We start from the raw sequence: 72,089 nt of genomic DNA, 5'->3' as shown, positions 1-72,089 counted from the left end.
CCCAAGAACTGGCTTACCTCCTTTTTGGTCTTGGGACGTGGGCAGGTCGCAATAGCGGCTGTCTTATCAATTTGGGGATGCACCTGTCCATGCCCCAAGTGGAAGCCCAGATACCTTACGTCCACACGCCCAATCGCACACTTCTATGGGTTGGCCGTGAGCCCCGCTCCCATCAGCGACCTCAGGACAGCCCTCAGATGCTGCATATGTCATTGCCAATCATTACTTAATATAATGATATCATCCAGGTAGGCAGCCGCATATGCAGCATGGGGCCGCAGAATCTTATCCATGAGGCGCTGAAAGGTAGCAGGTGCCCCGAACAAGCCAAACGGAAGGGTAACAAATTGGTGTAATCCAAACGGCGTTGTGAAAGCTGTCTTTTCTCTGGATAATGGAGACAAGGGGATCTGCCAATAGCCCTTTGTTAAGTCCAATGTCGAATAAAAACGAGCCGTGACTAGCCGATCAAGCAACTCGTCAACCCGCGCATTGGATACGCGTCGAATTTCGACACAGCATTCACCTTGCGATAATCCACACAGAACCAGACTGAGCTGTCCATTTTCAGAAATAAAACTATCAGACTCGCCCAGTTACTGTTGGATTCTTCTATTACCCCCATGTCAAGCATAGCGCCTAATTCAGCCTGAACTACTTTTTTCTTTTGCTCAGGTAAGCAATACGGCCGGCTGCGAACTACCACGCCCGGCTCGGTCTCGATATGGTGCTGAATCAGGTTAGTACGGCCCGGTAGGGGCGAGAAGACGTCGGCAAACTCTGCCTGTAATTTCATAAATCAGTGAGTTGGGACAGCGAGAGGTGATCTCCACCTGGAGCCAGGGCGAGGGATTGTGGTTTGATATTCGCCTGTGGTCCGAGATCATCCTCCCCCCCAATCACCGTTGCCAACATCACTGATTCTGCCTCATTCCATTTTTTAAGGAGGTTGAGGTGGTAGATCTGACTGGTCCCGTTCCTATCGGTCCGTATTACCTCATAATGGAGATCTCCGACTTGTCGTGCGACCTCAAACGGTCCCTGCCACTTAGCCATTAATTTAGAGCTCGACGTTGGGAGTAATACAAGTACTTTCTCTCCAGGTGCAAATTTGCGTAACCTAGTTCCCCTGTTATACAGCTGGCTCTGGCGGTCCTGGGCTTGTAACAAATTCTCCATTGATAGCCGCCCCAATGTGTGGAGTTTTGTTCTCAAGTCCAGCACATACTGAATTTTGTTTTTGCCCTGAGACGGTCCCTCCTCCCAAGTTTCTCTCAGTACGTCGAGCACCCCCCGGGGCTGGCGTCCACAGAGAAGCTCGAAGGGGGAAAACCCCGTGGAGGCTTGCGGGAACTCTCGCACAGCGAATAACAAGGGCTCTAGCCACCTATCCCAATTTTTGGCGTCTTCCTGAACGAACTTACGGATCATGGATTTAAGAGTGCGATTAAATCGTTTGACCAGGCCGTTGGTTTGTGGGCGATAGACGCTAGTTCGAATCGATTTAATGCCCAACAATCCGTACAGTTTGTGTAGCGTACGTGACATAAACGCTGTGCCCTGATCGGTGAGGATTTATTTTGGAACCCCCACCCGGGAGATATGACGAAACAGGGCATCCGCACTTTTAGCGGAAGTTTTGCGGAGGGCCACCGCTTCAGGATATCGTGTTGCATAATCAACTATGACCAATGCAAAGCGATGTCCTCGTGCCGATCGATCTAATGGCCCGATGAGGTCCATACCAATTCTCTCGAAGGGGACCTGCATTAAGGGAAGAGGGCGCAAAGGCGCTTTTGGGGCGGCCGGTGGGTTCACCAACTGACATTCCGGACAAGGCGCGCACCACCTGCGCACTTGTCATGAATGCCCGGCCAAAAGAAACGGGTCATGAGGCGATTTAGTGTTGATGCCTGTCCCAAATGAACCACCATAGGGTTAGAATGAGCCGCATGGAAAAGCATTTCCCTGCGGCTCTTCGGAATTAACAATTGGGTTGTATTCACTTTTGTCAGAGCGTCTTGGGTCACTCGATACAACCGGTCTTTTAAAATGGCAAAATACGGATAGGTGAGCGGGAGGGCAGGTTGGAGAGGCTGGCCATCGATGGAGCGGACCTGGTGAAATGCATGCTTTAATGTCTCATCCTGAGACTCCTCCAGAGGAAAGTCATTACGCTCGGAGAGAATCAGTCTCCCGATTTCATTCGGTTCCCCTGAAGCAGACCCCAGCGGTCCCGGCTCAGTTTCTCCCACCTTTACCCGCGAGGTCTCCTTCCGTGCCTTACTTCCCCAAGAGGCATCCGCACATAACGACCCCAATAAAACCGTAAACGCGGGCCAATTCGTTCCCAAAATTATCGGATGCCGGAGGTGGGGACTAACCGGCCACTGCTCGCGGGGCCAGCCACACGCCTCCGCCGACTTCTGGAACAGCTCCAGGAAGGCCTCCTGATCGTCCTGGGGCCCCATCTTGTGTAGTGGCAGGTGCGTGGGCGTGGTGGGCGGCCCGGCGGCCTCGGCGCGAACCTCCTGATCGATCCAGCTCCGGAACCTCTCGTGGTCCTCCTGCTGGGCCTGGACGATGGCCTGGAAGCGACTCTCCTGGTCGGTTCTCAGGTCCAGCATGGCCTGGTGTTGCTCGCGTTGCAGGACCGCGAGGGAAGCGATGATGTCCGCAAGCGGCGTGGAGGACGGGCTTTGCATGGCGGTGGCAGTCCTGCTTCCTTCCCGGTTTTCGGCACCAGTGTAGCAAGTTCGTTGGAGGAAAGGAAGAGGACAAAGGGTTCGGCCGGACTGCTGACGTATTTATTTAACAAATATAAATGAAACTTCACAAACACCAAATGGTGACTTCTATTCTGACACGTTGGCACAACACTTTCGGTTTACTCTTTCCGGTTTCGGTTTCCGGTTCGGGTCAGCAGTCCGTCTCTCTCTCGCTTGCTTCCATCTCTCCTGGCGTTTTATACTCTCTCCACGGCAATTACTGGAACAAGAAACAGGTGATAATTTCTGCCAAAAACCACTCACTTACCGCTCGTCTCCTGATTCTCTCTCCCGCCGCAGACTTCGCTAAACCACGCCCCCCCCTGCCACAATCATATAACTACATTTAAGTAAATAACTACATTTATGACTCATGACACTCCAGTGGCATGTTACATGAAGCTCGATGAACAAACTCAGTCTTTCAGAGTAAGTTTAGAGAACTTTAGAAAACAAAACCAAACAAATTCAATCTGTTTTAGATCATGGGCCTACATATGAATCCAGCAAGAAAGGTAAGTTTCAGTTTAGTTTGCGCCAACTCTCATTTTTAGGTACCATGAAAGTAGCTTCAAAATGACACACCTCTGACACAATAAAGTCACTCCGCCAGTTTCTCTTGCTCCATAATAAAGGGCACCACATAGTAAAACATTGTTAAAGATAAAATAATCTGGCTTTTAGAGATGACTATTATAATTGCTTAATATGACTTATATAATTTATTATACCCTTAATCCGTCACACAATCCAGTTTAGTTTAATAATAATTAAGCATTTATTTAATATAAATATGTGCAGTATAAATAAGTTTTGGAATCAATAACTTTAAACATGACTTAACATGAGCTTAGATTTTAAAGTGTTTTCATACCTATTCATCTTTTCAACTATATAAACTAACTTCACAACGTTTTCTTGTACTGGTATGGCTATATGTTTTCTTTAAGATGTCCTCTTTCATGAATTAACACTGTCATCTTGCTGTGTAAATGTGTTTAATGTTTGGTAGAGAACTTTTTTTTTTGAATCAGAGTTTCAAAGCATGTGATTGGCTGTCTGTTACTTTGTCGCACTTTCATGTGCACATGCTTCATAAGTTAAGGATCAAAGCCTCAGTTGACAGCGAAAGATGATAATCAGTGTCATGGTACCAACAAAGCCGGACTGGACTGGACTGGTTTGGTTTTGTCAACTTGAAACTAATCCTGTAACCATGAGTTTCTTCAGCCACCATCATGGTACATGCCCCAGGTTCAGCATGTTCAAAACTGTCGATATAAATGTTGTCTGTCAACTCTGAGTTTGATCCAGTGTTTGTGATTAACTCTAGAGTGCGTGCACCTGAAATTGTGAGTCGTGCAGCAAACAGCCAATCACAGGGAACATGATGAGCATCAGTACTGATACACTTCTCATGAGAGTCGGTGCTATTCACTTATCTGCTGAATATTAAGAGATGTTGTTATCAAAATATAATTAATTCAAATAAATTTTCAAGGCAGAAATAGACACTGACGCTGCAGTAATATGACTATGCAAATAAATTAACTGATTTTAATAATTTAATTGTTTCACAAATATCTCAAAAGAAAACACAAGAGAAGTAATTTATATTAAAACTTATTTATAATCTATTTTTTAATCTAATTTAAATGCAAAGTTAAATATTAATGGGGTCCTATTATGCTACGGTGACCATATGAGCCATTTTCCCAGGACACGTCCTTGCCAGGATTTCTATATTGCCTAAAACATCCAAAGTAGTTTGACCAATAACATGCAGGTATGGTACATAATTAACCAATCGTGGCATGTGAGAAGGTGAGATCTACAGAGAGCGATCAAAGCAATGCAAATACAAGTACATGTTGGGTGTTTGTTCGTTCATTCAACTTGAAGTTATTGGTCGCTGCGCACCAATAATTGTATGACACCAAAGTACCAAGAGAGTGATTTTAATGCATAAGGAGTCGTCTTCTCTACTCTCTATAGCTCTTATGAATATCATACAATGATCGATCTGCACAGCACAAACAGCAAAAATCTGGATATTTTAGGCAATATAAAAATCCTGACAAGGACGCGTCCTGGGAAAATGGCTCATATGGTCACCCTATATTGTGCTGTTTTACAAAGTCTTGATTTTGTTTTGGGTGTGTATTGGAACAGGCTCTCATACTAGGTTGTTTGAAAAACACATTATTTTTCACATATTTTTCATTATTACAACACCTCTCTCCCCAGTCTGGCATGAAATGGCTAGAATAATTCATGTTTGAAATGAAGCCCCCCCTTCTGAAATACACGTAATGTACTGTGATTGGTTAGCTGGGCCAGTGTGTGATGTGATTGGGAGCACTCTGTGCCTGGTCGGGAAATGCTGTGCCCCTTTTAGATAGCTGCGGCCACCAGCTGGGAGCTTAATTATAATGTTGCCTCAAAAACAAATAAATTTGGGTGTGATTTAAACCTGAATGATTGTAACCGCTCTTAAGTTTGTCTGCCTTGGGAAAGTTCAACCAGGGGCCCGTTGCACAAAAGTAGAATTAAGACAAATATAAATGACTGAGCTGAGCTCAATGAAGCCAAAACAAGTGCGTCCAGGCTTAATTGGTTGCACAAAGACCAAGCCAGGATGAGCAGACACGGCTTCATCAAGCCAGGTGAACCCAATCCTGGATAGGTGCGTGCTCACGGCTCACTCAAATAGACCCGCCACCATTCACAGATTCACCGTGGCAACCAGAGTGGCGTACTTTTCCCCACCAGAGGCACAAATCCTCATGGAGGCATACGAGGAGGTAAAATACATAATTAAGAAGAAAGGCAACACCGCCACAGTGATAAAGCAAAGAGAAAAAGCATGGAAAAGTATTTCATACCGTCTGAATGCACAATTACACACCCACCGCTCTGCTGAAACATCACAATTACAATCCAAATAGTTAATTAATTCAAATCTCCAAAAACGCAGTTGTACTCTGATTTTGAAAAGGCTTTGATAAATTATTATCAAAGCCTTACAGTATTATTACGCTCACTAGTACGGTTTAATCTTAGCCGTTGTACGCTGCTTCTTATGTCGTCCACCGATTTTTCTGTGTTTTCTCCTGAATTGAATAAATAGATGAGCTAATAATAATAACAACTTTTTACATGGCTGTTTCAATAATATCACTTTGTTTATGAGGTAGTAATGATGAGATTTTGTGTTGACAGGTTCATTATCTGGTGTGCTGCTGGGAGACAGGGCGTATGGCTGCCAGTCTTTTCTCCTGACACCTTTCACGGACCCCTAGGAAGCACAGCAGGCCTACAACCATGCCCATGCCAGGACCAGGGCCAGAGTTTAAATGACCTTTGGCCTCCTGAAGGCACGCTTTCAGTGCATTCAGAAATTAAGGGTCAGCCCTGTGAGGGCATGTAACATTACTGTGGCTTGTGCTGTCCTCCACAATGTGGCCTGCCTGAGAAAAGGAGAGGCCCCCCAGAGTGCCACCAGCCATGGACTGGGACAGTCCCGGAATCTTCCCTGATGACGACAGTGGTCAGCTGCTGAGGGACCAATATGTGTTGAATTATTTTAGTTAGTATGTGTGCTTTAAATTTTGGTTAAATATGTCCTGCGGTGGCAGAGGAATTTTTTTTGTTTTTTTGTTTTTTTATTATTGATTTGGCCTCTTATGATGTTTGCGCTGTATACTGTGTGTAATACAAGCTTGCAGGGAGGCTACTGCATCCATTCATTTGTCTGTTCAGTTGATGCGTATGGATTTGTCCTGCATTTATTTCAGTGTGCAGACATGTGGGGTGTGTTATATTCAGACCTTTGAATGTGTATTTATCCTTTATTTGTAAAATATGCTTTTAATTCTGTGCTTTCCATCTTGTAGAGTCACTGTGCGACTTCAGTTTTGAAATGAGCTGATGGTTTACCGGCTTAGTTTTTTCCTTATTTAATAAAGGAACATAATGCTACACTTTGTGTTTTTATATTTATATGGAATGTGTATTTTATACGACAGAGTATTAGGGCCACACTGAGGAAGAAGGAAAAAGTCATAAATTTCTGCGGAAAAGATGCATATTCTTTTTACAGTCCTGATACTTATGACAATGTGATGCTGATGTGCCAAAAGATTAAGTATGTCCTTGTTTGTGAAACCATACTGAAGAACAATTCCACGAAATGCCCCACAGCTGTCATTTTAACAACTGTCCTCCTCTAAAACAACGGTTTACAATATGACTTAATTCTCGAAGTCTGTGAATTTTCTTTTTTTTCCCTCTGTGACCCTAATATTCTATCATTTTATATATAGCCTTATAGTCTATGGGGAAACTGTAAATTATCTAATGATAGCAACATCATCTAAAAATCATCATTTATCCATAATGATTGAAATTAATGATCCCAAACGTTTAAATAATGACAGTGGGTCAAGTTATATGTGATAGCAAAGTATAGTGGACTGTGGAATAACTATTGGTTTCCGTTTGTCGTGACTACTGACTGACATAAGGGATGAGATTAAATAGATCCTGGAATTTAGCCTGGTCTGGAGCAGGCTATCTCCACAGAATAAATCTCCATGGTAATTTATATCATCACCAAGATATCCCGGCTTAATCCCTTATCCTAGTTTGTGCAATAGGCCCCAGGTTTTGTCCCATTCGTCAATATTTTTTGTTATCACAAATCCCAGAAAATATGCGTTGTAGTCTGTTAGATCTTGTATAAGTAATAAGCACGGCAGTTATCTTCCAGACCTCTCACTTTATTCCAAACAGTAACTTCACATATTTTTTCACTAAGCACCCTTCTTCTCCCTCTCTTCATCTATTGTACACACTTCTTCTTACAATACAACTTCCCTAGAGGTAGCATTAGAAATTACAGTTCATGACACAATATAGTCCAAACGAGTCGTTTGTTGTAGTTTTTGAAAAGTTGAAAGTTTCTGTTAAATAAAATATCTCCTTTTGAAGTGGACTTTCAGCTTTGCAACTTTGCCGATTTTTTTATGCTCAAACAGCAACATTACAGACTAACTAATCTTGAAAAGGTGAAAAAGCATAATAGGACCCCTTTAATTGCCAGTTCATATACCCTAATATTTAAATATATCATATTAATTATAAATAATTATCATTCATATAATATGAACATAATATATGATTAACAGCAATTTTGTCTCTAAAATTCTTTACTGGATTTTTTTTTGCTTACAGATGATTGGTCCAGTTTGGGTTTGCGATCTCTAACCCAGAATAAAACCTGCTGTTGAGCAGGGTAGCTGTGTAGCTTAAGTTTGTTACCAAACCACATTCTTGAGACCGAAAGCTCAGCGTTTGCTCAAAATAAACGTGAACTTACCTGGGTAAAAAAACCCAAAATTGGCTTCATGCAACAGGCCCGAGTGGTTCAGTATTGACGTTTATATTATTAGCTGTGGCCCATAATTTCTCTTGTTATTGGAAGGCTGATGCTCCTCACCAGGAGATTAGCTACTCATCACTGAAATGAAATCTTTCCCCACGAGGCTGGTCTTAACTTTTTATTAGTTGGGGGTCTGAACAATACCACTCTATTCAGATGACATCTGAAAAAAAAATGAAGAGAGAGAGAGAGATAGAGAGAGAGAGAGACACTGATTTTAAAAACACTTTAATTTCCAAAATAATTTACAAAAAAACTATGACATCAACCACATTAACAAATACAAATCTAATTACCAGTTAAACACCAGATTCCCTGATTCATTATATTCACCAAAACCGCTCCAAAACCCCATCTCCATTTAAAATGAGAGACATTATTAGCCTGCCGATAAAAGGTATACTCAATGACCGCTCTTGACTTCACCAAAGACTTAAAAAGAGGCACCATGTTTACATACTCTCCAAAATTTTACACTGATGTGTTTTATAAATTGCTAGTTTATCTTGCCCTATTAAAAAATTGGCAAGAGTACACTGTTGTTGCCAAGACTTCTTGAATCGGCAACCCAGTATAAATAGACTGTTGTGGTGGTAACTATCAGGGTTTAGAGAAACCTTAAAGATTAAACCAGGGAGGGGATTGCCTATACCAGTAATTTACCCCTAGAGTGCAGACTTAATCTACCCCTCTAAGATATCTGACTATGCCACCCCGAAGGCTAATTTACCAGGGAAAATCACCTTTTATAAAACCCCACTAAAGCAGGTTCGATTACAGCTGGGTCAGGATACGAAACAGAGGTGAATTACAAAAAAATCAATTTTATTGGAAAACATTAAATCACATGTACGAAAGTCTCAAATATAAAAAATTCATACACACACACACACACACACACACACACACACACACACACACACACACACACACACACACACACACACAACTCTGCTTCCACTCCAGGGCTAGGGCCTGCTCACCTACTCAAAAACACAGCAAACACACGTGAATTCACATTTCACCCCAAAGGTGGGACACTACACGTGGAGGGAACCACCCCCAAACAGAGAAAAGGGCTCGTCTACACATACACACGAACCATGGTCGCCCCAACTGCTGGAGAGGAAACAGAAGATACACTTTAGACAAAAACATACAAGCACCCACATGAAATTTGGGTAATCAAATTACAAACAAAGTAAATAAATAAAAATATAAACCACGGTAGTGACTATTGAGTTGTCATTCAAACCATTCAAGGCTTCGAAATGAGAGGGAGCAACTCGTCGCTGAATCTGCAGCAAACCAGGAGACTGTTCAGTTGATATGCAAAATGTCCAGCGCTGAAATAAACATCCACAAAATAAGACACTGCAGCACGCTAATATAGTTCATAAATACTACACATCCAGTCCGGCAGTCTGGCCAGTAACACGCCGCACAAGGAAGCAGTCTGTAGCCCAATGTTGAACAATGATGAGTCACGTGAGCATCAGCATATGAAAGTACAGCCGCCAAAGCCCCAACAAAAAGCCCACTGCAACGTCTCTCCCTCTGTCTTTTAACTATAAACATAAAGACAAGACACTTTAAATGACCAATCCAGACTATATTAGTTAAAACAATATTAGTTAAAACAACCTACCGGTGTCAACCACTTGCAGTATGCAGGGGATTTAAACTCCAGGAAATTAAAAAAGTCCAGCATGCTGCAACAATGTGACACAGGATTCCTCAGTCCACACTAGATAGGAAGATGAGCCAAATGAGCAGATAAGACCCCCAATCGATACAAGCATTCAGTAATACAGTCACGACATGTCGCTTCTTACCATACAAACGCTCCCACGCCACACCGGAAATAGATGACTTCACCCACAACAGAGAGACGCATATTCCCAAGACACCAAAAAGCTGCCTTTATAAGCCAAATAACACACGTGAAATAAAGCAGGCCTCATTAATCTGCAAATGGAATTAATGCCATTGGCTACAATCTACCCCCTCCCTTTTGTCATTGTTGTCCCGCCGAGGATCCAGATTCCTAATGCTCCCATCTGATGAAAGCCTAACACCAAGGCCTAAACAGGGCCCTAACTGAGTTGGAAGCCGACGCAAGAGAACCACTGGGTCCCACCTCTCTTCCTACCGTTCATGGCAAATGATGCACATTAAAATGTAATCCAGCCCCAACTCTTCCTGTTCTATGCAGAGTTACCTCGGACTGACCAGATGGACCCTGTACAATAGGCCCCGGTACCGGCAAAAAACTCATACCACTACCATCATCCTCGATCTCCACTGAATCAATAGCACTGGAAAAATAAATGTCTAATGGCCCTACAGGAGACATGCTTGACGTAACCCCCCCGGCTACTGAAAGAATTTCGGATACCACATAAACCAAGTCTCCTTCTATTGGCTCCTCCTCGATCATCACCTCAACTGGCGATTCAACCTGAACCTCCGGAAGATCGAGTGCTAAGTCTCCATGGGTTCTGGGTTTCAAAGATGACCAATGGACATGATTTATCTTCTCCCGGTCATACTCCGGAGCTATCGTATACACAGATCCACCAACCTGGGGGGCTTTAACAACCCGATATACAGTCAAACTCCACAGATCATGTATCTTATGACGACCACGGACACCATGGTCCCACAGGTAAACCAACTGACCTTCACACAACGGTAGTTCCTAAACTCGCTGATCATGTTTGACCTTGCGTCGATTCGCGGCAATCTGCAGTCTGTCTCATGCACCCTCGAAGGCAACCCTTAAACGTGCCTGGTGTTCCTCAAACCACTGATGCTCTCTACCTGTAACTGGCTCTGGTACTCTACCGAGCAAAAAGTCAATAGGCAACCTGGGTTCCTGCCCAAACATGAGGAAATATGGGGACTCTCCCGTGGCCTGATGCTGAGTAGTATTATAACAAAACAGAACTTGTAATAAACAGGATGCCCAATCCCTTTTTCTTTCAGGGGGCAAGGTTCGCAGCAAGTTGTGTAATGTTTGATTGAACCTCTCACATTGGCCATTGCCGGCAAGATGGTAAGTCTTGCTGCAAGACTTACTCACCTGATAGAGACTACACAACTGCTGTATTAACTGAGATTCAAAGTTGAGACCCTGGTCGGAATGAATCCGGCCAGGAACCCCAAATTTGAAAAAAACACTCATTCACCCGGACACAGTGGCCTCAGCCTGCTGGTCCTCATTAGGAACAGCCACAGTAAATTTACTGAACACGTCAGTCATTACCATTACACTTCCCCTACAACCGGATCTGCTGCCTGAAAAGCAATAAGATCTGATACTGAACAACTAGGCCAAGCCTGTATAACACTCTGCATAGTAACTGTCCCTGACACTGGTCACCCCGCGATTGGGTCTCCCCCGGAGGTGCTGTTGTCTTTCGACTCCCCCCGCCCACGGCAAGGGTGTGTGGTCCAGGCAGCGGTCCACAAAGCCCCTGTACATATCAGTTTGCGTTCCCAGTTGGGGGGCCATCCGACGACTTGCATCTCCCCGGCCACGGCGAGGGTACGTGGGCCGGGTAAGCCTCCAGACAGACCCCTGGTTCAAAATTGGTTTCTGCCAGAACCTAAGTCCACAAAATGACGCATTCGTCCAAATTGCGACGGCACGTAAAAACGCCATCCCCTATCGGGCCGACCTCCGGAGTCGCGGGCAAATCCCGATGGTGACCGGGTATGAGGCGTCTTTCCCGGCCGGCCCGGTAGCCTTGAGGAGGGTGGATGTCTGGCCAAGGCCCACATTTCTGACTCCAAGACTGTGACTCGCCTTAACAACTCTGGAACTACAGATCCCAATGAGAAGCTACCCTATCCTTCGAGTCCAGACGTATGCCGCCGAGAAAGTGCATCGGTATTCTGATTGTTCTTACCTGACCTGTACTGTATCTTAAAGTCGAATGCCGCTAACTCTGCGGCCGACCTTTGTTCGGTGGCTCCAAGCTTAGCTGTTGCCAGGTGACTAAGCGGATTGTTATCAGTGTGTACCAGACACTTATGGCCAAGCAAGTACTCTCTGAATTTTTCACCCATGGCCCACTTAAGGGCCAAAAACTCCAGCTGCATAGAGCTATAAGTAGCAGTATTACGCTCAGACAGCCTGAGGCTTCGGCTCGCATAAGCAACAGGCTTAACCTTACCATCAAATTCCTGTGAAAGTACCGCTCCAAGTCCAACATGACGTGCACTATGTCCTCGTACTCTTACGTTACTGCCATGCTCAATAGTGCGAATAACCCATTGGCATTCTTGGAAGGCCTGAATAATTGTAGAATCCTGCATAACAAACGGTAGTGTAATTTTGATTATGTGAAACAGCTCGGGTGAGCTGATCAATTTGATGTTGCTGCTGGCGAACAGCTCCCGCAGTTCATTAATTTCACCCGACTGAACCCCATGATTCAAATCTGACCCCCCTCCCCGAACACTATATTGCATGCCACTAACCAAAGGTACAGACTTACTCCTACCCCTCACACCACCTACCATTCCCTCCCATTCCCAATGAATGGCCTCACTCCGAACATCTAACAACGTTGCAGTGGGCTGTCGTCGAATTAATTGTTTCAATTCTCGGCGGAGCGTACTATCCAACACATATTCCACAAACTGATCACATACAACGGCATCAGGATTTGGAATAGCATGTGGCGCTTAACTTTTCACTTAGTCCAACAAACTCATCAGGCCCAGGGAGAACTTTAGTAATGTTTCTCCCTGATGTTGCCTCATGTTGGGAAAACAAGTCGCACGAGTCTGCACACCTCAAAACTCACACTCAACATACAACTCACAAAGGGCAAAAATAATCTTGTCCGCGCTTGAACAATATTTAATTTCATCGCGGGCCTCTCCTTCCAAATGAACATATACAAAGAAGGCAGGTTCGGAAAGCAACATATTATGAGTGTGCATACATGCTTGAGCCTCTTCGACCCACTCATCAATGCTGATGCCAATTCTACCATTAAATGGAACGAACACAAATCATATGGATGTGCTACCACTCCTATCAGGCAACTGAAGCAGAACCGTCTGTGCCGCACTAGTCGAAGCAGCACCAGGGTCGGGAACATCAATTGACATCAATCCCCATTAATCTGCAAATGGAATTACTACCATTGGTGAAAGGCACACCCCCATTTATCTGCAAATGGAATTATTGCCATTGTCTACATATATAACTATTAGTTCCAAAGTAAAGACCCAGGACTCTAAAGCCATCTCGGGCCCATCTACATTGCTGTGGCAGCTGGGGAGTTCCTCCATCCAACCATTCTCCCAACAGCAAGGATGCACATTTCCCCCAGTTGATACATGCAGATGAAGCTTTTCAAAAGGTATCTAAAGAAGAGATCAATCTTGAAACATCCCCCAAGTCGTTTATAACTACTGTTATGTCATCTGCGTAAGCTGTAAGTTTAACTGGATTTACACTGGGGAAAATGGAAATATTAACACCATGCAGTTGCTTCCTAAGTGAAACTAGGAGAGGATCGATAGATATTGCATACAGGAGACCTGAAAGAGGGCACCCTTGCCTAATTCCCCTGGTTACAGAAAAATGCCTAGTTAGGGAACCATTAAGTCTAAACATGCTGTAAATTCCATTATATAATATCTTAATGAGAGAAACAAAATAAGGACCAAAACCAAAAGCTTCCAGGCTCTTAAATAAATATTGATGGTCCACCCTGTCGAATGCCTTTTCTTGGTCTAGTGAAAGAAAATCAATATCCAAATTATGCATTTTAGCAACAGTAATGATATCTCTCAACAAAAAGAGATTGTCAAAAATCGACCTTTTAGGAACACAAAATGTTTGATCTTTATGAATGACTGATGCCATACATTTTTTAAGTCTATTGATCAGTGCTTTTGACAATATCTTAAAATCAGCACAGATCAATGATACCGGACGACAGTTCTTTAGACACCCAAGATCACCCTTTTTTGGAATCAGGGTTAAAATTGCCCTTCGACAACTCAAAGGAAGAGTTCCTTGCTCAATACATTCAAGAAAAACACCATATAGGTCTTCTCCGATTAAGTTCCAGAAAGACTTGAAAAACTCTGCTGAAAGACCGTCCAACCCAGGTGATTTCCCAGAAGACATCTTCTGAACAGCTTGAGAAAGTTCTCCAAATGATAAAGGACTGTCCAAGTCATCATGTTCCATTTCAGATAGCTTAGATAAATCAAATAAAAATTCATCAGCCACAGTTCCATCACATTCCTCGGAACAGTATAAATCCTCCTAAAGGAAAGAGCATATGCTTGAATTTCCTGCTGATCAGTTGTAACTCCACCACATGGCATCTTCAATTGATGAAATATCTTCTGTTCTCTTGACTTTTTTTCAAGTCCAAACAAGAAAACTGGTGGAGCATCCATGTCATTCAGTTGAGAAAACCTGGTCCTTGTAAGGGCTGTTTTTCCTCGTTCCTCCAATAAACTCTTTAACAGGATCTTATCTCTTGCAACAGAGTCAATAAAGGATGAATTATTGTGGGTAGATTCACTGCTTTGCCCAAGAATATCTTTTTCAAGAGACTTCATTTTTTTTCTTTAAGGGCTCTAGTTCTATGTGCATTAAGCTTTACCGATGTCCCACCATTGACAAGTTTTCCAGAAAAGATAAAAAGAGTGAATAAGTGTGCAATCTTGAAATAATCTATTATTAAAGTGCCAATGTGATTCGGAGAATCTAAGAATAGAGACAGAAACTTTAATAGATACATAGTGATGATCTGATAAAAAAGGTGACGAAATTGAGCTATTAAAGAACTTCCCCTATTGCCTCGGTCGAGTCTAGCTCCTGACATATTATTTAAATTTGCTTTCAACCATGTGTACTGTCAAACCCCAGGAAAGGCCTTCCTCCATAAATCTACTAAATTATGATCATTAAGTAATTTCTTTAAGCTCTCAGCAGAAGGTGGATGAGGTTCATAATGATTTCTGTCCAGATCTGGATTAACAGTACAATTAAAATCACGACCAAGAACAAGAATATTTCCCTGAGGACACTGTGATAAAGCATGAGAAAGTATTTTAAAAAAACTTAATACGTTCTTGACCAATATTTGGAGCATACACATTAAAAAAAGAAAAATATGCATCATCCAAAGCAATATCAGCTCTCAAAATCCGACCAGGCACAACCTCAACCATATCTGGCTGACTACTAACAGATGGAGAAAAAAGAATAGCAACACCTGCACTAAGGTTCGTTCCATGACTTAACAAAACATTGCCTTTCCAATCACCAGTCCACTGTGTCTGATTCTGCTGATCTGAATGTGTTTCCTGCAATAAAATCTGCTTTCTTTAAGCACAAAAAATAAACTAAAGCTGCTCTCTTTTCTATACCCCGACAACCATTAATATTAAAAATTCCAATGTTTAAGGTTGTCACGAGGAAAGGAAAGAAAAAAAAGGCCAAAATATCACCCTGTTAATAAACATGGCTCTAATATTTCTTAGAAAATATTTTCAGCCTTTTTAAAACAGTGCTTACATGTTTCTTGAGTCGATATCGTTTTGGCTGATCAAGCTCCTCCAATTAAGCTTTTCTCATAACCATAGCACAAGAATCAACAAAAAGTTGCAAATCAGAGAAACACTTCTCTAATCTTGGTCTTCACTGATTAAAAGTGCTATCAAGGAAAGTATTAATTTGTTGCACTGTATAATAAGGTGGCTACTTTTGAAGGCTGCATTGTTTTTCTGCATGACTTCCTTGTGAACTAACATCAGTGAGATCATCTACAATATCAGATTCCTCGCTGTCATAATCAATGTGTACAGACTGAGTCTCACATCTCCCAGTGAGCTGTTCCCCGTGACAGGCCAACAAATGCGAGTTCACCTGACTCCCGCGGGTGCTCTGGGTCACTGATTCCCGCAACGGTGATCTCAGCCCCACCACTGACATTATCATTCACTAGTGTTCACTAAACACTTTTCTGCATCCACAGCACAACTGTTAGCTGCATGCTCTTTCGGATTTTCTTCGTCTTTAGACAAAGAATCCGATACAGCCAGATCAGTTTTGTTACCTATCATTACATCCTGATTAACATTTTCCAAAGTAGAAGCCTCTTGCTCCAGAAGTATATTAGGTTTGTCCACATTTTGTTCATTCACCTTATTAGATGGACATTTTTATCTTGTGTCCAAAAAGTACACATTTAATTAAATCCGTGCTAATAAAAAATGTATAATCTTTGAAATTCAGCGTTCAAAATCATAAAAGTTTGCCTTCTGAAAGACATCACATGTTTCAAATTTTTAACACAGAGGGGGATCATTTTAATCGGCATCAATATTTTGCCACAACGGCCAAGTAAACGCATAAGTGAATCATTAGTAATAAAAGGCGGCACATTGGAAAGAGTTACCTTTTTATAAGGGCTCAACAGCGTTAAAACAGGCAGAAAAACATCACAAACAGATAAGCCAATTTCTACTAAATGATGAACCATATACTCTTCTTTCAAAAACACAACGACAGCTGTATTCATTCTAGATGCAGACAGAATTTGTGAGCACTTATTTCACTACGAACAGCAGCCAAACAGTCTTCGACCATGATCGAGTCATCTGGTATAGCTACATTTACAGCCATTCCGGGCTTTTAAGGTAGCAAACCCGTCAGAATCTGCCAACATTTCCACAACCCCTAACAGCTAACTACAAACTAAACTAAACTAAATTATTAAAATTATTAAAGGAGAAAAAGAGAAAAAACTCACTCAAACACTCATGCGTTCCTACCAGTCACTCCACACTCCTGTTATAGTATTTCACAATATAACAGTATTTTTTTTCTGTATTTTTGATCAAATAAATGCAGACTTGATGAGCAGAAGCTACTTCTTTAAAAAACTTAAAAAATCTTACTGATCTCAAACTTTGAACGGCATCTCTCTGTGTGTGTGTATGTGTATGTGTGTGTGTGTGTGTGTGTGAGAGAGAGAGAAAGAGAGATAGAACAATTTCAAACTTTTCATTACTCCTTCAGTTTTATTAGTTATAATACTGATAAAATTTGAAAAAAATAAAATAAAATAAAAATGAGCATCACGTTAATATACTAGAATGATTTTGGAAGGATCATTTGACACTGAAGACTAAACTCAGTTTTGCCATCACAGGAATAACTGCTAAAATATTTACATATGTACAAAAAAAAAAAAAAAAGAAAGAAAAATAAACAGTTATTTTGAATTGAAAGTTTTTAATATTTTCTTAATTTTAAAAACATTTTAAATAATCATACCTACCCCAAACTTTTTAATAATAGTGTATATACTATTACATCACTGCCAAAGATAACTGGTCTGGTGTTTTCTATAATCTTAAGATCACAAGTGAACACAGAGTGCAAGAAGTAAATGTTTGGAAGTCTTTGGAAACATTTTGATTGCACTCATCCCTTTCCATTCATGGAGATTTGCAATAAAGATTCACAATAATATAAAACTTATTTTGCAGAGATGGCTTGGAGCTGTTGAGAGTTACAGGACATGGTATGACTGAATGGTACCTTCACTCTGCCTGAAATGGAATGACTTTCTGTTGTCAGGGCGACAGCAATCAATGAAAGGCTCTGATTTCTAATGGAGAAAGAACAGACTGTTAGGGTAAGTTTAGGGTTAGTGTTAGGGGTAGGTTTAGGCTTAGTATAAGTTGACAATACGTTGACAAAGAAAGTGTTAGAAGATATTAAGCAGACAGTCTACTAATATACCACTAACTGCTAGTTGACATGTAGTTGCAAAGTTACTTACTGCTAGTAGAATGTCTTAAGTGGACTATCAAAATAAAGTCTTACCGAAAAATGTACTCATCATCCAGTGTCATGCTGCCGAGTGGTTTGCGTTTGTAGCTCTGTTTGAATCTCTATATTACTATCACTCTCTGTTGTTTAAACTGCTAAAAAGAAAACTTAATTCTCACCATATTACTGATATTATCTATCAAACTAATGTGACAAAGTCCACTTCTTAATCTAAACTGCTAGTGTAGAAGAAAAAAAATGTGTGGAAGCTGCTAAATCATATAGAGAAGGACTTAGTTACCAGGAAAGGGCGTAATAATTTGACATACTAAAGTTAATATGTGGTAAAGGTCTGTACAAGCTGGCTCGTTTGTCGTGGACTGACGACCCAACAATCCTTCCTTCTATTTCTTATACCGACATAATCTGTGTTTCCATTACTCTTCAAACTGCCCAAATTGAAGTAAAAAAAAATAAAATACAACCAATTGAAACATGTCAATTTCGAAAACTCCCAGCAAAAAAGTTTGTATGCTTACATGACGTGGTTTTTCAGGTAATTTGAAAAATGAATATTTAGCAAAATTGCAATGTAACTGTTTTGTTGCATTTAAAGGTCATCTAGTTTATGCAAAAGTCACATGATCATTCTTTAATGTATTATTACACCTCATATGTGGTTTCTTTCAAGTATAAGGGGCTTTCCTTGCCAGCCTGCTTAGATAACCCCTTATTTCCACTGCACACATCTGCAGTGCATTACGACTACAAGATGGCCACCAGAGCTGATCGCATCCAATTTAGTCGATGTTTGTGTTTATAGCAGCTGCGCTGCAGCACATTTCAGAAGCGCCTTTCCACACTGCTCTATGTCTCCTTCGATTAAAAATAATGGCTAGTGCGATGGTTGTGATGTTTAACATTATTTGCCATGTCTTATTGCGAGAGTGAAAATTAAGTTTTAGTTTCATAACAATGGAAACACTGTCATTTCGCAATAGTTTTTTTATCGACATTTAGAAAATATTGCAAAAGTTTTGAGCAAATCTGTAATAGAAAAGCAGCTTACTGAGCTTACTATACTTCTTACTGAGTATAGTAAGAATGTTAGGGACTTAGATATGGATTTGGATGCAACTAGATTAGGAAGTCCTTACATTGTTTGGTTCCAGTTGCAGAGACCCCACAGCAGGGAGACTGTGAGGAGGAATAGTTGAGGGACCAAACACCACTCTTCTGTTCTGATCAAAACAATAAACAGGTTCTCCCCACTCATTGATGCACCCAGTGAGAAACCTAATTGAAGTAGCCCAGTTATTGTGTGGAACATGAAAATAGACTCCAGCCATCATATTCCAATATTAACTGGAAGCCAGAGTGCCTGACATTTTTAAAAGAAATAGCTAATGATAAACGTAAATCCAGTTAGATTGTTATTCACGTAGGCACTTTCGATGTTCGACTTCGCCAGTTGGAGATAAAAAAAAAAAAAAAAAACATTGTTTGAACTTGCAAGTAAGATGTCAGACACTGTAATATGCTCTGGTCCCCTCCCTGCTTACCATGGTGATGAGACTGCTATCATTCAGTGGCTGGATGTCTAAGTGGTGCCAACGGAATAACATTACCACCTAGGTTTAATTGACAATTGGACGATTTCTTTGGGGCAGACCTGACCTTTTGAAAAGAGATGGTCTTCATCCCTCCGAGGGTGGTGCCACTGTTCTCTCTAGAAATATGGCACATAGTCTTAGAGTATTTACTTGACTAACTGGGGCCCAGGTCAGGAAGCAGGCAGACTGGTTAAGCCGACCGTCTGCTAGTCACCACACATCACAGAGGTCAGTTAATTCTCAGCACATGGAGACTCTTTCACATATATATTAATTCCATAGAGACAGTGTCTCTTCTCTGAACTAGCAAATACAAAAAAAAAAAAAAAAACAGATAAAAGATAAATCTGTCTAAATCTGCGTTAGTGAACACTATTTTTTAATGTCTCACCTTTGCAGAGATAATCCATCCACCTCACAGGTGTGGCATATCAAGATGCTGATTAGACAGCATGATTATTGCACAGGTGTGCCTCAGGCAGGCCACAATAAAAGGCCACTCTAAAATGTGCAGTTTTATCACACATCAGCACAATGCCACAGATGTTGCAAGTTTTGAGGGAGCATGCAATTGGCATGCTGACTGCAGGAATGTCCACCAGAGAAAAACTAGGGCTGTCCCTGACTAAATATTTTTCTGGTTCATTGGAAGCATTAGTTGACTAATCGCACGTTTATTAATAAACTGTTTATATTACAATACCGAGCCTTTAAGTCCATAGATAACCTAATTGGCGCTCAAGCACACTCATAAAGCTTGCCACAATGCACTGGCAGAAGTAATGATTATGAATGTATAAGGGAAAAACACTAAGGAGGCTGCATTAACATTTTAATAATTAATTGATAAACTAGTGCTTTCTTTGTTTTTTTGGTTTAAGAGATGAAGTTGGACACATTGACTCATCTCATCAGTGGTGATCTGCCTGTCTGCATGTTTCATACAGATGACATATTCTGAGAATATTTGTTTTCCATTTGAATTGGTTCATTTGAAAGTAGACATTTCGCTAGATATATTTTTTAATGTCTGTAAGGCAAAGATATACGTGGGGTTTCATGCTCAAGTTCACAGAGACAGACGGCAGAAAGCGCGTCCTGTTTGCTTTCATTATTTCTAAAAGTGCGTTTTGTTGTTATTGTAAGTGCAAACAAATAAACATAGCGTCCTTACCGATTTCGAAAGATTTATTACTCTAATGTATATGACCACAAATTACAGAATATTTTTAGAGCAATTGATCACACCGGCACCTCCATCTGTCCTGTAGTGAGTTACTGTTCAGCTTGTGCTCCCCGCACACACACTTACACCATCTCTATACCAGACGTGACAGTTGCTAATACTTTTCAGATGATAAGCCATATTTGAGGTCAATAAATGATAGGTGAGCTTTTGGATGTCCTGCCCAATGTAACTAGCTTATATTACCACATACACCAGCCATTAACAACCTGTTAGTCACTGACTGCGTGACTTCACCTGTGGATATCTTTTTCTTCCTACGACTAAGTGACTAATACAATTTTTGTCAACCAAGCCTCTTGTGGTCGACTAACTGTTAGTCGACTATATAGTGGCAGCCCTATGAAAAAATTAAACAAATTTTTCCACCTTAAAAACTATATCTAAATTATGACCTATGCTCTCAATGTCAAATGCAGAAATGTTAATTATTGCGTTCAAGACCTCAAGGTTAGATTATTGAAATACTTTATTGGGTGGTTGCTCTGCACACTTAATGAACAAACTCAAGCTGATCCAAAATTCAGCAGCTGGAGTTCTCACTAGAACCAGGAAGTATGACCATATTTGCCCATTTTTGTCAACACTGCACTGACTCCCTATTAAACTTACCTACTTTTTAAAATCTTGTTAATTTCTTATAAAGCCATGACTGTACTGATGGTTTAGTTTAGTTTAGGTCATTTCAAGTGGGGTCTCATGAAAACCAACAAAAAATACAGTGGACACGGCTAATAACTGCATATTACTGCTACTAAACAACAAAAACAACACAGCATATCAACTATTTTGTTTTTAATTAATTAATCAATTGCAGTTTGCAAACAATATGCTCAAACTTTCACCCAAATATTAAAATTATGTCATGAATGACTGACCCTCATGTTGGTTCTTCGGAACACAGTTTAAGATATTTTAAATTTAGTCAGAGAGCTTTCTGTCCCTCCATTGAAAATGTGTGTAAGGTATCCATGTCCAGAAAGGAAATAAAACATCATCGAAGTAGTCCATGTGACATCAGAGGGTAAGTTAGAATTTGGTGAAGCTTCGAAAATACATTTTGGTCCAAAAATAGCAAAAATTACGACTTTATTCAGCATTGTCTTCTCTTCTGAGTCTGTTGTGAGCGCGTTCACTTCAGTGTAGTGATGTCCGATTCACAAATGAATCACTCGATGTAACCGCATTTTCTTGAACCAGTTCACCAAATCGAGCTGAATCGTTGGAAATGATTTGCATCTCTAATAAGCATTTATCCACAAATGACTTAAGCTGTTAACTTTTTTTTTTAATGTGGCTGACACTCCCTCTGAGTTAAAACAAACCAATATCCCGGAGTAATTCATTTACTCAAACAGTACACTGACTGAACTGCTGTGAAGAGAGAACTGAAGATGAACACCGAGCCGAGCCAGATAACGAACAAAATGTTGACTCGTTCTCGAGTCAAGAACCGGATGCATCGGTTTTCGGATCACCAGTAGTGATGGGAAGCTCGGTTCTTTTCGGAGAACCGGTTCTTTCGGACAGTTCGATTCAATAAACCAGTTGAAAAAAATGGTCCACTGGTTCTTTTGAGCTCGACGTAATGATGTCATTTGCGATGATTGCCCTTGATTCAAGCCTTCGGTTTACCTGCGTTCATAACATAAGCACAGAATCAGTTCAGAATCAATCATCAAAAGAACCAGTTCGGTTCAGACACTCTGTGTGTCAGTCTGCTTCACACTGAATCATGCATGCGCAGCATCATCAGCTCCTCGGTTCTCGAATTGCACGCGTCCGACAGAAGCGGTTCTCGGTTCAGTGTACGAATAAATGTCAAATAAATTATTAATTATTATTGTTCTGTGTAGTTTGAAGAGAAATATTTTTAATCTTTATCCCGGATATATATATTTTTTAATCAGGTAGAGTGGGGGGGGGGTCAAATGGGGGTTTGGCAGGGTCTTGAGACAACCCAACCTTGAGACAGCCCTGAATGTCAGCAGAGACCATGTTAACTAGACGAACCCTAGAGACAGATGCCCTGTGAAGTCTTTCATCAGCACAAGAAAATGAGAACCAGACAAGTCCTCTAGAATAAAACCACACCATGCTGGTTTAGTCTAGCCAGAGGAGAACTGCCCCCCTTGACTGAGTCTAGTTTCTCCCTAGGATTTTTCTCCATTTCTGTCAGTGATGGATTTTTGGTTCCTTGCTACTGTTGACTTTGGATTGATTAGTTGAGGACACTATTTCTGGCAACATTGTTGTCCTGACTGCACAGACAATATTGGAAAAGAACTGAACTTGACTGGACGACGACATTACTGAATCAAAAATAAACTGACTGTTTTCTAGTGTCTTATTGCATTATCAGAACATTTTGTTTCCTGTTTAACATTGTAAGGCTGCTTTGACATTATCTGTATTGTATAAAGCAAAAGTGTTTTCACCTTTCAGTTGTCCTCAGAGTGAAACTATGGATCTCAAAATCATACAGTCATTGTTGGAAAAAGGGGTTGAATATTTTTTGAAAGATGGAAAATAGTTGGTAGTTTAGAAATTTGAAAATAGTACATAAGGTTGTTTGGGGACGCATGTTCATTTACAGGTCAGTGTGTGATATACAATAAACTTGCTATATGCTAAAATGGTTCCCCCTAGGTTGTTGCTTGCTTCTATCTAGACCAGACCATGCAAGAATAAAACTGTAACGTTCCACATACAGTAGTTTTTGGTTTTGAAGACCAGGCTTTCATATTACTTAAATTATGTAGTTAGAATTAACAAATACAACGTAAGACAAAATACTTAGAGCAGGACAGTAGCTAAAAGCTACAGGTTCAGGAATCAGGTTCCCGTTGACCCTCCAGAATCGAGTCATGTTCCCGTTGACCCTCCAGAGTCGAGTCAGGTTCCCGTTGATCCTCCAGAGTCGAATCAGGTTCCCGTTGATCCTCCAGAGTCGAGTCAGGTTCCCGTTGATCCTCCAGAGTCGAGTCAGGTTCCCGTTGACCCTCCAGAGTCGAGTCAGGTGCTCGTGGACCCTCCAGAGTCGAGTCAGGTGCTCGTGGACCCTCCAGAGTCGAGTCAGGTTCCCGTTGATCCTCCAGAGTCGAGTCAGGTTCCCGTTGACCCTCCAGAGTCGAGTCAGGTGCTCGTGGACCCTCCAGAGTCGAGTCAGGTGCTCGTGGGCCCTCCAGAGTCAAGTCAGGTGCTCGTGGACCCTCCAGAGTCAGGGTTAGTCACCGTTGACCTTCCAGAGTCAGGGCTAGTCACCGTTGACCTTCCAGAGTCAGGGCTAGTCACCGTTGACCCTCCAGAGTCAGGGTTAGTCACCGTTGACCTTCCAGAGTCAGGGCTAGTCACCGATAACCTTCCAGAGTCAGTGCTAGTCACCATTGACCTCTCAGAGTCAGGACTAGTCACCGTCGACACTCCGGAGTCAAGCCAAGTCACCGGTGAAATTCATGGACAAAGGCAAATCACCAGTGTTCGTCATGGGCAAGGTCAAGTCACTGACTATCTTCATGGGCAAAGGCAAGTCACGATTGATCTTCTGGAATCCAGTATAAACACCATGGGATTACCAGAGTCTCGTCACTTCTCTGTGGAACTACCAGAGCCTCTCCTCGCCTCTGTGGGACTTCCTGAGCCTAGTCACGTCTCAGCCGAACTCTCTGAGCGCTCGACTGATCCTGTTGTGGCCACGGAGGCTACCCTTAACTTGTTCATGTTCTCTGTTTCAGACTTTTCCAACCAGACTTGCTCTCCTGTCAATTCGATCCCACTGTGGTGGTCTTCGGCGCCGCCCTGGTGGGCTTCGGTCTCGACCACATGGATGTGGTGGTCTTCTGCTCCGCCCTGGGGGGCTTCTGTCCTGACCACACGGTTGTGGTGGTCTTCTGCTCCACCCTGGGGGGCTTCAGTCTCGACCACACAGACGCTTCTGCTCCGCCCTGGGGGGCTTCGGTCTTGACCACACAGACGTGGTGGTCTTCTGCTCCGCCTTGGTGGGCTTCTGGCTCGACCACACGGATGTGGTGGTCCTCTGCGCCACCCGGGTGGGCCTCTGTCTCGACCACACGGATATGGTGGTCTTCTGCTCCACCCTGGAATCCTGCCCGGTCGACACTGTCCTGGGTCCCTGAACGCCCTGACCCACCCTGGTCTCCTGTTGTGTTGTTGTTGTTGTTTTTTTTCACTTCCTGTCCCTGTTCCCCTCTATGAGCCTGGCCCTCCGTCCCTCCCCCTGATCCTCCGCCGGTCCACCTCCCTCCTGGTCTCCCTGTTTTGTGTTTGCACTTCTGGTCTCTGTTCCCCAATTTACATGTTCCTCTTGTCTCTGGTTTCCCCATTTTACCTAGCCCTCCGTCCCTCCCCCTGTGCCTCCACCTGTCCACTTCCCTCCTGGTCTCTTGTTTTGTCAGTCTCGTCTTGGAGCATCTGGTAGCTGCTCCGTAGAGGGGGGGTATTGTCACAGTGTCTGGTTTGTGTTCCCTGGGTAACCACTAGATGTCCTCCTTCCCCACGGTGTCTGTCACTTCATGAACCACATTCCCCACGATCTCTGTCTAATCATTGCACTCAGCTGTCAGGGGTCATTAATCATTGCACTCAGCCAATTCCCCATTAGCATTGTCATTTCCCTGTGTATTTACACCCTGTCTGTTTTAGTATGTGTCACGGAGTCCTTGTAGTTTCACGCTACTTCTAGTCCTGTCCTTGCCTGATTGTTTTGTGTTTGTTTATGTTTGGATTGCTACTCTGGTTTTGACCCCTGCCTGGACTGGATAACGATTTGGATTACCCCAATAAAAGACATACCTGCACTTGGATCTCTCTTTGTGTTAATATGATTATATTAAGGTTTGTAAATAGGGAGTGCGTATTAAGGGAAATATAATTACATTTACAGCAAAATCAGAGTACAGGCAGATTTAACTTAAAATAATAATAATAATAAAAAAAAAATATATATATATATATATATATATATATGCCAGTTTGAAAAATATTTTAACTGATGCTAACTGGATAGCTAACTAGCTATCTGATGCTGACTTGAGATATATTTACTCTCCCTACTAGTTAGAATACATTTAATGGAAAAACAAAGTATTTTATGTTCAGAACAAAGAAAGTTAAGTAATTATGCCATGCCCCCTGGCTGGGGCTGTTGAAAAAAAGGTAATTCTTAAAATATAATTGCTTTGTCAGTACACATATTTTAAAAACAAACAGACAGATGGACAGACAGTGTCTGATCTTCATCTTCAAAGCAATACAACAAATTGTATTCAAGAAATTCTAGGTCTGTAGCAGTAGTTTATTTGCAAATAAAAATAAAAATTGCTTTGTCAGACTGGGGGCATTTTTTCCCCAACTATATAAAATAATAATAATAATAATAATAATAATAATAATAATATTTGTAAAAAATCTAATAACATGAAACTTTGGACATATTTCATACTTGGTTTATAATTTATGCGTTTGTCACAAAATTCTGAAATATTAAATATATAATATAAATAAATATTCTGGGCATATTTAAATTTTTTTTTTTTTTTTTTTGCTCACAGAAAAAAATTATAAACAAATAAATAAATAAAAATAAACAGTCTTTAAGGGGGAGATTTCCCCGACTCTACCCCCTGTTAACTATATATCTACAATGATCAAGTATACAAAATTTCTTTATACATAAGAGAACATTGCTTTGCTAACATTTCCTGACGTGTTGTTGGGCTATTTGGGGAGGCAAGATTGAAAAACTGTATGTGGGCCATAGTTGTAATGGCCTCTGTGAGCCATTGATTTGCATTGTATACACTCATGTGTGGCCAAAGTGCCTTTGTTCAATTTACCAAATTACCTTTCAAGATGAGTAGCTTTCAGTGTAATGTATTTCAACCTGTGAGCTTGCTTGCATGTTTCCTGTTTTCTCTGTCTTTCCATATTTTTAGATATGGACACAAATTATCTCTGCAGCTCATTTAATGGATGCTTGTTGCATAAACTGCAGTCTAAGTGAACAGGAATTAGAAACTTACATTTACAGAGAAATACCCCCACCCCCCAAATAAAGTACATTTAGAATGACTGTACCATCTCCCTCTCACACACATACTAATTTAATCTTATTTGTGTTTTCCATCTTGTTCTTCATTTCCTTAATTTCGTATTTTCCATTCCAAGTGGTTGAGATGCACATTGTATTGCTATGTAAATGTCAAAAGATGCCATATCGTGTGAATGACAAACTGGTAATGTAACACAGTAAAACCAGGTCACTTCTGTCTCATTCAAGGTGGAAAACATCATTTAGCTGTTTGTGGGGCAAAGCAGTACACATATTTTTAAAAAACAAACAAATGGACAGACAGTTTCTGAGCTTTCTCTTCAAAGCAATACAAAAAATGTATTCAGTCTTAAGAAATTCAAGGTCTAGTAATGTAAGTAATTTATTTGCAAAAAAAAAAAAAAAAAAACAAGAGGAAATTGTCTGTGGATACCTTTTAAATTTGCATACACATTCCCCCCCCCCCAAGTCTTTTGACCAATGATTACTTAGCATATACGCAGGGAAGTACTAAAGTTAAAACCTCTGTAGTCTGCCTAGATTTATACATTAACCTGGCAGGAAAAAGTTTACTGTTGAAGGCAGTTCTAGTATGATGCCTGGAGGCATTTTGATGTACCAGCATATTAATGTTGACTGAATTAGAGGAGAAAATTCATCTGTACACTAATTTGGATGCTGAAATACCCCATTATATATCAGATTCTGACATGCTTTGATCTCACTTTTGGACCGTGTTTGCTGTTGATGCATAATATACATAACAAGCACATAAGTGTGGAAAAGAAAAAAAAAGTAATTATTTCTCACATTAGTGATTACAGCTCAAAACAGTGTATATCTACTATTAAGGTTGTACTTTTTAATGATAAGACGGGATGTTTTAGAAGGCTTTGAAATTAAACAGCTCAAACAAATTAATCAGAGTTTAATTAATTCTCTTCTGTCAATAGCATACATTTAATTAGAGGTTACGGAGCAATTTAAAACCACAAGTGCACAATATTGACAAACATGTATTGCCACAAAGGAGGAAGAAGACCTCTCCTGTCAGCATACAGATATTTTAAATAAAATATTAATTGGTTGGCATCCAAAGTTCACAAAAAAGAAAAAAAAAAAAAGCTTGGGCCAAAGCAGGCCAACTTTCAAGGTGAAAGGCGGAGTTTATCTCTGGTAAGAGAGTGTCTTCAGCATAATGTGCTTTCTTGCTGTATAACATCATGCAAAGAACAACAAAAAAATTGACTGGAGAATCACCAGTACTGGTTTGTGGAAGATACCAAGGCTCTTCTAAGCATCTGGACCGAGAACAATGTACAACGCCAGTTTGATGGTGTCTGCATGAATGAAGACGTAATAAAATACATTGTTGCTGAACGATGGCCCCCAAGGTATTACAGTAATCAGATGTGGATTACATCACACTCCACAAAGGACCAGACCGGGTAAATTGGAGTGTAATGTACTTGCTGAATAGATTAGGGTTGGGCCGATAAACGATACTATGGCGAGTGGGGTGGGGCAGAGAGCCGTGGGAACGGAACGAGGCCGGTGGAGTGATTGGAAATGAGCGACACCTGCTCGACCCACCGGTCTCGAGTCCCATGGAGGAGATGGAAGGATATAACACAGGAGTGACAACAGTGAAGGACGAGAGAGGACCAGGCCTGGATTTTAGTTGTGTTTGGTTTTTGTTTGTGCGCGACAGTCGTCCGCGAGGGACTTTCGTTTTGTGTTTATTTTGTCATTAAAGTTTCATTTTGATTGTCCTGTGGTTCCCACCTTCTTCTTCCCGATGATTGTGAAGTTTTTATCGTTACACTGGTGCCGAAACCCAGGAGAAGGAGGGACGCACTGCTGAAGATCCCTCGCCACTGTGGTGAATCCGCGGTGCCATCGAGCAGGCGAGGAAGTGTGCCGCCATGGACGCTTGAGGCCGTTGGCTGGAGTGAGTTGCCGTTCGCCAGGGGGCCGGAACCTGCTGCCATCTGCCAAGAATGGGGAGGAGCAGGGAATGGGGGACTCCTGCCGGCTGCCCAAAACCGGAGGAGCCGTCGCCGTCCACCAGGTACCGCGGAGGTATTTTCTCCTCTCTCCCCTCTCTCGTCTCTGTCGCTCCTCATCCTTCCTTCCATCTCCTTTTCTCTCGCCTCGTCTGTCCTACCCCCAGGTTCCCGCAGGTCACCGTGAGCGGTCCCCCAGGAGGGGGTGGGGGGGAGTAGATCGCAGTCTCGGGAGTACCCCCCGGCCTGCGAGGAGTGATGGGGGTATGTGATGAGTGGGGCGGGGCCGAGAGCCGTGGGAACGGTGTGAGGCCGGTGGAGTGATTGGAAATGAGCGACACCTGCTCAACCCACCGGTCTCGAGTCCCACGGAGGAGATGGAAGGATATAAAACACGAGCGACGACAGTGAAGGACGAGAGAGGACCAGGCCTGGGTTTTATTTAGTGTTTTGATTTTGTTTGTGTTTTGTGTTTATTTTGTAATTAAAGTTTCTGTTTGAGTGTCCGCCGGTTCCCGCCTCCTTCTTCCCGATGATTATGAAGTTTTTATCGCTACAGATACCATTGCCGATGGCTGATAGTCATCACGATGTTGCGCCGGCATCGATACCCACTCACCATTGAATGCACAATCACTTTTTATTTTCACTATCACTTTCGAGATTAGCAATAAAGTAAAAGTGAGTGCACAAAAATCTAAAAGACTTTGTATCTCAGATTTACAAACTGTTGATACATTGCTATTCAAAAAAAATGTCCTGTGTAAATTAGGTCCTATTTAGTAAGAGTGATTTATACTGTCAGCTGTTGTTAAAGACAACTACACTATGTTGAAGGGAACATTATTTGAATGCATATCTGATGAGTACCTTTTTTATTATTTAAATTTGGTAAAATGAACCTTGAAGGGAAGTGCTAGAGGCAAAATGACAATAACAGAACTGTGATCTGACTAAACTCACTTTACCAACATTGTCGTCGATTTTGGGAAGCCTTAAAGAATGAAGAAAGTTTGATTTCTTCATTACACACCATCAGGTTTGGTATGGAACTGTGATTCTGGGCCAATCTGCTACTGCATTGCTGTTTCACCGAGATTAGTGATCAGCATTTATCACTAACATGGATGGTTCCACTGGAACCAATCTAACATGTGATTTTAAATTGGCCCGCCCTCTCTATCTTGGTGTTTCATTGTCTCTCACTGACAGCTCTCTGGGATTGGTGTGTTACAAACATAGAGAGAGCATCAGTGTCAAACTCCAGACATTAAGGGGCCCACTGAATGAAACATCAAATGGGATTATTACCATTTAGCATTCACCACCTGTTTCATAAATGAAAAGAAATGGGATCTGAGCCAGTTAAAGGTGTTCCGGTCATTTAAATATCTGCTATCAAAAATGTCATGCTTCCAACAGTGGCAAATAAAGGGGCACCTTTTTTTTTTTTGGACTTTACCCTTTAGTCTGACAGCAGGTTATATGAGATTGTGGCAATCTGATTGGGTTCTAAGAGTCTGCTGGTAATGCGGGATTACTGTAGTATGGAGGGGGGTAGACTGTCAAGTTTATATAGATGCATAAAGATACGTGTTTCATTTTTGACAACATCTAAGTATCTATGTTTATTCCAAGAAGAATTCATTAGACACAAAGGAAGGTGACATGAATGTGTCCTTTCCCCAGTGCCTTCTTACTAATAAGGCAAAAATACAGCACATTGGTAGTCACATGATATTGAGAGAAAAATCCCCTCAATTTGCATGAAAGGATTTGTTAGTAGGAGGTCAAGTATGTCACATGATATACCATAACTGGCACATTATTAAGAGAACACTTGATGGCACTATATACTGTATATGTGAAGAGCAATACTGTGAATGTGCAAACATGCTGTGATTTCACAAAGACTCTCAGGCAAGTCATTTAAACATATTTTCAAGAAGATAGTTTCAAATATGTATGCATTTCTTTACTCTCTCTCTCCAGTCTAGACCAACAATATGATGTAAGCTTGTAAAATATGTTGCTGGTGCATGAACAGGCATACATAAAAAACAAAAAAAAAAAAAACATAGCAAATCTAGACATTTTGGAGCCCAATCAGCGTGTGGCAGAATAACATGATGTGATTGCTAGCAGATTGCAAGTGAAAGACCTACCAGCCTAAACCATGTAGAGTTAAATGACTAAACTATATATATATTCTGTTTAGAGGACTTTACATTATGTTCTCTGCAGTATCTGACACAAAGACATTAGCAGCAGATTCTTTAAGTCCTGCAAGTTGTGAATTGGGGCCTCCACGGATCTGACTTGTTGGTCCAGAAACATCCCATAGATGCTAAATCCGACTGAGATCTAGGGAATTATGCACCTTGAACTTTTTGTCATGTACCTTAAAATCATTCCTGAACAATTTCTGCAGTGAAGACACTGCCACCAGGGAACACTGTTGCCATGAAACAGAACACTGCCCAGAGCAAACCACAGTCCCTACTGGGCTGCCTTATTCCCATAGTGCAGGTGCCACATTACACGGGGGGACAGAGGATATTTCTTCAACATTGAAGTTTAATTCAAAGATGTGGAAAACACAGGAACTCACAGAAGATGTTTACAGCTGACAGCTTCCGGTTGGCGCCGCAGATGGCAGTCATGGTTTGTTGGTCATTGGTACTTGTACACTTTTTGTTTGTTTGTCCTGTCTTAAGCAACATTTTTCAGATCAGCTTTACTAGGAACGAACTCCTGGACATCAGAAATAGCACACCAAATAACTTTCTGCTGACATTTGAGCATTCAGATATTTTACTGGACATTTTAGTCAGAGGAGCTGCATTCCTTTACAAGCTGTCCAGGTGACGCAAGCGAGGGAAGTGCGCCGACGCACTCATTAAATTCCCTCAGCGTGGATTTAGGACACCGCTGCCAAGCATTCATCTGGCAAATCTACGCTCCCTAGTGATGAATCAGACAAACTATGACTCTTTACATGCACAGACAGTAACTATTTAAACTCTGCTGAGCTCTGCTTCATGGAAATCTGCCTGAATGGAGCCATCCTGGACAGCGCCTTACATCTAATGGGCTTTCAGCAGATGGCGTCACTGAGTTGTTGTGGGAAATTAGAGGCGGTGGATTATGTTTTTATTTCAATGAAGGCTTGTGTACAGATGTGACAGTTTTAAAGAAGATGTGTTGCCCAAATTTTGAAGCTTTCTTCATTAAATGTAAGCCTTTTTATTCACCATGGGAGTTTCCCTAATTTATTCTGGTGAGTGTATACATTCCTCCTGATGCGGATTTGAGCTCCGCGTTAGAACTATTTGCCGATCAGATAACATACACAGAACAACAATATCTGGACTCTTTCATTATCAGAATCAGAATCAGAATGAGCTTTATTGCCAGGTATGTTCACACATACGAGGAATTTGTTTTCGTGACAGAGCTCCGCAGTGCAACATAACAGCGACAGAACAAAAAACACAATAAGGAATAAAAATACAAAAAAATACAAATAGGTGGGTAAGGATTGACAATATACAAATTGACAATGTATGGCAGGTATATTAAAATGAGCATTTATGTATGTACATGTATATTATGTGGAAAAGTTTTAACTGTACGCTAAGTATGTGTGTTGGATAAATAAGTGTATGTGTATATAAATATAAATATAAGTAGTGTAGTGTGTTCCATGTATGTACATGTATATTATGTGCAAAAGATTTAAGTGTACGCTAAGTATGTGTGTTGGATAAAAAGTGTAGTGTATATAAATATAAATAGTGTAGTGTTTCCCACAGTTATTATCAGCTGTTCATAAGATGGATTGCCTGAGGGAAGAAACTGTTCCTGTGTCTGGTCGTTCTGGTGCTCAGTGCTCTGTAGCGTCGACCAGATGGCAACAGTTCAAAGAGGGAGTGTGCTGGATGTGAGGGGTCCAGAGTGATTTTAACAGCCCTTTTGCTCACTCTGGACAAGTACAGTTCTTGAATAGATGGGAGGGTTGTACCGATAATTCGCTCAGCAGTCCGGACTACCCTCTGTAGTCTTCTGAGGTCAGATTTAGAAGCTGAGCTGAACCAGACAGTTACTGAAGTGCAGAGGATGGATTCGATGATGGTGGAGTAGAACTGTTTCAGCAGATCCTGTGGCAGGTTAAACTTCCTCAGCTGGCGAAGGAAGTACAACCTCTGCTGGGCCTTTTTCACAACGGAGTCAATGTGAATGTCCCACTTCAGGTCCTGAGAGATAGTGGTGCCCAGGAACCTGAATGACTCCACTGCAGTCACAGTGCTGTTCATGATGGTGAGTGGGGGGAGTGCAGGGGGGTTTCTCCTGAAGTCCACAGTCATCTCCACTGTTTTGAGCGTGTTAAGCTCCAGGTTGTTGAGAGTGCACCAGACAGCCAGCTCTTTAACCTCCTGTCTGTAAGCAGACTCGTCACCGTCCTGAATGAGGCCGATGAGTGTGGTGTCATCTGCAAACTTCAGGAGCTTGACAGAGGGGTCCTTAGATGTGCAATCGTTAGTGTACAGGGAGAAGAGCAGTGGGGAGAGAACACAGCCTTGGGGAGCTCCGGTGCTGATTGTACGGGTGCTGGATGTGTATTTTCCTAGTCTCACTAGCTGCTGCCTGTCTGTCAGGAAGCTGTTGATCCACTGACAGATGGAGGTGGGCACGGAGAGCTGAGTTAGTTTGGGCAAGAGGAGGTTTGGGATGATCGTGTTGAAGGCAGAGCTGAAGTCCACAAACAGGATCCTCACATAGGTCCCCGGTCTGTCTAGGTGTTGCAGAACATAACTGAAGAGGATCTAGCAAGGGTCCAGTGATGTCTTTCAGGTGGGCCAGCACCAGTTTTTCAAATGAATTCATGACTACAGACGTTAGAGCCACAGGCCTGTAGTCATTTAGTCCTGTAATTTTGGATTTCTTTGGGATAGGGATGATGGTGGAGCGTTTGAAGCATGAAGGGACTTCGCACAGTTCCAGCGATCTGTTGAAGATCTGTGTGAAGATGGGGGCCAGCTGGTCAGCACAGGATTTCAGACAGGCTGGTGTAACGCAATCTGGGCCTGGTGCTTTTTTCCTTTTCTGCTTCCGGAAGACCTGGCGCACCGCATCCTCGCTGATCTGTATTGCAGGTGTGGGGGAGAGGGGGGATGCAGGAGGTGTGAATGGTGAGAGCGCTTGATTGGAGAGGTGTTCAGGATGGGTTGCAGGAGTTGTGAGTGGTGTGAACAGTTGTTTGGAGAGGCATTCAGGGTTGGTTGCAGGAGTTGTGAATGGTGAGAGCGGTTGATTGGAGAGGTGATCAGGATGGGTTGCAGGAGCTGTGAATGGTGTGAACGGTTGTTTGGAGAGGCATACAGGGTTGGTTGCAGGAGTTGTGAATGGTGTGAATGGTTGTGTGGGGAGGTGTTCAGGGCAGGTGACGGGTGTTCTTTCAAACCTGCAGTAAAACTCGTTCAGATCGTCTGCCAGTCGTTGATTCTCCACAGTGCTGGGGGGGGGGGTGTCTTGTAATTGGTGATCTTCTTTAGGCTTTTTCCACACTGATGCGGAGTCGTTCAAAGTGAACTGAGTCCTTATTTTTTCAGAATAATTCCTCTTTGCCACTTTGATCTCCTTTTCCAGTGTGTATTTAGCCTGTTTATACAAGACATTGTCCCCCTTCCTGTAAGCATCTTCTTTGGCCTGACGGAGCTGTCTGAGTTTTGCAGTGAACCACGGTTTGTCATTGTTGTAATTTAGTTGAGTCTTGGTAGGAATACACATATCCTCACAGAAACTGATATATGATGTTACGGTCTCTGTGAGTTCATCCAGATCGGTGGCAGCAGCTTCAAAAACACTCCAATCAGTGAGGTCAAAACAAGATTGTAAATCCTGCTCTGCTTCATTAGTCCATCTTTTTACAGTCCTTAATACAGGTTTAGCTGATTTTAGTTTCAGCCTGTGAAATCGCCGCGCGATTTCCCCGTTGATTCTGCGTCGCGATCCGCTCTAAACAGCTGAAAGTCCGGCAGATGGAGCGCGCTGTCCGGTATGGTGTCATTCAGCCAAGTTTCCGTGAAACACAGAGCAGCAGAGTGAGAGAAATCTTTATTTGTCCGAGAGAGCAGAAGCAGTTCGTCCGTTTTGTTGGGTAGAGAGCGGAGATTTGCCAGATGGATGCTAGGCAACGGCGTTCGAAATCCGCGTTTTCTGAGTCTCACGAGCGCGCCAGCTCTTTTTCCCCGTCTGCGCGTCCTCTTGAAGCGTGTGATCAGCGCAGCCGCTCCGCCGACAAGAATGTCCAGCAAAACATCAGAATAGTCGAAAACCGGTGAAATATCGGGAGATGTGTGTTGCCGAATATCCAGCAATTCGTCCCTGGTGAAACTGATTGCAGGAATATAACTAAAGACAGGACAAACTAACAAAAACACAAAAACAACTGCAGAGCACGTCACGGAGGCAGCCATCCTGTATCTGCGCCACTCGTCTAATCGTCTAATTCGTCTAATTATTGTTCTCTGTGATTTTAATAAAGCTAATCTCATCTGTGAACTGCCTAAATATAGACAGAACATCACATGCCCCACCAGAGACAGCAATATACTAGACCACTGCTGCACTGTTTTAAAGGATGCATGCCATTCTGTCCCACGAGCAGTGCTGGGATTCTTTGAACACTGTTTGGTTCATCTTCTACCAACCTACAGGCTAACTCTAAAAATCTCAAAAATTTAACTCAAATCTGCTAAACCTGTAGTAAAAACTGTAAAGAGATAGTTGAACTGATCTGGATGAGCTTACTGACACAGTGACATCCTACATCAGTTTCTGTGAGGACATGTGTGTTCCCAGCAGGATTTAACTTTTAACAACTACAAACCTTGGCTCAGTGCAAAACTCAAACAGCTTTGCCAGGCCAAAGAGGATGCCTACAGGAGTGAGTACAAAGACTTGTACAAATAGGACACATACACACTGAATAGGGAGATAAGAGTGGAATGGCCTGAAAGCCATCACCAGCTACAAGACCCCATCCCCCAGCACTGAGACCAGTCAACAACTGGCTGAAGACCTGAAAGAGTTTTACTGCAGGTTTGAAAAGCAAAAGCTTAGTTTGACACCCCACACCTGCTCTTACCGTCTCACAGCACAGCCATCAACACTGTGGGCTCTAGAGTGAGTTTTTGGGGCTGGAGCCAACACTGGAGCCAACTCAGGAGGAGCGGGCACTTGAGGGCATTCTGGAAGGCTCTTTTGAGGAGTGGGCAATGGAGGGCACTCTGGAATGTGCTTACGAGGAGTGGGCACTGAAGTGAGCTTTGGGAATGGTAGGTTTGCCACATTAATATTCGTTGGGCTTGCCATATTAATGTTTGTTGGGCTTGCCATAATATTTGTTGGGCTTGCCATAATATTTGTTGAGCTTGCCATATTAATGTTCTTTTGTTTTGCAACATTAACGGGTAGCGGCCTTGACTTGGGAACGGCCACCGGGTGTGTCCCGGATCGGGAGCTCTCCAGACACCGGATGACTGCCTCCTTCCAGCCGAGGTTGATGGTGTCTGGGAGATCCATGGGCGATGGTAAGTTATCCAGATCCAGAACAGGGTCACAAGGGTTTCCCACTGGAGGGAGCTGGCAAGGGCGAGTGGCACGAACGCCCTCGTGAAGTCGGGTTGGGACTCGCCTGAGCCATGGCTAGGAAGTTTGCTCATTCCTCCATTTGACGTGGGAAAGAAAGACTGGGAAAAACAAAACACTTGAAAAAAAAAACTGTTTCTGTCGGCTGTTCTGTCATGTTACACAGGGATTGAAGTGCAAGGAGTTGCACGCTGGAGATTTCTTCAACATGGAGGTTTAATTCAAAGACATGGAAACCACAGGAACTCACAAAAGACATTTACAACCGACAGCAAACTCAATACTGGAACACTTATACACAGGGCAAGTAAAATGGGAAGACAAAATGCACCTGGGATCAAATTAATTCAAACAGAGAACACCTGGAATAGAGCACAATGGGGACAGGAACACACACAAAACATGGAACGGAGTCTGACAGCAAGCATATTCAAATGGCAATTTGGGTTCCAACCAGGCTGTAAGACATAATGACAATGGCAACACCATTTCTAAAAAAAGTGAGCAGTGCTTCAAAACAATGTAGCGGTTCACACCACAAGAGCTCAGGGCCATTTATTGTAATGCTTCAGTGTTTTATTCGCTAACACATATATATATATATATATATATATATATATATATATATATATATATATATACAGTCATGGCCAAAAGTTTTGAGAATTACATAAATATTAGTTTTCAAAAGGTTTGCTGCTAAACTGCTTTTAGATCTTTGTTTCAGTTGTTTCTGTGATGTACTGAAATATAATTACAAGCACTTCATACGTTTCAAAGGCTTTTATCGACAATTACATGACATTTATGCAAAGAGTCAGTATTTGCAGTGTTGGCCCTTCTTTTTCAGGACCTCTGCAATTCGACTGGGCATGCTCTCAATCAACTTCTGGGCCAAATCCTGACTGATAGCAACCCATTCTTTCATAATCACTTCTTGGAGTTTGTCAGAATTAGTGGGTTTTTGTTTGTCCACCCGCCTCTTGAGGATTGACCACAAGTTCTCATTGGGATTAAGATCTGGGGAGTTTCAAGGCCATGGACCCAAAATTTCAACATTCTGGTCCCCGAGCCACTTAGTTATCACTTTTGCCTTATGGCACGGTGCTCCATCATGCTGGAAAATGCATTGTTCTTCACCAAACTGTTGTTGGATTGTTGGAAGAAGTTGCTGTTGGAGGGTGTTTTGGTACCATTCTTTATTCATGGCTGTGTTTTTGGGCAGAATTGTGAGTGAGCCCACTCCCTTGGATGAGAAGCAACCCCACACATGAATGGTGTCAGGATGCTTTACTGTTGGCATGACACAGGACTGATGGTAGCGCTCAACTTTTCTTCTCCGGACAAGCCTTTTTCCAGATGCCCCAAACAATCGGAAAGGGGCTTCATCTGAGAATATGACTTTGCCACAGTCCTCAGCAGTCCATTCACTATGCTTTCTGCAGAAGATCAATCTGTCTCTGATGTTTTTTGGAGAGACGTGGCTTCTTTGCTGCCCTTCTTGACACCAGGCCATCTTCCAAAAGTCTTCGCCTCACTGTGAGTGCAGATGCGCTCACACCTGCCTGCTGCCATTCCCGAGCAAGCTCTGCACTGGTGGCACTCCAATCCCGCAGCTGAATCTTTTTTAGGAGACGATCCTGTCGCTTGCTTGACTTTCTTGGATGCCCTGAAGCCTTCTTTACAATAATTGAACCTCTTTCCTTGAAGTTCTTGATGATCCTATAAATTGTTGATTTAGGTGCAATCTTAGTAGCCACATTATCCTTGCCTGTGAAGCCATTTTTATGCAACGCAATGATGGCTGCACGCGTTTCTTTGCAGGTCACCATATTTAACAATGGAAGAACAATGATTTCAAGCATCACCCTCCTTTTAACATGTCAAGTCTGCCATTCTAACCCAATCAGCCTGACATAATGATCTCCAGCCTTGTGCTCATCAACATTCTCACCTGAGTTAACAAGACGATTACTGAAATGATCTCAGCAGGTCCTTTAATGACAGCAATGAAATGCAGTGGAAAGGTTTTTTTGGGATTAAGTTCATTTTCATGGCAAAGAAGGACTATGCAATTCATCTGATCACTCTTCATAACATTCTGGAGTATATGCAAATTGCTATTCTAAAAACTTAAGCAGCAACTTCTCCAATTTCCAATATTTATGTAATTCTCAAAACTTTTGGCCACGACTGTATATATATATATATATATATATATATATATATATATATATATATATATATATATTAGTGGTGGGCCGTTAATGGCGTTAACGTGCTGTGTTAACATGAGACTCTTATCGGGCGATAAAAAAAATATTGCCGTTAATCTATTCTCAAAGTTAGTTTGGGAGCTGGGTCTATACTTAGCAACCTATGATGACTTTCACCTTGATATTTTATATAACCGACTGGCTGAGGCCAGCCTAAAAAGATGCTCAGGACAGTTGACGGGCCACTGCTGCGCATCGTCAAGAAAGCTTATCTTTTTCACGTGTTTTTAAGCCTTACCGCTTGTCGATTTAAACATTAAAGCATCCAAAAACAAGACGCGGAAAAGCTAAACACAGTAGCTGGTTACTCGCGCGCTGTGTTCGGTGCGCACGAGAGAGATCGAGAGCCGCGTATCACGGACAACGACACTGAACCGAGCTCTCTTCTGCGAAGTTCTCCTCGAAGTCCCTCCTGCACCTGAACGAACAAATACAAATTGCAGTTTGAACAAACAAAAAGATGTGAAAGAGCCCAATTCAGTACTCACGGTGTTCCAGTGTTCAGGGCTCACGCAGAGAAAGGCGTCTCAAAACACTTGAACATCGGATTTGCTTATTTTTGCTCTTGTGCCGACAAATACATACAAAATATGTCAAAATATCCACCTTGGAAATTATGCTCGAAAAAACTGTCAGTTATTTCTTAAGTGAAAGTAAATAGTTGAGGAAAAAAATATGTGTATTATATTGGATGCGTTCATCGTCTCTTAAAGTGACTGCACCTAATTTAGCTACTAGCTGCTGTAATATTAATCCAAGAAAATGAAAATGAAAATTACTCACTCCTCTTGACTGAATTACTTTGTCGTTTTAACAGTCAAACCAAAAAATATTCAGACACCAGATATAATTTTATATATATATATATATATATATAGCAAAACTGTAATAATGTGAGAAATGTTGAAGGTGTCTGAATAAATGTAAGTTTGATTGTATATTTCATTTTTACACTGAAGACTATCCAGTGCTATTTTACATTTAATTATTTGGTTTCTGTACCTTGACACCTACAAACTTAAACCAAACTTAAAAAAACTTAAACATTGTGTAAATAGCACAAATAAATAAAAATAAACGAACATACAAATTAAACAATTTCAAACAGGGCCCACTGGTACAACCTTCACCGGACCCCAGCTACGGCCCTGCTCACGCCTGTTTCACACATACTCCGTCTGCAGTGCGTATGCAGTCCGTGTGCGTTACGTATGTGGTGCAGCACAGACTCGATGTGCTTTCACACAGGACGCGTTTGCAGTTCACTACTTGGCACGTAAACGATCGCTGCACTGCTGCAGACGCAACGCTCCTGGAACGCAACTGTAATCCATTAACATGGATGCGTAAAAAAAATATGCAACGCATACGCACTGCAGACGGAGTATGTGTGAAACAGGCCTAAGGTTGTTTGCACCTTGTACAATGTGGAATTAGTTTACAGCTTTTTCAAGCACTTTGTGATGCATTTTGGAAACAGGAGATGAGCCCCTTTTCTAATGCACCACCTAGCTTGATAAACCCCTTCTCAAAGACTTACTGTTTGTCAGTTTTATTTGGGTAACACACATATTCTGAATGCCTTCGGCAGAATTCGAATAAGCCATTTTAATCTAGATTAATTTCAAGATCACAGTGAGAATAATCTAGATTAAAATAAAACAATCTATGCCCACCACTAATATATATATATATATATATATATATATAAAACATAAAAGATCAGGGTAAGACGGTTATATTTAACAATAACAATCATAACGCCATAAAACAGTAAATAAAAACGTAACGTGTTCATCATATGAGATCCTATACAAGAAAAAAAAAAATCACATAAAAAATTGAAAAAAATATTATAGAGATAACGATTTGGGGTTTTCTAATTCTATTTTTAAAAAAATAACATTAGTGGAGTTAAAAATATAAAAACTACAGGAGCATTGAGCAGCAAAGAGCGCCCTCTCGTGGCTGTAGACGGTCATGTTTTCTCTTGGTTCATGTCAAATTAATTTTTATAAGTCGCAGGACCAGCCAAACTATGAAAAAAGTGCGATTTATAGTCCGGAAAATACGGTAGTCATTATCACGATAATCCATGTCCAAGAGTCAATTTCCTTGGGTGAGATGATTTTTATCCGTTCCTTATTTAACACGATGCTATAAACACACACTGACCTCATCGAGCTTTTATTTTGGCACTTCCGGCATTTTGAATTTGTATATTAGCTAAATATTTAGTTTCAACCGAAACATTTAGATTCAACATTTAGATTTAGATTTAACATTTAGATTCGACATTTAGATTTAGATTTAACATTTAGATTTAGATTCATATTTAACATTTATATTTAACATTTAGATTTATATTTAACATTTAGATTTTATATTTATATTTAGAGTTAACATTTAGATTTAACATTTAGATTTAGATTTAGCATTTAGATTTAACATTTAACATTTAGGTTTAACATTAAATATTTATATTTAACTATTTAAAATATCTCTAAGTTGACAAATATTGTTGTAAATGTGCTAAAAAGTGACTGTCAAAAAATTCATAACGTTTTTTTTTACATTGTTTGAAGCTAAATGTGACAAAATGTTGCTGCTATTTTCAGCATAAGCAGCTTTACAAACGGCGCCCGATAAGCATAAGTATTGGAAAAGTTGAATTTAAGGCAGATTCTTTTCAATAAAAGGATCAAAGCTAATATTTAGTTGCAGATCCCTTGCATGCAATTAGAGCAGTGAGTCTACAACCCAAAGACATCACTAGACTCTTGGGCCCAGTTTCCCGTTAAGGTCTTAAAATAAACCAGGACTAGGCTAATTCTACTTAAATTAAGACTACAGAGTCTCAGATTAAGGTAATCAAGGACCAGTGAGATCATCTTTTTGAAACCCGATTAGATTAATGGCATGCACATGTGGCTAAGGAGAGGTTGCTATAAAAACCTGGTATGGAATACTTGTAGAGTGTATGGAACAGGAGTCACTACACTTGATTTGAGAAGACCCTTTTTAAACAAACTGTATCAAACTATCCTGTAATTGAAAAGAAACAGCATGATTCAGGTACAGAACACAAGAAGAAGAAGGCATGGATTTCCATATTGAATGAATTCAACTCAAATGAAAAAGTAACCAAACGGACACTCCAACAAGTTCAGGTAAGATTTATTGTTGCCCCATTCTTACAAATCAATCAATTATAAATGTTTTCATTAATTAAATGTAAAAAGAAAACAATATTATATAGAACTCCTACTTCAGAGTATGTATTATCTTGTAAAGTTCCTGTGGAAAAACATAAAAATAAACCTGAAAAAAACAACTGCTGCTACGTGTCAAGAGCGTTTCAAGACAGGTGGGGGACTCCCAGTTCCACCAGACACAGAGGAGTTGGGGGACTTGTTGGCTGGGATTATTGAAAGTCAGCAACCCCTGGAAGGTATTCCAGATGATGACCACTTGGACAGTTCAGATGAGGAATCTTTCAAAGACTCATTTGATAGGACACATCTCATTTACAGTAAAATGTGCTATTCCATCCAACATAATTAAATGCAAGTCATGTCTTGTAAAAAAAATTATGTAATGACCTTTATTGTTGAAGTCAAATGTAATGCTACATTTTTTTTTCCCCATACAAAGATGACCTGATCTTGACACAGGACTTGGGGGTGCAGGAAACAGTCAAGATGCTCAAATGAATCCAGCAGCATCCAGTCTCCTGCAGTAGCATTAGTCAGCATCCAGCAGTCTCTAATCCAGGCAGCAGGTCAAGAGGGAAAAGGATGACCATTCATGAGAAACTTGCCATAGAGTTCCATGAACGTAAATTACAATATTTAAAAGAAGAACATGAAGTCAAAATGAAAATTCTTCATCTTAAGTTGTCTATGAAAGAGAGAGACATGAAGCAGCAGCAGTGTCAATTGTCTTTGGAACAAAATCTCATTTAAATAATTTCCTGATTTTTTTTTTACCTGTCTATGCCAATCATTTATGTATCACTCAAGGCTCATTTATGAGAAGTACCAAAAACCTTAAGGTAATTAATATTTGTAAGGAAGGAGAAATAGAGGTGCACCTGACTAAGTCACCTGAAAGCTTGGGCTGCAGCAAACCAATTATTTCTTTTGCATTTTCCTTTGACATACGGAAACGGTCAAGAAAATGTAAATCATCAAAATCATTTAGTGGGTTGCTCCTGTCTTTCAGCAACCTTCTGGTCTTGGTGGTGGTCTCTGATTGTCTTTGAAATAGTCGAGGTAATCCATTTTCTGCTACTGTGTACGTGAGCCTTGAGGCAAGACGTTTTTAATCTGAGGTTAAACCTGCTTCTGACCAGTTTAATTTAAGACTTCATTTAGATCTGAATTAGGTCTAATCCTACTTCTAGAAATCCGATTGTTTAAGTCTAGACTAGTGCAAGTCTGAGACTATTGTAATCCATGTGTGAGAAAGCTACTTCAATAAATCCAGGCTTAAAATGACATTTAGTCTACGACTAGGCTTAATCCCCATACGGGAAACCGGCCCTTGGTCTTATGCTTTGAAATGCTATACCCCAGTCTTTAAAGCAGCCGATTCCAACTGTTGATTGTTTTGGGGAGTTTCTATCGTTATTCTCTTCTTCAGCTGGAGAAATGAATGTTCAATCGGATTTAAATCTGTAGATTGATTTGGGCAATGTAAGACTTTACATTTCTTTGCCCAAATAAAGTCCTTGACTGAACTGGCAGGGTTTTTTTGGGTCATTGTTTTGATCCAATATGAAGTGCTTTCTAATAAGTTTGGTGGCATTTTCTTGAATATTGGTAGCCAAGATGATTTTGTTCCCCTTCAAAATTCATTCTGCTACTGCCATCATACATTAAGTCATCATTGAAATTAAGAGGTCCTGTTCTAGAGACAGCCATGCATGACAATGCCATGGCACTACCTCCACCAAGCTTTACAGATTAGGATCATTTGCAGTTCCCTTTTTTCTCCATACTTTTGCTTTCCAATCACTTAGATAAAACTTAATCTTTGTCTCATCGGTCCAACAACTCAGTTCCAAAACTCTGCTGGCTCACATTTGTGAAGAATCTTGCCTTTCTAGTTTTGGTGCTGATCTGACTTTTGGTGCTGATCAGTTTGCATCTTGCTCTGTAGCTTCTTTAATTCTGTGTCAAATTCTCCTGCGGACTGTAAATTGACAGAGCATCAGCCGGCTTTCTGGAGATTGTTGGTGATTTTACAGACATGTATTCTAAGGTTAATTTTCACAGCTTTTATGATTTGTATGTCATCAACTATTGTTGTTTTTCTGCTTTTCTGTTGTTCATCAACTATTGTCGCCGGTAGTTTCCAAACTCTTGAATTCTCCATGCCCTTTGTTTTCCCTTTAGTTGTAATTGACTTCCTCTTTTCTTTTAGCATCCAAATTGCTTGCTTTTCTTTCAGAGTCAGCTTCCTCGTCTTCATCCTGGTTTGTGTGTGTCATCATCAAATGCAAGACTTAGAATGCAGAAGCAATGGATATAACTGATAAGTGACACATTCCCTGCTTTTAATATCTGAAGAATTAATGCAACAGGACACAGCTGAACACTTAGGAAGACCTGTGAGGCAACTGTTCCAATACTTATGCTCACATCAGATAGGGAGATGAAACTCTAAAAGTGCTGATCTTCTTAGCTGGTAAAACATGTTTGTGTTGAATAACCCAATAATAAAATGTGACATTATGTAGTTTCGTCTCATGTTCATCTTTTAATCATATTTACAGATTTCTTGACTCAACAGCAAACAGAACAATTTTGTCTTTACTGTTCCAATACTTATGGAGGGAACTGTACAGTATATATACAGTGGTCAACATTTGAAGTGGATCAAAAAAGTTCATCAAAGTTGCCCTAAGACAAGAACACATTTTGGTTTTAGGTTTAAGGACAACTTTGATTAAAGGTTTTGATCCACTTTAAATGTTGACCAGAGTGTGTAATGCACCATTAAATACAGTGCCCAGGAGCTGACATGGTTGGTTCACTTAGTTATGTCGTGGCTATGACATAATAACTTGTGGAAACATTGTCTCGTGGAGATAATTTTGTCTAAGTAACGACATCCTTATGTTTTGGCCTTGAGATGCTATGTTGAGGGAAAGACATCCATTTCTCGTGGTCACAGAAAAACACATTGAAACTCTTGCTAAAACAGTGCAGAAAACAACAATGCTACAAATATAGTTCTGATAATTTCCAGTAATAGAAGTAAAACAAAAAAGTACTACAAATTGATTAAAGTAGTTTTAATAGCATTTCACTAATCTTTATTTCATTTATTATAATTATTTTAGTCAAGTGTTTACACAGCTTATGCTGCTGTGCTTTTTAACTCAAGGAATTTATTATTGTAATGTACACAAAATGTAGTACATTCAAGTTTTCTAGATATGAAAGTGTACATGTGTGTTTTTGTGGGAAGTTGTGGCCTAGTGGTTAGAGAGTTTAACTCCTAAGGTTGTGGGTTCGAGTCTCGGGCTGGCAATACCCCGACTGAGGTGCCCTTGGGCAAGGCACTGAACCCATAACTGCTGCCCGGGTGCTGCAGCATAAATGGCTGCCCACTGCTCCAGGTGTGTGTTCACCATGTGTGTGCACTTTGGATGGGTTAAATGCAGAGCACAAATTCTGAGTATGGGTTGCCTTACTTGGCTGTGTGTCATTTCAATTTAATTATTTTTGTACTTTTTAATATACCATTTCAGAATGCTGAAATATAGCTTTATAACTTATAGTATACTAGTAATGCATTTCTAGTGAACTGATATGCTATTGAAAATGTTCTTGAAGAATTTTAAAGTAAGCCTTAAATATATATTCTAACTGTATTTCAAGACATATAAAAGTGTAATTTAAATAATATAAAGACCTAAATTTAAATTACACTAACGACACTTGAAATTGTTCCATTTTTAACGCAACGAAATATATTAAAATGTAAACCAATTAGCTTAAAGTTAATCTTAAAGGTATAGTTTACCCAAAAATCTAAATTATGTCATTAATAACTCACCCTCATGTCGTTCCAAACCCATGAGACCTCCCTTTATCTTCGGAACACAGTTTAAGATATTTTAGATTTAGTCCGAGAGCTCTCAGTCCCTCCGTTGAAACTGTGTGCACAGTATACTGTCCATGTCCAGAAAGGTAATAAAAACATCAACAAAGTAGTCTATGTGACATCATAGTGTCAGTTAGAATATTGTGAAGCATCGAAAATACATTTTGGTCCAAAAATAGCAAAAACTACGACTTTATTCAGCATTGTCTTCTCTTTCGTGTCTGTTGTGAGAGAGTTCAAAACAAAGCAGTTTGTGATATCCGGTTCATGAATGAATCATTCAATGTAACCGGATCTTTTTGAACCAGTTCACCAAATCGAACTGAATCGTTTTAAACGGTTCGTGTCTCCACTACGCATTAATCCACAAATGACTTAAGCTGTTAACTTTTTTAATGTGGCTGACACTCCCTCTGAGTTAAAACAAACCAATATCCCAGAGTTATTCATGTACTCAAACAGTACACTGACTGAACTGCTGTGAAGAGAGAACTGAAGATGAACACCGAGCCGAGCCAGAAAATGAATGAAACATTGACTCAGTGTTAGTCAATGTTAGTCATTGACTCATGAACGAAACATGCTGCATCAATATTAGTACAACTTACAGTAAGTGGTTTTTTTTGTTGTTTTCGTTTGTACCTTATATCCTGACTATTTATTTATTTATTTATTTATTTATTCATTTTTGTTTTAATTTTCTTTTTACAAAGCATTACTGGTGCCCAGATGGAAATGTGTAATATTGTCCAGACCTCCACTGGGAAGGAAATATAGAGACAGCACCTCTTGGAACTTTAACTGAATACCCCTTCCATAGTGCATCATACTGCCATCCCTTTCCCCAGTAAATCACGCATGTACTCAACGCATGTAGCCATCCAGCTGATCAAAACAGAGAATGTGACCAGGCAACCTTCTTCCATTATTCCATGGTGCAGATCTAATGCTCTAATGTGCCCATTGTAGGTACTTTTGGTTGTAGACAGGGGTCATCATGGGCACTCTTGACAGGTCTGTAGCTCTGCAGCCCCATATGTAGAAAATTGTGATGCGCTGAGTGTTCTGACACTTTTCTATCATGGTCAGCATAATGTTTTTCAACAATTTGAGCTGTAGCTCTTCTGGATGATCAGACCAGACGGGCTAGTCTTTGCTCCCCATGTATGTTAGTGAGCCTTGGGCACCCGTGATCTTGATGCCAGTTCACCGGTTGTCCTTCAGTGCACCAGTTTTGATCGGTACTAACCACTGCATACCAGGAATACCTCACAAGACTTGCCGCTTTGGAGAAGCTCTGACATAATTATCTAGTCATCACTATTATCCCCTTGTCAAAGTCACTTAGATCTTTTCACTTGCATTTTTTCTTGCTTCCAACACATGAAATCATGGGCGTCAGTTTGGTTTGAAATGTGGTGGGGACAGAGACGCATTCAGAAGTGCATTTTCAGAAGTGGTGGGTACAATGATGCATTTTTTTTTTCTCTTTCGCACAGGTCATGTTTTGAAAGACGTCCTGTATCTTATTAATGTAAATAAATAAAAATGTATACAAAAATGTGATGATGTCCGACTCGTTTTATGAAGAAGAAAGCCGTACAAAGCATTAGACATATGATATATGACCCACTAATCTGCTTCATGTCATCATATAAGTACCATGTTGACAATATGACATGGCCATGACGTGGTTTAATGTACCTAAACAATGATTACCAAATTTCTCTTTCATGTTGCTTTGTTATAACCACTGAAAACGGGGAAAAAAATCTAACCCAAAATCGGGCCTCGCTCTACATTATCCCGCTTATTACATGGCTACCCACCAAATAAATCAATAATTTGACACAAAATATTGATTTAAAAAAGAGTTTATTGATTTAAACACGATTGTATTGCTTCCGCTAAGGCCTAAAAAAAAAATTGTTTGGTTCCGGTTTCCGACCGACCCTGTCAATTTATGTGCGACCCAAATTTATTTTATGAGACTGGGGAAGAACGGTCTTTCAGTTTCCTTTAAATGCTGTTTTACACTTAAGTAATCCGTTAAAAACCATTAAGTATTGCATCAAAACCCTTTAACTGTCAATTCCTAAAGTGAGCTATAACTTAAGGTTTGGAAATCGTAACATTAAGAGAAACACGGGGGGAGTCAACAATATATCGCGGAACAGAGAGGGCACTGACAACATGCTGACAGACAGGACATTAACATTACCAGCTTACTTTTAATATGAAACAAAGTCTCATTTGGTTATTTCACCTTTCAAATGTGGTCATTTTTTAAAGAAATGTAAACAATAAATACCGTTTTGTGGCTCTTGAATGTGTCGAACAGATCGCTGTAAGTTAGATCATCAGTTAAAACTAACTGATCGTCTCTTGCTTCTAGTTAATTTATAGCATCAAAATCAAATAAACCACATAAATGAACATAACAAAGAATGTTGTTTGACTACAAAAAGATGTCTGTACACTCCGTTTTTCAAGTTCAAATCCTCCATGTTAATCTACTATGAGATCGCCTGTCAAACTCCCGCGAAGGCTTTTTGTGTGTGTGTGTGTGTGTGTGTGCGTTTTGCGTGTCTATGGCAACAACAGACTTTAAAAGGGAATACAGAATCACTGTCGTAAAAGTACCGGTACACACATTTAAAATCAGCGCGCGTGTGTGTGTGTGTGTGTGTGTAAAACTGCCACTGGAGAAAAAAAAATTAATTAAAAAATAAATAAATCCCTACCGACCAATGACCTCAACTGACAACCAACCGGAACCAAATTTTTTTTTTTTTAGGCCTAAAGAAAATAGTTCCGTCTCTACGATTAGAATCCTGCCGCGTCCATAGCAACGCTCTGTTTTTCATGGCAACGGTGTTATTATCAAGAAATAACAGACTTCATTCTACAGTGGAATTCAACCAAGCCATGTAATAATTTGATTTAATTCCCAGTACAATTTACCATATCTACACACAACACAACTTAAGCACTACAAATTTTATCAAGATTGAAAAAGCAAAAATACGTGTAGCACATGAACACTATTGACTATCACACCATGATCTGACTGCTCTCAATTCACAACAACATGCATCCATCCAATCTACATCAGGCATTTTGACTAAAACTTGATCCATTCCTCATCATCATCATCATCATCATCACAACTATTTCAGAATTCAGCAATAGATTCAAGCAATAATTAAACAAGATACTGACTACTCAACAATCATCTCCCCCAACACTTGCTGTATGAACGCAAACCGTAACTAGCTAATTAAGTTGGTGGCTAAGGAAGTCTAACGTAACATTAATTGCAAGAGAAGAATTAAAACAGCCGATCCCTTGTGTGCAAATGCACAAGACCTAGCCATAATACCAGCAAATCTTAATAAACATAAGTTATCGCGTCTTACCTTTGTGTCAATGGTCTGCAGACCCATGCTGTGTGTACAACAACATCCATTTGTTCTACAAGTTATCACTTTGATATGTTATAGTCCATGGCACTAGGATGCAACCTTGTGATATTGTATGAAGGCTAAATGACTTGCTCGTCTATGATACATTCGCCAGAAATTCTGGCCAATCCCAGCAAAGACTAGGTAGCCTCGTTCCCGCTCGTTCACTGTCCATTCCAAACTGTCAACTCATTTGAAAAACATTCTTTAAAAAAAAGAAGCGCGATAGTCATATAGACGGTTTCATCAGGCGCACGCGCCTGGACCTAAGTTAACTTCCGGTCTGTGTTGTGTATATCGGTCTGGCTGCAGTGCCTTCTACAAACGCAGTTAAAGTCAAGGCGATGAGTAGACTGAGGGCTCAGGTGGTTGTGCTGCGGGATGTGTTTCCCATACATTTATTTATTTTTGGAAACTCACCACAATTTTAAAACTGATCGATTTTCAAAAAGGCTTCGTTGAATAAACATGAGTAACGTTATGTACTGCACGTTTAATAATAATAATCCCTTACATTTATATGTTTAAATATCAAAACGAGGCACAGGTGTTTTTTATATCGCTGTATTTCTGAAGGAAGACTTGCATGTTATATGCCTGATAAAGCAGCGTGTCTGAGCGTACTTTGTTTACAGCTGTTACTGGGGAAACCTCCATTTCTCGCGCTTTATGTCTATGCTTTAAAACATCTCCTATTGGCAAAGAATGGATTTGCATTCTCATTAAGTCCGCCTGATCCATGCAGCAAACATATTTTGTTTGTTATCAAAAAATATCTACTCTAGAGGGACTTGGCTGTTGTTATTGATTCTATTTGGAAGTCTACCGGAAGTTAAGTTAAGTTAAGTCCGCAAAAGCGCGCATGCGCAGTAACGTTTGTTTATGTTGTTTCCGTTGAAACCGTCTATAGAGAAAATAATAACAGTGACACGATGACCCCCCCTCCCCCAACCTAGAACGTATCCCAATGTTACAGTTGTTGCAGTTTTAATGAACAGAAAAGCGTGTAGCCAGCGCAGCAGCAGAACTCGAGGTTTAAAAAAAAAAAAAAGTGGTGGGTACAAAATGACTCATGACAAAATCTGGGGGGGACGTGTCCCCCCCGTCCCCCCCGAAATCGACGCCTATGCATGAAATTTAAGAACAGGCTGTCCTAATATATTCCTCCCCTTGAAATTTTCCATTGTAATGATTCAATCAATGTTGTTCACTTCACCTGTCAGAGGTTTTAATGTTGTGCCTGATCACCCTTTCACTTTCATTGCATGGACAAAAACATATGAAACATTCTTCAAAATATCTTCATTTGTGAAAGAACGTGTTGTGTTTGGAACGACATGATGGTGAGAAAATCAGGACATAAGTATATTTGAACTCATAATACAAGTTCCATAAAGAGAGCTGAGTGCCTCTGTCAGTAAAAAACCATAACAATAGATCTGTTCAGCTTACTGTGCTAAACCCTACAGAGATAAAGAGAGAAAAGCAGAGTCTCCTACTCTGTTGACCTCTTCCTGCGCTATTTGCTCCATTGTCATTTGTGTCTCACCATGCAATGTGCAGCTTTCTTTGCCTCCAGTCATCCTATTCATTCGCTTTTATTAGCTCATTACTGTTTAAAGAGCTCACGTGGTTTGGGCCTACTTCTCAGGGAAAGCGAACACCATGGGGGCAGGTGTGGGGACAGGGCAGATTGATGGTTTTTAAAAGGGTAGGAGGATGAATAGGGCCTGGTCCTGATATTTGCAAGTGTGTTGTTCCACCAAGGTAAAGAGGAGGCACAGAGGGTAATGATAAGGGTGTTATGCCGAATGCCCTGGATGTATTTTCTCACCATTGCAAGCCTTCATGACACACTTCATTAATACTTTATAGAGTCATTCTGCAGGAAAATACTTTGTCAAAGTCAGGGGGTGGAACCAGCTGTGCAAATGCTTCAGTGGAGGTCAATTCATTTGAGATGATCTGGGAACACAGTGTCCTTTAACTTTTGGATTTGGCACAAGACGGGTGGAAAATGTGATAAACATATCTACATAGGTTTTGTTTTTGCAGCAGGTTTTTTATTTATTTATTTATTATACATTGTGGATTTTCTAATCCAAGTTTTTTTTTTTTTTCAGGGCACATCACTGGAAATTTTACTTCTTTGTACAGCTGAAAAGCTATTTTCAATCACATAATGATAACATCATATTTGCATCAGCTAGGAATTAGCGGTGAAACAGAGGAAGCAGTTAGGAACAATGTGATTAAAACTGTATTAGAATGTGAATTATTAAAATACAATTATTTTTACATTTCAAATTTTTGAGATTGTTACATTTATTGATTTTTTTATTTTTATTTCTGATATTACGGATTGACTAGTGCTCATCTACATATCCGGAACATCAGAAATGAGCAGCTTGACTGTGTTCTACTGTACACAGCAAATTATCTAGTGTTGAAATCCTAGTGTTGGGGACTTTTAGAGTAAAGTGTTAAATTTGTGGTGTCGAATTTTAGAGGATTAACACTAGTTGAGTGTTATTAGTCACATCCGGGAAATTTGCTCATGTGCGCGTGCCAGACCCATCTGAAATATTTTTCACAGACGCCATATGCTTATACATATGATCTTACTCATAAAATGGGTTTTGTAATATCATATCATTTTATAACGACATTTATTTTCTGTGTGCGCATAAACTTTTCTCAACGGCATTTCCTTTCGCTCGGGATGCGGATGTCACGGAGTCACAGCCTACACCCTCTCCACATGCCACACCTACTCGTTCACAATCACCAGAATTCTGAACACCTGTCCATCATCACCAGGCTCTCATATAAGGACCCCATCACTTCCCCTCACTCCTCGTCTGATCTAGCATTGACCCACATGTACTTACCTGAACCCTTGCTATCATTGTTGCTCCCCTGGATACCCGTTGTTCCTTCAACGTCAGTTTCTCTGTGCCGCCTTCCGATTCTGTCATCTACTTCCATCACAACCAGAGCTAAGTTCCAACCTTCTTCGTGTCAAGACTATTCCTGTTACTTTACCCGTGTCTGAAACCTCTGTCACAATAAATACTGCTACACGTTCACCTACCTCTGTGTTCCCGTCTTGTGTCTGACAGCGGAACAGACGAGAACGTCATTTATTTTTTTTTATAAGGGGATTCTGAAAGTAAGTGTTTTTATCTCATTTAAAATATGTGTTTAATAATATTATATTGATTTATAGCGATATTTGTTCTGTTCTCTCCAAAACTTTTTCTCAAGCGAGATATTTTCTTTTACTCACGATGGGGAGAAGATGGTGAATTTGGTTTTATCAAAGGAAAACACATAAGTGTTTTACTTCGTTTACATGTATTTTATAAGATGATTTTACTTTATGATGATATTTAAATGCTTTGCGCGCTTAAACGATCCTAACCGTCTCTCTCAGATTTGAACTGATGTGCAGCACAGACCCTGGTGCAGACGCGGGTTAACTTAGAAACAGGAAAGACCAGAAGTACGCGTTTATGGTTTTACCTCATTAAAAATATCTATTTTATAACATCATATTGATTTCTAGCGACATAAATATGCGCTCCTACACTTTCCTCAGAGATATTTTCTTTCACTCGAAGCGGAGCAGATGGGGAAGTTTGTTTTAACAAGGAAAACACCGAAAGTAAGTGTTTTACTTAATTTACTATATGTATTTCGTATAATAATATTATTTAGTAATAACATTTGTATGCTGTGTGTGTCTAGACGATCTGAAACGTTTCTCACAGATTAAATTTGATGACAAATCAAACCACTGTAAACGGCCCAAATCTAAAATGGCAATATAATTAACGTTAATTGTTTCTAGCATTGTCACGGTTCATGAATTCACTGTCTCTCTCTCGTCTAGTGTGCTGTTGTGTGTGTCTGTGGGCATGGTCACTAATCAGCGGCGATCAGTGGCACCAGCTGGTTTCTATTGTTTGTTCCCTTTATAAGTTCAGTAACCTGTGTCTCATGTTGTCAGATCGTTGTGCTTCCCGGTGTGTTCCTGTACCTGTTCCTGTGTCTGTCTAGTTGGAGTGGATTCCCTGTGTCGTCGTTGTGTTCTTCCCCGGATTTATTCTCAGCACTCATTCATCGAGCACTGCCACGAGAGTTACTTCACTACCGGTATACCATTCAAGGGATGATCACTGGACTGAGCACCTTCACCAGTTGTCCACTGAAGTCCCTGCGTCACAGTCCCATCCTGCGTGGTGTCCGCCCGCCTGTTCTGCTGTGCTGTGATCTTCATTAAGCCTTATTCTGACCATTGTGCTGAGTACTAATAAACACCGTTATTGCAATTACATCCTGTTTCTGCCTTATGTAACAAGCATGCCTCGTGACCAAATTTTGTGATTATACTAAGCATTAATTTAATGAGTTTTCATAAAATATTCTATAATATTTGATAAATGAATGTGAAATTATTCTGGTTTTTCCCCCCAATTTTACAGGAGTTCTTTTGTGATGCTGCAAGTGGGAGTGGATTTCTTGCTTAGCTGGAAACTGCAGAGAACCACATCCTGTCATCCTAAAAAAAAAAAGAGACCACTTTCTCCAAGGGGGTCCAAACGCCATTGGCACAGACTTTGTTCCGTGATCAGCAGTGTTGGGAAGGTTACTTTGGAAATGTAATAGGTTACAGATTACAAGTTACCCTGTTTAAAATGTAATAGTAGTGTAACTTTTTCAATTACTTTATTAAAGTAATGTAACTAATTACTTTTGAGTACTTTTTGATTACTTTTCTAAATTTGTGAAAATTAAAGAATAATGAATAAAAGCATATACATCAACTTAAATACAGTTATCTAATAAGCAGTGTTGGGAAGGTTACTTTGGAAATGTAATAGGTTAGATATTACAAGTTACCCTATTTAAAATGTAATAGTAGTGTAACTTTTTTTGATTACTTTAAAGTAATGTAACTAATTTTATTTGAGTACATTTTGATTACTTTTATAAATTTCTAATGAATGTTAATTTGCAACTGTTAATCATCTTCAACCATTTTACACCATGCAGGTTTAACCTTAACAGTAGTGCTCAATACTGTCAGACTTTCACCATCCTTCATCACTTAAATTAAGATGATCACATTTGAACACATCCACCACACAATCAGACTTTAGTACTGCCTTTTACTTAGAGATTGATCTGAAGTTCAAAGCAGATTTAAAATCAAAAGAAATAGTTTATAGATACTGTTTTTGAAACCAAATTTTTGCATAAGGCATCTAACAATGGTTTGGGGAAAAATAGTTAATAAAAAAATAAAAGCATCAACTTGTATACAGTTATCTAATAAGCATGTGTCCTATTTTGTGTACTAAACTCCTGAAACATTGGTGTCTTTTTGAAACACTGCTGTCTCTTTGTATATGATATGATGATAGTTTCTCAAAATAAGTAAAAAATGCTCATGAAGTGACTGTTCTAGAGATTAATTTCCATGAGGGGCGGACTGGGGAAAAATTAGGCTGGGAAATCTCACACTCATACAGCCACAACCCATTCTGAAACATGGACAACCCTATTTTTATTTTTTTTTGGACCTGACATCAAAAAGATTTGAATCCTTAGGTTGGGGGACTTGCAACGTAATTAAAAGTTCTCTCCTGAACTGCACCTTCACTTCCATTATCCATCCATCTCCCTCATGACTTTAATACTGAAGATTTTTATTTTACTTTTACCATGTTTTGTAAGTGCAATTATTATTTTTTTTTTTGGCAAATGAATTACCACTTGTATTTATTTTTACTACAAATTCCATAGTTAAACCACGGTTAGTGCCATATCATAGGCTATATTAATTTTCCTAAGGGTTGTGTTTTTGTATCCACTAGCTCCCCCCAAACCTATGATAAAATATGATGATTTGTCTGCTAAATTACTACTGTAACATTACAATAGATTATAATGACATCGTTTATACAGTATTTTGAGTGATTGCAAGCAATGTGCTGCTGTTGCTTGACTAAGTAAACAAAGACAAAACTACATTAGCATATTTACAGATGAAACTGACCTGCACCTGAAACCCAGAACAGAAGTGTCACTTCTCTGCTCCAGCTGTGCGCTTACACAGTTCACTCCGGTCTCTCTCTCTCGCATTGATTACTCGGAGTCTGATCCAAACCGTTCGGCGGAACCATTGCCAGTCACGACTAACCGATTCATGATTTATTAGAGATTTAATTATCAAATGGCGGATTCGGAAATAATCGCTTTAGTATATTCGGCCTGCAATTATACAATAACAATATTAAAGTAGAAGGCCAAATCGTCTGCCAGGCCACCGGGAATAGTCCCGGTTCTCCCGATGTCCAGTCAGCGCCTGATTTCCACAAACACGCAGAACGTGCAGGATTCATATTCAGTCTTTTTTGCGGCTTAATATTCGCAGACATCAGTCCATATCGGGTTTTGATTCAAGTGTATTGACCTACTTTTGATTTATTCGTCCAAAATGTGGCATACTGCGTCTGCGTTATAGGCTGAATTCCATTTTTATGACTCGATTCTACGAATGTGTTTTCCGCGTCTCGGAGATTATGGGCCATATGTCTTATTATAAAGAAATAAGCTGTATGTGGATGTGTGTAAATATTCAAATGTAATCCTCTTTGTAATCGTTAAAATTTTCATAAGTAACTGTAATTTAATTACTCATTTTTTCTTAGTAACTGTAACTGATTACTGTTACATTTCTTTTGTAATTAAATTACGTAACGCCGTTACATGTAACTAGTTACTCCCCAACACTGCTAATAAGCATGTGACGTATTCTGTGTACTAAACTCCTGAAACATTGGTGTTTTTTTTGAAACTGCTGTCTCTTTGTATATGATGAACATTTTTCTCAAAATAAGTAAAATGCACATGAAGTGACACAGAGCAGTTCTAGAAATTATGTTCATGTGCTCGTGTACTCCTATATTGAGGCAGCAGAGGTTGAAAACACTAGTAGGCCTATGTGTAGAAAATGAAACCATGTCTTTGCCATTAATTTACAGGAGGGGCGGACTGGGAAAAAAAAAATCAGACTGGAAAATTCAAACTCATACAAACAAATTCATGGACAAAACTATTTTTTATCTATTTTAAATCTTTAATTTGGGGACATGCAAAATAATTAAAAGTTTTCTCCTTAACTGCACCTTCACTTCCATTTTCTCTTCAGTCTCTTTATTTTGCCCTGTTATCCATCTCTCTCATGACTTTAATACTCAAGATTGAACAAAACTATACTTTACAATACAATACTCTACAATACTACAATAGCTTTATAGAAAAATCCTAATACTGTACACGAGTCATATTTTTCCCTTACAAAAATTAACCATGCTTTTATTAGCCTATATAAAAGTAAAATAACCTTGTTTAATTTTTTTTTTTTTTTTTGCAAATGGATTTGTATTTATTTTTAAATAAATACATTTGTAAAATAATTTTACATTTTTGGTTATCACAGTTAAACAATAGCAACCATTTTCTCTGGATTTATAGTTAAATATTAAAATGTTAATTTTCGTAAGGGTTGTGGTGTTGTCTGTCGTAGCTCCCCCTAAACCTATAAAAAAATCTGAATTTTTTTCAGCTAAATTCCTACTGTAACATTACAACAGATAATAATGATGTCCTTTATATAGTATTTTGAGTGATGACTGATGAGCAACGTGCTGCTGCTTGATTAAATAAATAAAAAAACAAAGACAAAAAAGCATCTTTACAGATGAAACTGACCTGAAACCCTGAACAGTATAGTTCTGCTTCTCTGCTTCTCTCTCTCTCTCTCTCTCTCTCTCTCTCTCTCTCTCTCTCGCATTGATTACTCGGAGTCTGATCCCAACCGTTTGGCTGAGGCGCGGAGAGCGCGCGAGTCAGGACTAACAATTCATGACTTATTAGAGATTTAATTATCAAATGGCGGATCTGCAAATGATCGCTTTAGTACATTCGGCAGGCAATTATACAATAATGATATTAAAATAGCGGGCAAAATCGGCTGCCAGGCCACCGGGAATTGTCCCGGTTCTCCCGGTGTCCAGTCCGCGCCTGATTTCCACAGACACGCAGAATGTGCAAGTCATATATTGCATTTTTGGGGCTTAATATTCACAGACACTAGTCGATGTCATGTTTTGATTCAAGTGTACTGACCTACTTTTGATTTAGTCATCCAAAATGTGGCATATTGCGTCCGCGTTAGGCATTTCGTTTTTATGACTGGATTCTACGAACCAGACTGTATTTCCGCATCCTGGAAATTATTATGGCGGTATGTCTCAGAATAGTCAGTGCAATTTGGGAAATAAATCAGTTAAAACTGTATGTGGATCTGTGTAAACATTCAAATGTAATCCCCTTTGTAATTGTTAAAAATTTCATAAGTAACTGTAATTTAATTACTCATTTTTTCGTAGTAACTGTAACTAATTACAGTTACAATAATTTTGTAATTAAATTACGTAACGCCGTTACATGTAACTAGTTACTCCCTAACACTGGTGATCAGTAACATCATAGACTGTATAAAAACATGGACGTAGTGTCCTTGACGTCACCCGTAGACTCCTGAAGAGAGTTTTTGAAGCCTAAAGTGTGCAGAGCAAGCCGTCGCCATCTTGTCAACGCGTCACCACGCGACTCTCCCGGACAATCGAAAATGGGCAAAAGGGCGGGAGCTGGTTGCTGAAGCCACGCCCACCTAGCGTGACGGCTGTGACAGCAGTGGCAATTCACCTGTCACTCAAGTGGCCACGCCCTTAATTATGCAGAACTTTAAGGCTTAATATAATTTAAATGGATGAGTTATAAAAAAATTCACCCCCTCACAGTTGTCATGAAGGGCCAAATTAGCTATATAGACCAAAATAATTTTTTGCACCAGGCTGAAAACATGTTTTTTTCTGTTGTAAAGTTGGGCATTTTAACATGGGGAGTCTATGGCATTGACTCTCTTTTGCAGCCAGCCTCAAGTGGCCAGTCGATGAATTGCAGTTTTAGTCACTTCCATATTGGCTTCACTAGAGAGAGCGGGAGGTTGCCGCTCGAGTAACATACATTCAACCAGGGCTGTCCTTAGTGGGGGAGCAACTGGTGCAGTCGCACCGGACTCCACACTTGAGGGGTAAACGGACTGAATGAGACCCCCACCCCACCCCGGGAACACTTAGCTTTATAGAAAAATCCTAATACTGTACACGAGTCATATTTTTCCCTTACAAAAATTAACCATGCTTTTATTAGCCTATATAAAATAAAATAACCTTGTTTAATTTTTTTTTTTTTTTTTTTTTTTTTTGCAAATGGATTTGTATTTATTTTTAAATAAATACATTTGTAAAATAATTTTACATTTTTGGTTATCACAGTTAAACAATAGTAACCATTTTCTCTGGATTTATAGTTAAATATTAAAATGTTAATTTTCGTAAGGGTTGTGGTGTTGTCTGTCGTAGCTCCCCCTAAACCTATAAAAAAATCTGAATTTTTTTCAGCTAAATTCCTACTGTTTTTGTTGTTGAGTTTAAAACACTTATTACAGTGTTGTTATTTAACTCTAATAGTGTTAAATTTTAACACCATAAGTGTTGACAATATCAAATACACTGGGGTTGTGTGATTAATCACAATAAAGTGTTATATTTGTATTCTTAAGAGTGATAATTTCTCAACACCTTGAGTGTTAAATGATACACTAACGCAGTGTTTGAATAATAAACACTTTCGTTAGTGTTGTTTTAACCCTAGCAAAGATGGACCTGTATGTTCACCCGGAAAGTGTTCATTTTAACACCCATGGTGACAAATCTCACAACATATTTTTGCTGTGTAGGGAGACTATGAAAACTCAACTCAAAAGAAAAAAGCCATTGAGTGTTATTTCTTTTTTACATTTTAGATGGAAAAATTAGCAAATACATGCATACATACATACCTACAAAAATTCAAACATGTTTTGAGATGTTTTTGATGTTTTGAGATAAAGAATTCTTAACACTGTGAAAACTCAGAACTTATATGTATACCCAAAACAGTTCATTCTTATGAGCCATTTAGTGAAATTAAGTTGATTATATAGATACATCCTGATTAATACTATTATTCCTAATAGCAGAAGTAATTATAACAATAAAACATAAAAAAAGAAGAAGAAAAAAAAAAGGAAATTAGTGGATGAAGTTTTGGCATGTTAGGGTTTGTGAACCTGTCACATTGTCACATTTAAAACTGTATTAAACTCGACAAACTCACAACTGATGAGTAAATGATACCAAGTGACAATCTGCGCACAGAGAGAGGAAATATGGGTAACATTTTATATTAACTTTCATTTATAAATAATTAATAAACATCATATAATGCTTAACAGATCATTAGTTAATATATATTCACATAGCTAGAAATATGAGATGATGTTCTTGTAAATGTTTTCTAATGAACCTTAACACTACCCAATGATTAACATATGATCATTTAATGTAATTCAAATTCTTACAAATGTAAGTAAACTTTCAGTTCATACACTGTAAAAAATCCAACTCACAAAAAGTTAAACGAATGATTTATTTTCGTTAACTCGACAATTAAATGCAAAAATGTAGGCATAACTAGTGAAAAGACGTTGGTTCAATAATCGTTGGACCAATCTAGAATTGATTGTAAATTCAATTTGTAAATTCAAGTTAACAAGCATACAAGTTGGGTTGGAGGCTGGAGCATGCGCACTGTAACGACCATGAAATTGGCGCATGTGCAATGAAGTGCGCCAACGCCGAACAGACAAAGGAGCCTCACTCTAACAGTGGTGGATACGGTGAATAAGTTAAAGCCCCAAAAAGTCCACGTACTCCTTTAACTTGCACTTATATTGCTCGTTTTGTAACATGTTTTGTGTTAACAATTTAAAATGTTAAACATAGAACATTTAAAATTTGGGACCGGTTGAATGAGATAGGACTTTGAATTTTTTTTTTTTTTTTGTCTACTCATTTAATTACTTTTTTAAGAATGAGTATGGCTAAAGTTACCAATGTGTTGCTGCTGGTTTGAAATAAAACCTGGACCAAAATATCAAGCATGTAATAGTTTTTTTTTTAACCTTGTGATGCTGTTTAAAAACACATTTTTAGTCAACTGAACGTACTTTAAGTCAAGTGAAAATAACATTAAAAGTTGAAATGACATAACAAATTTTTTTTTAACTATAAAAACTCAATCAGCTGAACAAAAGATCTTAAGTTGGGAGACATGTGACCTTACTCAGTGAATTGAGTTAAGTGAACTAATTCGTTTTAAAGTTGAGTAAACTCAAAAAAGCTGTGCAGCAAATTACCTTGTAATTTTAAGTTAAGTCAACTTTTCTTTTTTTACAGTGTATGATCTTCATTTGTTGCTCTTTGTTTGTTGTGTAGACCTCTATTTACACATCTTAACAAATAATCTATTAATTATTTGTTCATGTTTTTGCAGTACCAAGTCTAAAGTGGAAACTGTTCATCATTTGTTAATGTTTATATATTTTTTTACTAATAATTAATACCTTTATGAGCAGTCATCTCAATGGCAAAAAAAAAAAAAAAAAAAAAAAACACGTGGGTAACGCCTGTATTTCTAATACATTATAAGGGTATTCTTAAGGCATTATAATGAATGCATAATGCATTATTAAAAAAAAAAAAAACGCATAATATGTTGTATCATCTCATGGATATTCATAAGAATAAGTTTTAATATATTATAATATTTACTTATTTGTGGTTATACCTTTTAAGAGTATGTACACATTGTATCCACTTTTACAATGGATTATATTTATCGTAGTTATAATGCATTATAAGTCTCATATCTTGCTACCACTTATAAGTAGCAATAATAATAATAATAATAATAATAATTCTCTCAAACAGCCATAAGCTCAACTTATTGAGTATATTCTTAAGCATACTGATATTCTAACGAGAGTTAGTTGGCATGTAGTTGCAGAGTTGCTTATAGTCGATTGATTAAGGGAACCATCAAAATAAAATGCAACCAAATATTGCATTTTTTCAATTGGAGTATTAAGCTCACATCAGTTAATTAACATTAGCTCCACATGAAACATTCAAATAACACTCAACATCTAACCACTCACAAGCTGTAGTATTTTGTTCCAAAATATTTACTAACATGTATTAAGTTGACGTTATAATGATATTGCCTTTTTTAATAAAGTTATATGCAGCTTCAATCTTTAGAGAACAGGTAAAAGTATTTGAAAGTAGTTCAAGAATTTATCTCCCCAGACTATGAACATGTCCCCTGGAGTCAAGCTTTACTCCAAACATAAAACCCAATCTTCTTCTTCGTCTTCCTGCTCTTTACCCCTCTTCCCTCCTCAATTCATGTCCAGTGTCTGGAGGCTATGCAGGGGATGGAGAGCCTTGCAGAGCCCCTGACAAACCTGAGCCAGTGAAGCAGGAACCTGTCAGGGCTATTTTTACTGCCAGTGCCCCTGGGACTTCACTAAGCTCTTTTGTGCACTCTGTCTCTCATCTCTCCCTTTCTTCCTCACTCTTTGCTCATTGTTGCTTGTTTCTGAGACCAATTTGATTTAAATTAGGACTGTCAATCATTTAATTTGTTTTTTTAAATCTAATTAATCACATCCTTTTTCTGTGATTAATCGTGATAAATTGCACACTTCATGAAATTAACCATATACCATTTATCTTGTTTCAAATATTTATTTTGTCATAATTTGCTATATCCAGCAAAGTAAACCAAAAGATTGAAGGGTGATTCTCCAAAATCTATATTTTCTGCAAGCCTTTTTCAAGATACATTTAGATGTATTTCCAAAAAAGGACATTTAGAAACTCCAAAAGGACACCAAAGAACCAACTGATATAAGGAGCCCATATATGCACATGGAGAAACAAATAATAATAAATTCAGAATTGTATAGTATGTGTACAGTGCAAACCAATCACCTGCTGACTGCATATATCTACTACAATACACAGATCCATTCCATTTAACTAAACACAGCAACATAAACATGACAAATCAAAACATTCATGTGAATGTGTGTGGAAACAACATGAATGCATGGAAATGTCTGTGCCTGTGCATAAATAAAATGTGTGATCAGTGCGTCAAGAGCACTCACGCGTGCTTACTGTACGACTTTTGTACGCCACCTCAATCATCTTTATCTTGATTGCAGATTCTTCATCCATAAAAACTTTACTAGCGAGACTGGTTATCCATTTGAGAAAACGTAATTTGCGTCTCATCTGGCCATACATTGGTGGGATATTGACTATCCGTTTAGCCTGTACTTCACACAGCGTGTGTGACGTGTTTGGGCTTGCGCTCTTCAGAGACAATCACAGAATATGACAGAGCTCGTGTTTTTAAGCGAAACACACTGGAATGAATAATTCACTTAAAAGCAAAGTAATCCTCTGTTCTTTCAGCAATCTCAGATATAATCACCCTTTTTTTCCTTCATATTAGCGGTGTTTTGGACAGATTTTTTGAATGAAAATGCTTACTGGATCATTGGACTGAAAACTTTCCTGGAGTTCAGCGGCTTTAACTTATCTAATTGCAAGCAGAGAAGCAAAATTGGATTAAAGGGCTAGAACAGAAATTGTGCTTCAGTAATTTCAGTTAATTAATTAAATTATTTTAAAGAATTAATGATTGTAAAATTAATTGCATGTTTTAACACTTTAACGATGACAACCCTGATTTAAATATTAATACACCTCAGATTTGCAACATATTCTACTTTCAAAACCATCCTGGTAAGTATTTGTATACACAAATTTGGTCACTTTTGAGTACCAGCTCACTGCACTTTGGGATGGTGATTACTCAATTTCCTGTGACTAAGTCAACAAACATCATTGTAGAACATCACTGCTGCTATTAATCAATAACTGTCAGGACCAATTTCTTTTTTTATATAATTTTTTTATCCTCTTCAAACACATTGTTCTGTTACATGTTCGTACAACATTTCAGCAGAATATTAATTATATTCAATGTGTGTTTATGCTGAAATATACTATAGACCTATATCTATCTATCTAACATAGATAGATAGATAGATAGATAGATAGATAGATAGATAGATAGATAATACATTTCTTTTTTTTCTTTTTCTAATTTTATATCACGTGTCATTATATTTATCATGTTGGCTCAAATGGTTTCTTGTCTGCTTCAGAAATGTGTAAAGTAAGGTAGCATAATGAGCACCAATGCTCCCTAGTTTTTGAGGTGCATTGTGGGATTTTTCAGTAAGCAAATGTTCCAGTGCACAGAAAGGATTTTGCGATTAAGACCGACTTCCTGATCAGTGCCCTGACTACTGAACTATGGAGCTGATTGTGATGCATTCAAAGATTGTTCTGTTTAGAATGCACAGCAAAAGTCACCCAAGCTGCTAGGGTTACACGTCACATTAAACGGCTGCTTGCAGATTTGTTGGCAGTCTGAATGTTGGCAGAATTGTATTTATTTATTTTTTGAAAATCATTAAAAAAAATATATATTATATTTTAAATGGACAAATGTTGTAAGTAAACAACAAAAGACCAAGTTTAGAAAAAAAAAATTACTCACATCCCAGCTAACACAGAACGTTCCCCTAACGTTCCCGTTTGGTTATTTTTTGGGGGAACCAAATAAGAACGTTCTGGGAACTGTCACGGCTTACGCTGCTGGAAGGAACACGGAGCCGAGGGATAAACGAAACAAGAATTTATTAAATCAAACATAGGCAAGGTAAGTAGCAAATAACAGGTGGCAAGTGGCAAGTGGCAAGTAACAGGTAACAAGTGGACAAGTAGACAAGTTGACAAGTAACAAGTAGACGAGTGGACAAGTAACTAGTAACGAGTAGACGAGTAGACCCGACAAAACAGAACTGAAAGGACAAGGCTTTTATACAAGGGATAATAGGGAAAACACAGGTGGATGGCATGACTAAATTAACAGGGACATGGAACACATGCGGAAATGACTAGACACACCTGGGAACTAATCAAACCACATAGAGACAGAAACTGGGTCACAGGGGCAAAAAACACACAAAATGAGTCCAGGTGTGTGACAGTACTCCCCCCTCCCGGTAGGTGCGTCCTCGCACCGTAGAAACAACAAAGGGAGGCCAGCAGACAGGGACCACAGAGGAAGGAGCCAGGGAGGAGATGACGGAGGGAGGAGCCAGGGAGGAGAAAGGGAGGATCTGAAGCAGGAGGCACCCAGCAGGACCCAGGCCACAGCCATAACAGCCCAAGGTGGGGCCGACGGAGGAAGGAGCCATGGAGGAGGAATGGTCACCGACTCCAGGGACTCGACCCACGGCAACGGAGCAAGTGGAGGAGGAGCCCGAGGCGGAGACGGAGAGCCGAAGAGCCAGGGTGACGGGGAGGAGCCGGAGGTCCTAGACGGAACTGATGGCTCTGGTGACTGACGCGGCGATGTGGATCCGGAAGGCCGCGGTGAGGCCAGAGTGACCGAGGACTGAGGTGTAGCCGAGGGGATGAAGGAGCCTGAAGGAGCCTGACGGAGCCGGAGGGACGGAGGGATGAGGCGAAGCCGGAGGAGTGGAGTCCCGAGGCATAGGATGGACGACGCCAGACCAAGGCGGAGCCGGAGGGACGAGGGAGCCAGGCAGAGCCTGCGGACTGCCGAGCCACGGCGGAGAGGAAGGAGCTAGGAGCCATGGTGGAGCTGACGGGTCAACGGGCCGAGGCGGAGTCCAGGCCTCAGAGGCTGGAGGCGGAGGTGAGGGAGACGCCGACCAAGGCGTCGCTGGAGGATGGCGGTCCCGCTGAGCTCGCACCACAATGATGGTAGGCTGAGGGCGAGCAGAGGGGCAGCCAGACGACAGCGGAGGAGGAGGCAGGAGTGGGTGGGAGGGTGGGAATTTCGGAGGAGCAGGCATTGGAGTAAGCTCTGGGGCTGGAGCCCTTCCTGTGCTTAACGGAGGATCAGGAGCCCGTCCTGGGCTTAACGGAGGATCAGGAGCCCGTCCTGGGCTTAACGGGGGTTCAGGAGCCCATCCTGGGCTTAACGGGGGTTCAGGAGCCCGTCCTCGGCTTAACGGGGGATCAGGAGCCCGTCCTGGGCTTAAAGGAGGATCAGGAGCCCGTCCTGGGCTTAACGGAAGATCAGGAGCCCTTCCTGGGCTTAACGGGGGTTCAGGAGCCCGTCCTGGGCTTAAAGGAGGATCAGGAGCCCGTCCTGGGCTTAAAGGAGGATCAGGAGCCCTTCCTGGGCTTAACGGAAGATCAGGAGCCCGTCCTGGGCTTAACGGAGGATCAGGAGCCCGTCCTGGGCTTAACGGAGGATCAGGAGCCCGTCCTGGGCTTAACGGAGGATCAGGAGCCCGTCCTGGGCTTAACGGAGGATCAGGAGCCCGTCCTGGGCTTAACGGGGGAACAGGAGCCCGTCCTGGGCTTAACGGGGAATCAGGAGCCCTTCCTGGGCTTAACAGAGGATCAGGAGCCCGTCCTGGGCTTACAGGAGGATCAGGAGCCCGTCCTGGGCTTAACGGAAGATCAGGAGCCCTTCCTGGGCTTAACAGAGGATCAGGAGCCCGTCCTGGGCTTACAGGAGGATCAGGAGCCCGTCCTGGGCTTAACGGAAGATCAGGAGCCCTTCCTGGGCTTAACAGAGGATCTGGCATAGGTGAATTGGAAACCCCCTCATTTTGACCCTTTTGGCACTCCACATTTTGCTCCCTCGTGGTGGGCAGTGTCGCTGGCTCTCGCACCTGGTCTGACGGGTTGCTCTCTGGCTCTCCGTCATCGGTGGGCTCGGGCTTATGCCTCGTACCGTGGGGAGATTGTAGGCTGGGCTCTGGGTCCAGAGTGGACCTGGCGAGATCCTCCATTGGGCCGACCGTGAGAGGTGACCCATTTCTCACCAGATTCCACTCTATGAATGCGGCGAAATCCTCCCGAGGACCATCTTCGGGCGACAACGCTCTGCACCTGGAGTTCAGGCTGGCGTGATAAAAGGTGCAGAGCGCGTGGTCCGGGTAGCAGGTGGCATTAGCTAGCCAGAGAAACCGTCTAATATGGTCCTCGAGAGAAAGTCCCTCCTGCTCCAGCAGGAGGAGGAGGTATTCGGGGCGATAGAGGGGATCCATGACACACTACGGAAAGAAAAAGACTGTGAAAAAACGGAAAACAAAACGGAGGGAAAACACGCAGTTTTTTTTAACTTTTTAGGTCGGGTCTTCTGTCACGGCTTACGCTGCTGGAAGGAACACGGAGCCGAGGGATAAACGAAACAAGGATTTATTAAATCAAACATAAGCAAGGTAAGTAGCAAATAACAGGTGGCAAGTGGCAAGTGGCAAGTAACAGGTAACAAGTGGACAAGTAGACAAGTTGACAAGTTGACAAGTAGACGAGTGGACGAGTGGACAAGTAACTAGTAACGAGTAGACGAGTAGACCCGACAAAACAGAACTGAAAGGACAAGGCTTTTATACAAGGGATAATAGGGAAAACACAGGTGGATGGCATGACTAAATTAACAGGGACATGGAACACATGCGGAAATGACTAGACACACCTGGGAACTAATCAAACCACATAGAGACAGAAACTGGGTCACAGGGGCAAAAAACACACAAAATGAGTCCAGGTGTGTGACAGGAACGTTCTTTATTGATTGGTTTTTAGTAACCTAAAGAGAACGTTCTGGGAACGTTCCCTTCAGGTTATTTATTGGCATTATTTTTCTAACCTAAAGAGAACGTTCCCAGAACGTTCCCTGCAGGTTATTTATTGGCAATTTTTATAACCTAAAGAGAACGTTCCCTGCAGGTTATTTATTGGCAATTTTTTATAACCTAAAGAGAACGTTCCCAGAACTTTCCCTGCAGGTTATTTATTGGCATTTTTTATAACCTAAAGAGAACGTTCCCAGAACGTTCCCTGCAGGTTATTTATTGGCATTTTTTATAACCTAAAGAGAACGTTCCTAGAACGTTCCCTGCAGGTTATTTTTGGTTAGCTGAGTTGATGCAGAAATTCATAAGGCATACAATGTAAGCGATTTGAGATTACAATAAACTGATAAAACACACCAAAAATGTAAACTTTCATAGCAGCTGAAAACAAACCAAATTTGAGGTGCACAAACTTCTACAGTCCTCCAGAGAAATCAAGTGTTTGAACAATTTAAAGATTTATAGTATTAAAAATAGTCTCCCAAGTGTGATCAGTTAGTTCCACAAGCCAGAGAAAAGATTAGGCTACATAACCATTATCAGGCCGCATGTTTTTAGTGTTTAGTTGTAAGCATTTTCCGCCGGGAATGCTGCATTCAGGTCTCGATTCTTTAAGCAAATTACTAGACAATTGACACATTCAATCCAGTTAAATTGGGGAATAGCATTGGAAACACTTACAAGCACATTATCAATATCACCTATCAAGATTTACTATCCACATGTGCAGAATCATGTTGTGTTTAGTTAGTATTTAACCACCAATACTTTACAATTCTCTTTTCCGTCATCTGATAATGGTAACATGAGTGTAATGGGTTGCAAGAATGTAGTACCACACACTGTGTCTAAAAGGCAATCTCTTTGAAAGGTTTCTCAAAAGCAAACTGAAAACTGCATAATATGGTACTAGACAAGACATATGAAAACATGGTACAATATGTTGTGTGTTGAAACGGCTGCAAAACATAAGTAGGTGGCAAAAACACTTCTGTACTCCGCTCACTGTGGGAGGAAAGATAGGCAGTCAGGTAGGACACTATTTAAATATGAAATATTTTTCATGATTTTTACCATACAAACACATTTTTTGGGGGGTCATAGTCTTTTGGAAAAGACTAAACAAAATGACAATACAATTAAACAACAGGCTTTACAAGTTTTATTAAACCAGGAACAAATGGCACAACAGAAAGTTTTGTTGCAGCATTAAAAAAAAGAAAAAACTGGGCAAATAGTTTTTGGTGTTGTTTTCCATGAAACAGAGTCATACATGTTTGGAGTGACATTAAGGAAAGTAAATGGTTGCACTATTCCTTTTTATATATTTTTTTCTTTACTATTATAACTTTTTGTCACTTGTAATAAGAGAGTAAATTTTATATGGGTTTATTATTTAAACCAAGAATTTGTTCAGCATGTAGACATAGACCTACATAGTCAAACAGGATTAACTAGTAGCCAGTTAGTTTGGTTTTGCACCTTTTCCATGGACACTCAGAAACGTTAATGTTTAACTAAACTCTGGTACTTGTGTTGTATTTCTTCTGCCTCTGGTAAAGAAAGTTTTAAGTAAAACCCCTTCTGCTCTTTTTTTGTCAAATATCCTGTTTGTTGTGCACACACTTGTGTGTCTGTTGGACTGAGTATGTATATGCCCCATTCAACTGTGCCACTGCTGAATGCATATAGAGGAAAAACTCTTGTGTCATTCACCAGCTTTCACCCATCTATGCCTTTCCTGTAATGCTGACACTTGGTCCTTTAAAACCATACAAATGAGGAAATCTTTAAACAGAAGAAAACCTGTAAAATAATGACAGGAGATTAAATGAATACAAATTAATAAATTAATATTATCATCTACAGGTAAAAAAAAACAGGGGCCTGTTCTTTATTCGTGGATTAAATTAGGATTAGTTATCAGTATTACTGTTGATGGTTTGAGATGATTCAGGATCGTTAGGTTCTTTGAAGTCAGCAAACACAAACTTGCTCAGGGGCAAGAAAACAAGAATCTTGGCACTGAAAAAAAAAAAGTGTAATGCATGTTCAAATACACAAATTTCTGAAAAATGTATATAATTAGGAATCATGTAACAATCATTTATACATTTTATTTATCTTTAAGACATTTCATATAATTTTGCCTGCCTGGCCATTTCCTTTTTTAATTATATGATGTTGTTATGTTGCTGTCGTGATGCCAAATGTTGCATTGCTGATCATGGCTTAAATGTTAGAGTACATCAATACAAATGCACACAGAAGGGCACATGGGTTTTCTGGGCGAGTGACATACCCAGAGATGGACAACCTCACTTAATGCACCAATGACACATACCATGCTGAAGTGACCAGATGTCAGGAGAATGAGGACATTCCAATGTCTCCATTCTTGATCCTCCGACTGGACATAGTAGAGCAATTTTTTTCAATTGACTGCATGCACAAAACCTGCATAAGTGTAATGAAAAAACTCAATTTAGCATATGATGTGTATTTTTCAGACCATTAATTAAAATGTAACAATTCCTTCTTAGAATTAAACAGTATAGGTGAGTACAACTGGGGTGCCCTTGCCCTATACCCCAAATCTGTCCCCGGGCGCTGCCCACTGCTCCGGGTGTTTGTGTTCACTGTGTGCTGTGTGTTCACTACTGCTAATGTGGTACGCTAACTCGGATGGGTTTAAGGACAAATTCCGAGTAACGTTACTTGGCCTTCACTTTCACTGAAGTCATTTTTACCCCTGTTATTTTGCTTAATCTCAGATGAAAATAGTACAAAAAAAATCCTCTACAAAATGTTTGATTACTTATTAAATATTTAGCCTTTAAAATTTAACTTCATGGAATTATTATTAAAAATAAATAAATAAAAATCCTGCAGGATTTTTCCACTTGAATGTGCTGGATGTCAACATGTGCTGAATGTCCCTGCATGTTTTCTGTGTACTGAAGGGATCATTCTAAAACCTGTAGAAATTTCAATGCATTCGTATTGTAAATGTATATACCTTAAGTAGGAGAGAGGCTGCACTATGCATACATACTTTTATTTGCACATAAAAGTATATATGCATAGTGCGGCCTCTCTCCTACTTTACGTCTTCTAATTATCCAGGCCAGCAGCCTGCTCCTATCCTGACTTAAATGTATGTACCTGCAAATATCCTACAAAAAATAAATAAGTAAATATATAAAAACCCTGCAGGTTTCCTGTACGTTGTTTTTGTAAGGAAAACGGTTTCATTCACACCTAATTACATATGGATGCACCTTGCACTTCTCTTACATGTTTGACTTACTTTCACAGATTTTCAACATTATATATAATGTAACATTATACCTTAACCTCAACAGGGCCGCGTGCAAAACGCGTTAGACAGCTCTGGAGAAAATGCTCAAAATCCCATAAATTATCATACTATGATAAAGCCATAAATTTGCACACATTATTCCATATTACATACTACTTACCTCTCAAACATTTGCACATCAAGAACACAAAAACACAGACTCGCGTCGCGTGTAGTGGTTTCTTCTCTTTCAGCATTGGCTTATTGGCAACTCACATATATCGCCACCTATGAGTTGTTGCATATTATATTATGTTATATTTTCCCATCCCTTCCAGGTACCCAACACTGACTGCACAACTGATTAATTTTAATTAATTAATTAATTAAAATCTATTTTAATTGTTAATCAATTTCGTTAATCTAGCCAATTTAGTTAATATTTTTATTTTCTAAAGTGAAAATATATTACTTAGATCTCTCTCTATATATATTAAATATGAATAATAAATAAATATATATATAATCTTCAGTCACAATTGATATTCTTCGTGTGACATGCCCGCGAAACCTGCCAGCGGGTATATAAGCAGGGGTGACCACCGCGCGCAGAACCCGGTTTTCATAGTGGACATCAAAAGACATTGGACATTTTCATTACCAGCTTTTCTGAGGTAAAGTACTTTTTACTTACCCGATTTAGGTAGGCTACATTACTTTTAAAACATACGAGCCCACTACAAAGGTAAATGATACTTGAAACTTTGAAGAAAGTAAATAATAAAATCTAATCATAATAATTACTATATTATTGGTAGGCCTAACGTTACTCAGGGTAACGTTAGTTAGCCAGATAAATAACTGCCGCCTTCAACTATGAACATTTAAACATTTTAAATTGTCATAAAATTGATTAACTGTCTTTTACAGGAAATGTACCTCTTCTTTTCACATAAACAATGGTTTTCCGGGGTTTTCCCCCACAGTCTACGGTCACAATTAAATACCGTTAAATGTCGTTAAATCTGTGTGACGTCATTTGGGAGAAAATCCGTTCAGATTGAAAGAAACTTTTTTTGTTTCATCAGTCATGTCTATTATGTTAATGTTTATTTCAGTCATGTCTGTGATGTTATATCGTTACTTTAAAATAAATAAATTATATAATTGTTAATAATAATATTGGTATGTTACTTTGGAAAGCGTGTTGTCTCACATTGGCTGCGAGTGAGCGTGAGTGCTGGCGTGTGCACCTAAAGAGAGCGAGACGTGTCTTGTAAAGATGAGATCAGATTTATAATGAAATCGGCCATCCGTCAGTCATATTATTAATACCACTACATTTAATAACATTTAAATATGTAATAATATTACTATTGTTTTCTTGACAACAATAATTATTATTATTTTTATTTCAATTATTATTGTTAACAGTGTTAATAATAATAATATTAGTACCACTACTACTTCTACTACTATTAATAAAAAATAAACTCAGATAATAATAATTAAAATACAA

This window comes from Carassius carassius, chromosome 2 (genome assembly GCF_963082965.1).
Source record: "Carassius carassius chromosome 2, fCarCar2.1, whole genome shotgun sequence".
Taxonomy (NCBI): domain Eukaryota; kingdom Metazoa; phylum Chordata; class Actinopteri; order Cypriniformes; family Cyprinidae; genus Carassius; species Carassius carassius.
The sequence above is the reverse complement of the archived record's forward strand: the minus strand, read 5'-3'. Positions refer to the sequence as shown.